The 72,089-nt window shown below is 35.4% G+C and overlaps 1 protein-coding gene across 4 annotated transcripts; it reads left to right on the top strand.

Moving 5' to 3' along the window:
• Nucleotides 1-11,847: 11,847 nt before the first annotated feature.
• On the top strand, nt 11,848-68,789 carry LOC137399954 (ADP-ribose glycohydrolase MACROD2-like). Of its 4 annotated transcripts, none has more exons than XM_068086228.1 (17): nt 11,848-11,968; nt 20,690-20,819; nt 21,379-21,516; nt 21,780-21,941; nt 24,518-24,622; nt 24,959-25,066; nt 31,678-31,800; nt 34,077-34,211; nt 38,633-38,706; nt 40,356-40,500; nt 44,052-44,099; nt 48,130-48,204; nt 50,006-50,089; nt 51,542-51,625; nt 53,242-53,325; nt 64,721-64,762; nt 68,215-68,789. In XM_068086228.1, the coding sequence occupies exons 2-17, from the start codon at nt 20,738-20,740 to the stop codon at nt 68,343-68,345; spliced, it is 1,620 nt and encodes a 539-aa protein (XP_067942329.1). In that variant the 5' UTR covers nt 11,848-11,968; nt 20,690-20,737; the 3' UTR covers nt 68,346-68,789. The 4 variants fall into 4 exon arrangements, with proteins under 4 accessions (XP_067942329.1, XP_067942328.1, XP_067942327.1 ...); XM_068086227.1 differs by having other exon boundaries at nt 21,328-21,516; nt 21,804-21,941; XM_068086226.1 differs by having other exon boundaries at nt 21,328-21,516.
• The last annotated feature ends 3,300 nt before the right edge of the window (nt 68,790-72,089 follow it).

Raw genomic sequence — 72,089 nt, 5'->3', positions numbered from 1 at the left:
ACCACAAGTTACTCATGCTGTTGCCACCTCACCCTCTCAGGAACAAGATGTTGCCGTTCCTTCATAAATCTTACTTGCACCTGCAGAGAGCATGGCAGTATCTATTTTGTTCCAGCATGTCAAAGAACATTGTACAACTAGTAGAAACATACTCAATATGACGCAGTTTCCTGAGGGCACAAAAAGAGATGTTGAGGCGTGTCTATACCTGATACTTCATGGACATTAGTTGGTACGCATGCGTTGCAGTCTGAATTCTGATCGTGGTTGATTGTTTCAGCATCTTCATATAATACTGCGAAGTTAATGAGCACCATGTCAAATATGATTGTCCACCAATTCAAACACATCTTTGATCATGATGGTGTACTCACTCAACTGGTGAGTGATAATGATTTATACAATATGTCACATCAGTTGTGAATAGCAATAGTGAACTTCTTGCTATTCCAAACTGGTGCAGTTTTAACAAACTCAAGTTAAATGTTGATAAGAATAATTAGAATAATTTCATGTTACTAAAAGAATGCCCAAAATAAATTTTATCTCGCTAACACTCATCCCTTTTTCATTTTCAACAAACCAATTTGTCAGACAGATCACACTAAACTCTTAGGTATTTTCATTGATTCTAATCTCACTTGGAAAAATACATCGAATATTTAGTAAAACAACTGAGACCCTTAACAGGCTTACTTTACCGCACATCTGAATATTCTTTGGTTAATTCCAAACTTTCATATTGCATTGAGGCATGGGGCAACGCACCTCCCACCCATCTTACGAATTTGACAACACTTCAAAAGCACATAATTAGAACCATTCACAAAAAACCGCCTCACCCACACCAAACCTTTTTTCAAATAAACATCCATAGTACCTACCAGTTCACTATATTCACACCGCATTATACTTTTAGCCCATTATGAATTCTATTGTAATTACATCCCTCTCACGATATATCAAAATCAATTATCAAATTTCCGTCTAAATCTCCCACAATCTTCTTCCCGTGCAGGCCACCGCAGGGTGAATTACTAACAGGCCATTTTTCGGAACCAACTTCATAATACTATAAAAAAACATAGAAAAGGTAGGCCAGTTTCAAGAAAAAACTTAAATTACATCTTTTAACAAGTAAATAAAACTTAATTACTCATAAAAATTGATCTTGATTACGCGATGACGACAAGCCCGACGCCATGACTAGCAATGCTAATGCGTACTATGGGCTTCATCACCCTTCCAGCTTTTTTCCTCTGTTTAATTACTATTGTTGATAAAAATACATATTGTAAATCAAAATCTAAATCAGTTATGAACTTTAGGGACTCATTTAGTGAACTTCCCACATCTTACTTCCGGTTCCCACTACCCACAGCCAAGTGGCATGACTGAGAAATCAGTGCAAATTCTGCTATGGAGTTTGCTTCACGCTAGGAACTGAGGCTTTAGGCTATGAGAGACTATGAACTGTGCTTTAGGATCCCTGCTTGGCACACCATGACTCAGTCACCAGCTATCGGGACGTGAACACAATGCCCTACTTCCAACACATTGTCGGGTTTACAACCTACAGTTGTACTCTAGAGTGTTTAAACTCATCTAGACATTATATAGCAGCAACAAAAAAGAGTGTTCTGATCAAACAGCAAAAAGTTGGCAGCAGATTGATAAGTTGGTCCGATTGTTTGGGATAATTACTTTACGCAGCGTGGTGACAAAAGTAGTAAGACAGATAGATGAGTGCAGCTATCGAATTTTCAATGGTCAAACAAGAATTTCGCAGAAATAAAACCATAATTTCGCTCAAATTACATTGTTGAATATAGCAATCTTTTAGGTAACAATTCCAATTTGCAACCTGCAGACATTGGCACTTTTTGACTGAGCCACTATAGAAGTCCTTTGAGTACTTTGAAATCAATGTATCATACAAGTCTCTTTTTACTTTTCAAGTAGCAGGAAATGTATTACCGGAATGTGTCCTCCTATAATATACCTCACACAACATACCTCACACAACATACCTCACACAACATACCTCACACAACATACCTCACACAACATACCTCACACAACATACCTCACACAACATACCTCACACAACATACCTCACACAACATACCTCACACAACATACCTCACACAACATACCTCACACAACATACCTCACACAACATACCTCACACAACATACCTCACACAACATACCTCAACTGTATATGTATACTTTGAAGTTACCTGTTCTATTCCATTATTTTCCATTTTGTTTCCACTGTTTGTTTCACAAATACCCAATTTACGCTAAAAAAGACGTATATTTAATACATGACGTAAATTAATTCGTGCTATTCTACATAAGGAGGCTCGATCAAACAAATTTGCAAAAATACAAAGTCCTGACGTAAAACAGGCACCTTGTGTAGGATGATTATTAGTTTAGATGAAACAATAACTTTGATGCGTCCTATTGGTTTTAGAGCAACGCCTGCAGCTACATGTTTTTGTGTGTTGATGTGGACTGGCATAAGCAATAAAATACATGTGTATCTTTATTTAACCCCTTTGCATGTGTAATCATTAGATGTGTATAACAGAATTAAACATATAATCATGTGTTGAGGGTGGGCCTGTTTTCCACTAACTACTGAAGTAAATTTGCGTAAAATTTATGAAAAAGACTTTCCCCTACTAAAGCGAAAGGACAACTCTTTATTAGATGTTGGTGGCACTGAGAAGGGCTGAAGAGAGGATGAGAGCAAAGGCTAAAACTATACTAGTGAACCAATCAGGGCTTATTTACCCAACTAGAATATTCAAATGTTTTAACGGCTAATGGAGACTAAGGCACTTGCAGGAATAAATGCAGGCTAAAATGCGCTCGCTAAAAGAATTATAAGGCACTTGCTACCTTGGACTAATGAGCAGAAAATCCTCTGACATTAGAAAGGGAATATTCGTTGGCTTTTTGTTTTATAATTAACTTTATTCCCGTCTTAATTAGTGTACTACAAAAACTGATGTCAAATTTTTATATTGTATATGTACTGGTAGATAACGTTTGTTTTTTTTTCAAAAGTAACTGTCGTTATGACCTAGAAGTATCAACTATTCGTAACCACCAATCATATGTTGAGTTCGCTTCTGCTCACATATATAAACAGTTGTTTTTGTGTTTAAGACTGAGTTGGAATTTGGTTAGCATGGCGAGACATACTATGATACTATAATATATTTATTCAAGTATAACACATCTTCTTTTGTAACTTAGACAGCTTGGATCAAAGGGTTGCACTGGTACAGTATATCAACAGTCTGCTATTGGCTGTGATATATAAAGCCTGAATTGTTGGCTCTTGCTGGAGTTGCACTGATATACGCAGTCTGCTATCGGCTGCGATATATAGTGTGAATTGTTGGCTCTTGCTGGTGTTACACTGATGTACTCAGTCTGCTATTGGCTGCGATATATAGTCTGAATTATCGGCTCTTGTTGGGGTTGCGCTGGTACAGTATATCGACAGTCTGCTATTGGCTGTGAGATAAAGAGTCTGAATTGTTGGCTCTTGCTGGAGTTGCACTGGTATACCCAGTCTGCTATTGGCTGTGATATATAGTCTGAATTGTTGGCACTTGCTGGAGTGTCGCTAGTATATCAACAGTCTGCTATTGGCTGCGATATACAGTCTGAATTGTTGACTCTTGTTGGGGTTGCGCTGGTACAGTATATCGACAGTCTGCTATTGGCTGTGATATATAGAGTCTGAATTGTTGGCTCTTGCTGGAGTTGCACTGATATACGCAGTCTGCTATTGGCTGTGATATATATAGTCTGAATTGTTGGCGCTTGCTGGTGTGTCGCTAGCATATCAACAGACTGCTATTGGCTGTGATATAGCAAGTCTGAATTGTTGACTCTTGCTGGAGTTGCACTGATATTCGCAGTCTGCTATCAGCTCCGATATACAGTCTGAATTGTAGACTCTTGCTGGGGTGTTGCTGGTATATCAACAGTCTGCTATTGGCTGTGATATAGCAAGTCTGTATTAACGGCTCTTACGCAAGCAGTTTCAAATTGTAGTTAATTATTGGAGGTGCCTTGGCTAGTATAACCAAGCATCAGTTCCTGCTTGGTTGCCAGCTTGGTTCTGGGTTGCCCTGATTTTATTTCACTACTAACAATCTTAACTCTTATGTAATTAGCCACTTGAGATAGTTGATGCATCCAATTTATCCTTCTGAACTTACTAAGGCCCACCCTCGAGGGTATACTGGAAATAACTCTGTATGTAGCCTATGGTTATATTCTTTTTGTGCACAATACAAAACAGACAACGACTTTTTCATAACTTTTCAACAAGCATTAACTAGCTAGAAATCGTCGGTATTGCACCAGTATTTATTGCAGCAACAAGTATCACCTTCAATAATTGACTATGTTGGCAAACTTCTAAATTGCACCAATTTGGCTTGTTCTCGCCGAAGGGGTTGGGCTACAACACGACACCAGCCGAACTGGCCATTTTCACCTGTAAGGCCACAGAAAAAGTAGTATTTTTTTGTTTAAAGCCAGTAGCAAGTTTAGAGTTACGATCTCTTTGAACAGGTCAGAGAATAGACAGCCTTCCTTAAAGGTTAACTTGCAACAAAATTCACATTACAGTTATTTGGTATCAAAAGATTCACCATGTCTTACTCTATTGTGTTGTAGGTGCCAAATACGTGGAAATGTGATTACAAGCTCTTAAAAGCTCAAAAACGAAAAGCCGCCGTAGATTGGAATCTCTTTATTTATCTGACGCTGTCATTACAGTTTGGTTATCGTCTTGTCACGTGAATTGAAAAGCCAATAAAAGCTCAATATAAAACTTATCGTAGCACCAGTTTATGACAAACACTTCGGGTTTTACTGAAAACCCCGTATCAAATATAGATGCTCGCTACTTTACAGTTTTGTTTTGGTATTATTCAATCGTCAAGTCGTAATCTGATCACGTGATCCAATACTTCGCAAATAATTTTTGCAGCACTTTTTGATTATCACAGGTAACCAACAGACTCGTCATGATTTTCAGACAATAATATGTACTCCTTCGAGCTAAGGTTAAAAAGTTTGACGATTTTTTACGGTAAGTTATAAGATACCAGTGCTAAGAGTGACAGCATTACAATGACGATGAAACAGACGCGTAAGAACAATAGACATGGTTTTATTGAATGCGTGAAGTATATGTGTGAAAATGTTTTGACGAATGAGGTTGCATGAAAGTGTAAACAGAAACCATCCTGTAACAACTACGTCACATTTGAGCCGTTTTGGAAAGAGAATCCAAACTATGGCGGTCTCGTGGGGGCTGCGATTTTCTGTTCGTTTTTGAGCTTTTAAGAGCTTGTAATCACATTCCCACATATTTGGCACCTACAACACAACAGAGCAAGACTTGGTGAATCCTTTGATACCAAATAACTGTAATGTGAATTTTGTTGCAAGTCAACCTTTAAGCCTGCTAACAAAAATCCACTTTAGCGTAAACCAGTATCAAACACTTTTTCAGTACTTGCCGTTTTATAAATTAGATAGATCAAAAATTTAGATTAAAAACTGGTCTTCAATTTATTTGAAATTTGACTGCATTTATCACATTTTGCAAGAACAATATTTCTTATTCGTGTACAAGGTATCTGACGCCGAATTCACTATTTGGACCTCCGCGTAGATAAAGACACGCAAATTCGAAAATGGAAGCTCGTGTTGTTTGGTATCTATGACAATCGCTTAGACAAAAATGACAAAAGCTTTGATACTGTATGTCCATTGAACTTAAAATCCCTGGAATGGCAATCACGTGACTTTTACACTGATAGTGATATGTAATGCATGTGCCATATTGCAGAGCTAATCGTATACTAGTTCCGTTTGTAAACAAACAGTGAAAAATGACAGAAACATTCATGTTGCATAGTTATTTTCTAGCTAGGTGTTAATAAAAACTCCTCCTACACAACGTTTAGCGTGCCCTGATAGAAGAAAACCTATTTATAACATACGGAGTGGGATATATCAAATGATAAGTAGATGTAAAATGAATTTTTGTGGACCATATTAGTCATAGAAACTGTTGTATTACAGATGCATAAACCCAGCAAATGATATATTCAGGCAAATAACAACTGTTCTATCATATTAAAAATTATATTACATATGCATAAACCATAATGGAAAACTTAGCACAAGTATTTCGACAAAAACAACACTTATGTATGCTGCCAAAACAGAAACTGTTTTCAAGATTTAAGTGATAATAGCTTATGAATGTATGATATGCATAATACGGTATCTGTAAAAGAAATGAACTACTGCAACAACTAAACGGAAATTAAAAAACAGTTGTAATAGAGGATAATCAAAATAATGCAAACAAGGAAATGCAGGAATTAGTGTAATCAGATGATTAGACTTATACATACACGTTACAGAAACTGTGTAAAAGGAGATTTGTATAGTACTGGATATTGAGCCAAAGTGCATCAGAGTTTCTTAGAACTAAATCAGATAAGGAATAACAGCACAACAACAGCTGCAGATGAATATTAAAGTGATTACATTGTTACTGGCCTTTAAAAAGTACTACTTTAGTATTGTATGCCACAAAGATGCACCTTGCAGTTTGAGTGTAGGATTTTAGCATAATGATGCTGTCGGAGATCATAAAACGACTGAATAAGGTTTTTCATCAATGACGTAGTGGTTGGATATGCTATCTGCCATATCCGTAAGGTGTTTCCCAAAGCATAACACATTACTAGATCTTACACTACTGATAAAATACACCACACAATGGAGTGGATCTGGCTTTGTATTAATACGAAAGTATTGATCTGCATCTAGCAGGATCCTGATGACATCGTTTGATGGACGCACCAACTCTCCATTGTTTTGTAGCTAAAATATAGAGATATACACTACTGATAAAATACACCACACAATGGAGTGGATCTGGCTTTGTATTAATACGAAAGTATTGATCTGCATCTAGCAGGATCCTGATGACATCGTTTGATGGACGCACCAACTCTCCATTGTTTTGTAGTAAAATATAGAGATGTCGGTACTGGATACTTGACTTAGTGGTAACCAGCGACTGACGGCCAACGTCACGTGACAGCACATTAGTTAGCTTACGCACAATGTAGCCAGCTATATAGACTATACTGTTACCTATAACAGAAATTTGACATCTGAAATCATTGTGAGCTCCACAAACTGATCAACTTTTGGAGTAGCCTGTATGATGAGAATCTCGTTTTGAGCAGTAACATTACCTGTCCTACCAGCATCTGATTTTGCACCACATTTGCTGATAAGTTTGCGAAAGGTAGCCTTAAACTGAGTAACAGTAGGATTATTATTCCAACCACCTAAACAAAAGCATCAATTATAACAATTACATAAAATCAACAAAAATGAATGTCTTATTCACATAAACATAGTACCCTTAATATACAACAATACAACTAATAAAATAAGCAAATAAAACACTCAAAACAAGATATTGTAACAGAAAGAACATGTTGGTTATTCTCCTTACGTACTACATGCTTTCAAAAAGCAACAAATAAAAATGATGCAAGGAAATGTGATTAATTAAAATGTAAAATTAAATACATACAATAGCAGTTAACACTCGCGTTTGCCAGGGAGGGAGATATAAGTTATCCTTCGTTACAACAGTTGACTTTGATAAATTTGGATTTTATCAAAGTGTTAAAAGACAAACTTAGAAGCAAACCTAAAAGCAAACTTTCATTTTCAACTAAACGTAATTAAAATTTCTTCGGCGTTCATAGTTTGAAGTTTCTTGCTGGTTAGCAAGAAATTTTTCCTTTTTTTCGCTTTACGACTAGCCGGCCGTTTTAAGATAAACCTATCTAAGGACGTTTGCCTTTGTCGCCCTTGCAACATGTTGCGATTAGGACGAACACAAGTGTCGTCACAAATGGCGAATGCACGACTACTAGCCAGCTTGTCCGAATGTCTATTAAACAGTTTGGATAGATAGCGCCGGCCTTTTCACATAACATCGTTTCAGTTACGCTGTCATCGGCCAATTGTTTGTCCAATGCCATCAGCGGTAATGAAGATCGCTGCACCGTTTAGAAACTATGGTTAGTCCTTTTGCGAACTAAATGCCCTGAATATAATCCTTGTGTTTGATAATTGTGAATGTATTTCTGTCATATTGCCGAGCTAGCTCAATCACGCATACGCACTTCGCATATTTTTCAATATTTTTCCGTTTAATATCAATTGTTATCATTTGCTTTTTCTTTGTATTATCTTTCATTTTACTGGCAAACTTTCGGTCTACGCATAGTACGTTCAATTCACATAATTCTGCACAGAAAATCGTGCACAAAAACACGGTACAACAGTATAACCTGAGCAGTTGAAAAATACAGAGTGATGCTGTTCTCATAAAACACCTCCGGCATACTTGGCAACTGACTCAAGTGCTCGTATCTCAAACATGGCTCGTATGTTAGTGCTAAAACTCGCTTGAAAGCTGGCTCGTATCTCAAGTTTCTCGTACGTTGGATCACTCGTAAGTTGAAGTATTACTGTATTGATTTTGCCTGCCACCAATGCAGTAGGCGAGAGATACTTTTCTGCATCAAAGCGAATCCAAAGATTGATGAGGAATACCATGGGGCAGACTGTCTAAATAATCATCTAATGTTACACATATATAAAGATGATGAAATAGATACAGAATCAGTTGTAAAATATTTCTGCCATGGACACATTGACAGAAGAAGAGCTTTTTAAAAGACAAGTGTCAAGCTACAACAATCAATCTTCTATGTACACATGTACATGTATGTTTGTGTTTGCAGGCCAAGTCTGTTGCTCATTGTATTCCTAGGTGGCCATAATTTCAACATAGTAAATTTTAAGCAGGCCAAGTAATTTATTTGTTGTCTTTCCCTGGTGCATGTAATATATTATTTAAACTTATTTATGTAACTGAAACAGGTGCTCTTAAATTTAAATTTTAAAAAACAAGTGTCAAGCTATAACAAGTAATCTTCTATGTACACATGTACATGTATGTATATTTAGGAATATAAGTATACATATATATATATGGTTACAACTCAAAACCATATAATTCTGTAGCTAGATCTCTTTGCAAGACTTGAAATGACTCAACTTGGGAGGACCTGGATATCCACCTTAAAGGTTGACTTGCAACAAAATTCACATTACAGTTATTTGGTATCAAAAGATTCACCATGTCTTACTCTGCTGTGTTGTAGGTGGAAAATATGTGGAAATGTGATTACAAGCTCTTAAAAGCTCAAAAACGAACTGTTAATCGCAGTCACACGAGACCGCCATAGTTTGGATTCTCTTTCCAAAACGGCTCAAATGTGACGTAATTGTTACAGGATGGTTTCTGTTTACACTTTCATGCAACCTTATTCGTCGAAATATTTTCAAAAATATACTTTACGCATTCAATAAAACCATGTCTATTGTTCATATGAGTTTGTTTTATCGTCATTGTAATGCTGTCACTTTTAGCACTGATATCTTATAACTTACCGTAAAAATTTGTTTAATTTTTTAGCCTTAGCTTGAAGGAGTACATATCATTGTCTGATAATCATGACGAGCCTGTTGGTCACTTGTGATAATCGAAAAATGCTGCAGAAATAATTTGCGAAGTATTGGGTCACATGATCAGATTACGACTTGCCGATTAGACTAAACCGAAACAAAACTGTAAAATAGCGAGCATCTATATTTAATACGGGGTCTTCAGTAAAACCCGAAGTGTTTGTCATAAACTGGTGCTACGATAAGTTTTATATTGAGAGTTTTATTGGCCTTTCAATTCACGTGAGAACATCATGTGACAAGACAATAACCAAATTTTATGACTACATCAGAGAACTAAAGAGATTCCAATCTACGGCGGCTTTCCGTTTTTGAGCTTTTAAGAGCTTGTAATCACATTTCCACATATTTTGCACCTACAACACAACAGAGTAAGACATAGTGAATCTTTTAATATCAAATAACTGTAATGTGAATTTTGTCGCAAGTTAACCTTTAAATAATACAAGATACACTTTGAAATGCTCTAATTTTACTCTTAATTCTCAAAATTTTCTTGGGGGAGGGCCCCCGAACCCCCCTTCTCTGGGAGGGTGCTTTTGCTCCTCTCCCAGACCCTCCCCGCACGCCCGAGTCGGTCTTCGGCAACTACTAACTGACAGTATCCTGACCACTAATTCTTTGGACAACACAGCCCTGAATCAAAATTGGATTGCATCCATAAGATTATTTCAATAAAGTTGTCAACAAACAAATTGCAGAAATACTGCAAAGAAGTACTGACCATTGCAACAGATGCATTACTAGAGAAATTTACAACAACATCTTCTGCTAAGCTGCAGACATATTCATAAGCACTTGCTGTGGCAGCTGTCACTATTTTGCATGCTGTTTGAGGTTTCTAAATATTTTTAGATATACATGTATCTACTTTAAGTTGAACAACCTTGCGGCACTGTGCTTGACAATATTGTTTTGAATTCAATCATTGAAAGGCACCATTCAACATTGAAAAATATTACCTTTAAATGACTGAGCAGTGCTAACAGTGTGGACACAGCATCTGGTTTCAGTCAAACATTTTAACCTGTTCTGTCAAAACATGAATCATTGAAATGTTCGTTGCAGATAAGTGCCCAAAGATCAGGCTTATTCACTCTTCTGCAGTTGCGATACCATTGTAAATAACGAGAGTTCTCAGTTGCTTTGTTTGGAAATCTAAAAATTAAAATGAAACTGTAGTAGTTAGTTAGCAACAGTAGTAATAACAATAGTATTATTACTCTTATCTCCTTACTGCTAGTTATATCCAGGTACTACAATAAATAAAATTATAGGCACTACAAACATTTCTCAAAATGTTTATTTAGAAATAACGTGATGGTTTGTAGTTCTTAAATATTAATATAATAAAAATTTCAAATTTAAATAATAAAAAACCTTCGTTTTGAAGGAAAAAAGTTCACTTACTAGCTTATAAATTTATCTAATCACCAACAACATACAGTCAAACTCGTACACTCAGTAGTGACACTGATCGACTCTCACTCACCCTGTGACTAGTGTAGTAGAACTAACTAGTGGCAATACTAACTAGTAGTAGCACAACTAGTAATAGTCGTAGACTTTAGCAATAATAATAGAACTAGTAGTAGAAGTGACTCATTGGTGAAATGTCATGCCCTTTTCTTTGAAAGTCCATTCCAGCGGTTTTTGCAGTTCATAGAATAGCAATTGCACTGTGCACCTACACCCTTCTGTCTCTTACATAAATTATTAGTAGTAATTTCAGTAGTCTGTTCCTTTGACTTAGCAGTGTATTCGTGATCTTGCATAGCTGCTAAATCTGAAATTACGGTAGATTTCTTTCCCACATTGAAATTAACTCAAACGTTAACTGAACATGGCGTCGGCCAGATTTCCGTACTCGTGATTGACCTTTGCCATTCTTGGGATTTGAGTTTAACGTGTATGTCGAACAACTTATATACCGGTACATGTGCACGTATTAATTGTAAACTACCTTCATAGGGCTATTGACAACTCGAAAGGAACGAAGGCTACGCATTACCCGGTGCTGCAAACGGCGCCTCAAGCCAGTGTCGTATAGGGACACTTTACGACACTGCCTCAAGCCATGTAATGAAATTTTCGTTTGCTCCACTCAAGAACACGCGCTATAAAACTGCGATGGGATTTCCACGATTCCTCCGACGCAAGTGTTATTCTGTGAAACCGGTGAAGTAAATTTTTAGGACAGAGTCAAGCGAGCAACGAAAGCGACTATTTTAATTACAATCTTTTAACAAAATACTAGTCCGTGTATGACTACTGGAACGTTTCAGGTACATTGAAACTTACAGCACAACCGTAACATTTGGATTTGCTTGAATCCTTCGAATTTATGGAAAGTTCCGCAACGAAAGTAGCACATACATTTGACGCAAACTTTGTCATGCGGTTCTATTTAGAATAAAGGGCATTATGCAAAACAAAATATGTGATTCAGATCTGAAAGACAACAGGAAAAGATTTGCCATGCGACTGAATACCTATCCCCGATTTGCACGTTATTTTTAATATCGATAGTGTTTTTAGCTCAGTGTTCACCATCATTGAATCATTAGTCTAGCTTATTTAGTGGTTTCATAAGGCTAATGAGAGGCAATTCATGAGCACAATAAATATTATCTTACTAAAAGTGCAGTGTATGTGTTAGTGCACATTCTTACGTCTTTTCACTCGTCTTATTCTATCATGACTGTTAGCCCTTATTTACTATTTAAAAAGCTTCTGAAACCTTTTCTCGATGTTGTGCATCACGATAAACAACAAAAAAGTGAGCTTTTTAGTTAGGATAGAACATCGGAAATGCAAACTCGTACATTGCAAATATATTTAATATTACTAAAGTCAAATGCATCCATTTCTGTCTGGCATGTCAAAACAATTGTCTTGTGGATCGATTTTAAGTTACAGGATTGTGTTAAAGGATTATTATGAAAGTTCTGAAGTAGATGTGTTGACCTGATGTAGATGTGCAGTAGTATTTACATATAAAAATTGCTTAATTATAGTTTTAGAGTTGTCATTCCGGTTTGTTCACATTAATTGAGAGTAAATTGGTATCGCTTGACCAATGAAAATGGTTATTTATGTATTCATGTGCTTAACAAGTACAAAGCAGAACCCATCTAAAACATAAATTGCATAATACATGGTAGCAGCTGTGTGCATGCGATACCATGAAGAAGGTGAAGGTGGATGGATACATGGGAAGAAGAAGGTGGTAGAAAGGTTGTAATCAGTCGTTATTCAGCTCCGTGTTTAAACCTACCTGGCAAACTTGATTTTGCTGACCTTAGAGGATGCACTAGATTTAGTAGTACATAGGGTAGGTTTAGAGAAGCTAATGGACTAGACAGCAGACTTGAGAAAGAATAGATATATACATTGCTAAATAAATGGCTAAATACCTTTGTAGAGTAAGCTGAAGATATTGTTTTTATCAGAGGTAGTAAAGAGAGCAGTTACTCTAGTATTATATGGTTTGGTTAGGAAAGCGTTAGCATACCAGTTACGAAAGGCCAGTGATGTCCAGTCAGCTCAGCTTCGATATCCAGAATGCCTTCATTTATCTAGGGCATCACTAGCACCAGTTTGCTCCCTGGGATGTATAGAATCTTGTAATTTATATGGCATAATCCTTAGTTTTAACTATCTACACTTTGAGTGGCAGTTTTGCAATTTCCTTGCTTTTAAGCATGGTTAGTAGCGTCTTATGACCTGTTTCCATCAAGATCTTCTTCTTCGCGAAGTAATAGTTGAACTTTTCACATACTCCACTAACCCCTAGGGCTTCTTTATCTATTTGAGTGTACTGCCGCTCAGTGGCCATTAAAGCTCACGAAGCATACGCTACCGGTCTTCACTCTCCTTCAGTCTTATGCAAGATCGCGGCTCCAAGACTGTATGATGGAAAATTGGCGCTAACCATGGCATCCTTAAACACGTCAAATGTTGCCAAAACCGGCGTGGTTGCTAGCAGTGTTTTAGTTGTGAGAACGGGGCTTGCTGTTATTGGCCCCAGGTAAAATTGCAATATTTCCCTAACTGGGCAAAGGTGGCTGGTTTTCTTTGCCAACAGGGTGTAAATTTTTCTAAATAGTTGATACCAAAAAATCTTCTGAGCTCTGTCTTATTTGATGCGGCTGGGAATTCCCCAGTCACTTGTGTTTTATCAGGGTCTGCCCTTAATCTCTGTCTGTCAATGATATGTCTCAGGAATTTGGTTTCTCTGTCTTCGAACTCATACTCAACCTCGTTGAGTGTCACGTCTGCTTCTTGTAGTCTCTCTAGAACCCTTCACAGATGACCATTGTGTTGCTTACGATTAAAACCGTGAATGAGGATATCATCTACATGGCACACTATGCCTTTGAGGTCTACCAGTATCTTTTGCCTCTCCTTTTGAAAGATTTCAGGTGCCGAACTGATTCTGAATAGCAACTTTTTACAGTAGTAGCATCCAAATGGTGTGATGAATGTACTAAGCTTGTGCGACTCCTCATGTAAAGTTGAGCTCTGCCGTTGGCGTCTTACTTACTGAACGCTGTTGAGTTTCTTGATTCACTCAATGTCTCCATAAGTATTGACAGTGATTGGTATTCTCTTTTTCCTGATTTGTTTAGGATGGTAAAATCTAAGCATACTCTTAACTGGCCATTCTTTTTAGGAACTGCAATATGCGGCACACATCATTTTGTAGGCTCTTCAGTTTCGGTAATTACTTCTATTCTCTTTATCGGTTTAGCTCCTCAGCAGTAGCTGTTTTCGAGCAGCAGCCACTCTCATTGGGACATTTTGAGCAAATATAACTGCTTGGTCATTTAACTTAATTCTTACATCGCCACCCATGAACTCTAAACCATTAGATAGAAAGCAATTAACAATAGATAAATACAACAAAGAAAACAATAGATAACAAATTAAAAACAAAAATGCCAAGGACACTGCTTTGCAATAGATGACTTAAAAATGAAACCAAATGATGTTTTCATGTCAGATGTCTTGTTTTAAATAGTGAAACAGGTACTGGTAAAAAACCAGAATCGGTGAGAAGCTCTGCTTTAACCATATTTGTTGGTGATTGGCTACATCTGTACCTAATCGACTATGTCATCATCAATGCATTCTAGCATTGGTAAGTCTAAGTACTAGCATGACTATTCTAATTTATGCATGACTACATTAAGCTGTCTATGTTTTTGCATTGTTTTGAGAATAAACTATCTATGCATATAAGAGATTGCAGTTATTATACTCTGAATTCTGTAATCAAGGCAATATTTGCAAAAACAAAACTGTAGTTTCAAGTTTCATTGTTATTTTATGCAAGACAATGCTATAGAAAAGTAACCATATTTTTATATGATTAATAGTCTGAGTACATTGTACATAATATGTACAATGTACTCAGAACATTCTATGTACATAGAATGTACATAGAATGTTCTTGTACTTTCAATGTCTGTAATGATGAGTTGAAAGTCTAATTTAAACTATGACTTTATTGAACATCTACTGACAGGAGTTAACCTTGTTTATGGATACATATTAACACAACTATTTTATGATTAGACGTGATCATCGCTATTGATCATGAGATAAGGTTGGGTGTTTGGCAAATTTCAAGATTCTAAATTGAGGCTTTTGGAAACCTGAAGTTTGTAGATATATATATATATATATATATATATATATATATATATATATATATATATATATATATATATATATATATATATATATATATATATATATATACATCTCCCTCTTGGAGAAGAGATTAAAAAATGCTGGAATGTAAGAACAACTGTAATCCCAGTAGTAATTGGGGCACTGGGCGCAATAACACCAGCGCATAAAATGTGGCTTGCCCAAATACCAACAACAATCAACTCAGGTGAGTTGCAGAAAAGTGCGCTATTGGGAACAGCTAAGATCTTGAGGCGAGTGCTCAAACTCCCAGGTCTCTGGTAGGAGACCCGAGTAAGAACAGAATTTACCACCCATACGGGGTATCCGGGGTGAGGAAACAATTTTTTTTATATATATACATATATATATATATAATGTATCTACTATATAAATGGCAAGCGTTGTCTGTCTATCTGTCTGTCTGCTTTATAGAGTACCATACTTTTCGGACTATTAGCCGCTACTAGGTATCTAGAGAACATTAATGGGAATCTCCGGTTAGTACACGCCTCTATACATACGGTAACATATTCCTCGTTTCCACACAAAAATCACGTCATCTCCGGTTAACGATCGCCTCTTTACGGTACCCAACGACACTGGTGCGTTTTAAACAGCAAAGTTGTTGCCATGTTAAAAAACACCGTCCTGAGTTCTACGGCCTATACAGCTATACAAATGAACTAATCATTAAATAAAATAAATTAATGAATAATAATTCACATGCGATTAATATTTACTGCCAACGTGTACCGAGAAGGTCACACGAACGTTGGTTTCTTGCGGTCACTGGAAAAAAAGCAGTTCTCACCTACTAAATTTCTACATAAAACAGGTAAGTACTTTTTATTCAACGTGGTATTGTCTATGAATTGCCACATTTCCACTACATAACCCTTTCACTTGCATCCATGTACAAATTTAGCTATCGGCCAACTGCCAGCCATTTTGCCGATATTGCTTAATATGTATGCAATTTTTTTTCAATTTCAACCTCCGTCTAGAACGTTTGTTTTGGTTATATATTTCATTTTTCCAGCATGTTAACAAGCACTGCTATACAAAAAAATTCGTTTTATCTATACTTGGTGAATTGATAAAGCGATGTGAAGCTACAAAGCAAAACGATCCTCTACAACGTTCCTTATTTTTACAAAACCATTACTTTCATTGCCAGCAGTCAGTGCTGCTATTGCTAATTTGCTATTTTTATTATCTGTGTAATCACAAAATTCTGAATTGGCTATAATGTCATCAACATAAGTAGTTATTTGTTTTCTAATTCGGGCGCCTTTGATGAACTTACACAAAACTGTTCGTTTTTGTTTTTAGTTGGAAATCCCCAAACAAAGATTAAAATATTAAACTTTAAGCTAATTTTATAGGGAAATCTTAGGACAACACTGTCACTACCATAAAAGTCCTAAAGATCATTGGTTATGTTATCAACGAATAATAAAATTCAGTTACTAGCAATTGCTGGGAAAGTCGCAAAAAATTGTCTACGGCGGTCGACCATAGAAAACGCATAAATGAGTCTACTTCAGTGAAAGGGTTGGAAACGTTGGATCTGCCACTGTTTGTGATCATAAACATGTTCATTTCCTTCTGAGTTACTTTTGCTTTTTTTCCAGCTACGATTACTACATAACTACAGCAACTACAGAACTTGCACGGGTACTGCTACTGCGTTTTACCTACTAAATTTCTACATCGAAAAGGTTAGTACATTTTATTCAATGTTGTATTGCTTATGAATTGCCACACCTCAACTACTTAATAACGTTGGATTTGCCACTGTTTGTGATAGTTGGACAAGTTCATTTCCTTCAGCAGCTGAGTTACTAATTTTTTTTTCAACTACGAGTAGGCCTACTGTAACTTACTACTACAGAACTTGCACGAGTACTCCGAGGGTTGCGATAGGCGATGGTGAAAAGAAAGAGAGCAGCCGGTATCGACTTACTGTCATCCTGCTTTAGCCATGAACAGCTGTACATCGCCTGCTAAAAAGTAGGCACCAGCCGAAAACTGTTTGTTCATACACCCGACAGAAAAACAAAAGATGTTGTCTATTCGCAAGTGTTGCGTTGAACTAACATTGTGTTATTGTTATGTCATGCTATGTTCTTCATGTTCTGCTATACCACATGCAGCATTTTCTAACATATTTTTCAGTATATATATATTTTCATGCATTCGTTATCCTTATTGTATCTCATAAAAAAGGCTATCATGTTGGCGTTATGTTTTGTTATTGTAAGGCGCTAATGCTGTAGCTGCCTTGACATCATACTGTCTGTGCTGTTATACATATAAATTTTATCGACACAACCTCATTACTGTTTGTATATACCATGTCAAAACACAGGCTATAGATGAAAAACTGGTGAGCTATGATTAGTGTTTTAAGCATGTAGTCTCCATTCAATAAATGCTGGCGATGGCAAAATATTTTGTATAATTTTTTAGAAGATGCAAAACTTTTCAATACTGCCAGTTTGAAGAACTTCATTTTGCCTAGCACTGTCAATTTCAATATCAGTTCTCTGTACACAAATAGGGCAACTCCGATTTGAGTGGTTTGAGACTGATGCATTGTAGACTAGCTGTAAAACATATTGCCGGTTCCCATTGTTCTCCCAACATTATTGACATATATGACTGCATATGTATATGCGTAGTGTGATCGGGCAAAAATATTCAGTTGACTGCATATTTGGAGCGGTTTTGCAGTATGAAAGACAACTCTCAATAAACCTCTTGCTGTACATGAATCTGTTCCCATGGACGGGTAATGCAGCTAGCGGTTTGGGGCCGTGGCGTCACTTAGGAATGCGCGGGAGACCTTTTTCGCTCTGAGTGCAGCGAGAGTATCCAGGCGGCTTTTTGGATGAATGAGTTGGCGAGTGCGAGGCGATTGATTGCGAAGCGATTGAGTGTTAGGCGATTGATTGTGAGGTGATTGAATGCGAGGCGGGCTGATTGATTGCGAAGCGATTAATTGTGAGGTGAGTGCAAGAGCGTGATTGTCAACTGCTCGGCGGGTAAAGACTGGTCAGCCAAGGTGGGGGCTCGGCAGCAGAAGTGCGCGATCGTCACTTGCAAATATAGATGGGTATGGATGGACGCATGAATCTAGACACGTAAATCTAGAATATTTATTAGATTTTACACGCATCTAGCTGTAAAACACATTGCAGATATCCATTATTCTCCCCAACAATATTGACATGTAATATGTGTATGCATATTCAGGGCAACAATTTCAGTAGACAATTTACATAATAATACATCAGGGCAACAATTTCAGTAGACTGCATATCTGGAGTTGTTATACAGTATAGAAGACAATTCTCAATAAACCTTATGCTGCGTGTGAATCTGTTCCAGTAATGCAGCTAGTATATATATACTATATATATATATTAGATACATATATATATATATATATATATATACATGTATATATATTAGATATATATATACGTATATTTCTCATATTGTTTGTCCATATTTTCATAGTTTTACAATGATATACAGATGCCTTCCTTGGGTATGTACATGGCTGATATATTTAGAGTATGAAAATTTTTCAGTACTACTATAATCAGTTATCCTATTTAGTCATTTGCATTACTTTGACTTCTCATCTTTAGCCACTGCAGATGTATCATGTCAGTACGTATTCACTCTATCAGTACGTGTTCACCCTGTCAGTACGTGTTCACTTTATCAGTACATGTTCACCCTGTCAGTACATGTTTACCCTATCAGTATGTGTTCACCCTGTTAGTACATGTTCACCCTATCAGTACGTGTTCACCCTATTAGTATGTGTTCACCATATTAGTACGTGTTCACCCTATTAGTACGTGTTCACCCTATTAGTACGTGTTCGCCCTATTAGTATGTGTTCACTCTATCAGTACGTGTTCACTCTATCAGTACGTGTTCACCCTGTCAGTACGTGTTCACCTTGTCAGTACATGTTTACTCTATCAGTACGTGTTCACCCTGTCAGTACATGTTCACCCTGTCAGTACATGTTTACCCTATCAGTATGTGTTCACCCTGTTAGTACGTGTTCACCCTATCAGTACGTGTTCACCCTATTAGTATGTGTTCACCATATTAGTACGTGTTCACCCTATTAGTACGTGTTCACCCTATTAGTACGTGTTCGCCCTATTAGTATGTGTTCACTCTATCAGTATGTGTTCACTCTATCAGTACGTGTTCACCCTATCAGTACGTGTTCATCCTGTCAGTACGTGTTCACCCTATCAGTATGTGTTCATCCTGTCAGTACATGGTCACCCTATTAGTACGTGTTCACCCTATCAGTATGTATTCACTCTATCAGAACGTGTTCACTCTATCAGTACGTGTTCACCCTGTCAGTACATGTTTACCCTGTCAGTATGTGTTCACCCTGTCAGTACGTGTTCACCCTATCAGTACGTGTTCACCCTATTAGTATGTGTTCACCCTATTAGTACGTGTTCACCCTATTGGCTTTGTATCTAATGATGAGATTTGATTCATCATAGATTTTACCATGAACATAGATATTGCATGTGACATGCAGTGATCATAGCGGGACATGTGGCCATTAAAACTAGGAGTAAAGCCATTACATCCTCCATTAAAATTGTCATGTCCTTCACAATTTTACCATAATAATCCCCATCTTGAAGAGTTCCATCATTGCAAGTTGTTCTACATCAAGCACAAGGTGAATGTGTATGTACACATTATATAATCAAGACGGTACATTGTAAATTGAGGTTACATTACTGCTCATGTGATTATTCATGCCAGTTGTCATCAAATATCAGCAAAACATACACATCTCTCAGGGTACCATGGTTGTAATTGAATCCTGAAATTTGCTAATAAAGTTTGATTCTGTTGATTTTAGATTTGTGTGTTTGGAAAGTAATGTTATTGCAGGTATATGAATTTGTTGATTAATCTCACCTCATTCTTCTATGAGAGACTTTTTTGGCTATATTTTAGATTTCAATTGCCTTTCCATCACTGACTTTGCCAAAGCCTCGCATAGTGCTGAAATTATTCATATCTGTTTTAATTTGCAAGGTACAAACTGACTGAACAAGATGGAGAAATAACTATACAATGATTTACTTGAAATATGGTTCTGAAATAAGAGATCATCCGTAACTCGTATTTGTCAGTGTTGATCTCATCTATCAGCTCAAGTCATGTTCTTATCTTTCTAGCCTTTTTTTATAACGTTGAAGGTATGTGTCAGCATTCATTTAGCAACCATTCGTTTTCAGGTGACAACAAGTGGTAGGATTTAAAAACTGACAACTTGTAGCCAGAACATGAGTGATCCGAATTCTAATCAAGAGGAAGTTGACTATCACAGTTCAGGAGTTTCACCCCCATCAACTGATGTTGAGACAGGTAGCTTTACTCAACACTCAGCTTCATTTCTTCCTCCTTCGGAACAGAGTTTCTCACCTTCATCCGAGGTTGCTTTTTACATTGTATAGTCAGTTAAACCTGCTAGTTATATGTAAGGAAGTGTGAAAACTACAGAACTATCATGAGATTAAAGTATATTCACCTTTGATATTAGTTTGTCTTCCATAGTTTACTTTTGTAGAGGGACCTTTAAACTTCCTGTGATTTTGGGGGTCTGCAGCTTTTGCTCTAATGTCAAAAGTTGCAGACATAATGGGTTCAACAATCATTCATAAATAAATAAATAGTTAAATTACCAGCATACTGATTTTTATAGCTGCACATTCTTTTGATGATAAATTGTTAGACCCCATTGGAGTAAAATACCTTTTATTAAAACATAGTACTACTTGCGTACCCTAGTCGTTAGTAGATCCAGAAGCCAAGATAAATGCTGTTGAGTCAAGATATTGTCATTGCCTGCGATTCATTGATTGTTGCTCTCCAGCTTCTGGGTTCCCTCAATCATTATCAGTACTGCAGCCTGAGTTCTCTTCAGATGATGACCTAGATACTCAATCAGATTTATCCGGTCACAATGAAATGGCTGTTCCAACAGAACCAGGTGCTAACAACACCAAAACTCCTGTACAGCGCACTCAAACAGACAGTCGACCCCAGTGGGATATCCAAAAAGGTGAATGCCACTAACCCGTTACAGTCATTTACCCATTGCACGTTTTCATTGATTCATTCAAATATTTATTTATTCATTGATTTTTATTTAAATGGTTATACATATAATATATTCAATGAATACCATGGTCACACTTTAAAAATCAACTTGTTTAGGAAAATTAAATTTAAGTTAGGTTAACAATATTATCTTACGCCTCTCCTACCGACAATCAGAGACAAGTGTTCCCTTTCCAGCATTATCATTTACTTCATCATTCTCAGCACCTCAACCTGAATTGTCTGCAGATGAGGAACTAAATGGTCAATCAAAGTCATCTGAGAACACTGAAATGACGGATTCAACAGAGCCAGGTTCTCACAACACCAAAACTCTTGTACAGCACACTAAAACAGACAGTCGACCCCAGTGGGAAATTCAAAAAGGTGAATGCCACTAACCCGTTACAGTTATTTACCTATAGACCTATTAGTTCTGATGTGTGAAGTTGAGTTAACCAATCATCTCTATTTATAGTGATTCTGATGTGTAAAGTTGGGTTAACTAATCCTCTCTATTTCTCGTGATTCTGGTTTGTAAAGCTGAATTAATCAATCCTCTCTATTTATAATAATTCTGGTGTGCAATTGAGTTAACCAATTGTCTCTATTTATAGTGATTCTGGTGTGGAAAGTTGGGTTAACTAATCCTCTCTATTTATAGTGATTCTGGTGTGAAATTGAGTTAACCAATCGTCTCTATTTATAGTGATTCTGATGTGTAAAGTTGGGTTAACTAATCCTCTCTATTTATGGTGATTCTGGTGTGTGACGTTGAGTTAACCAATCTTCTCTCAGGTCCCTTACTGGCTGATCATAAACTTTTGCTTTGCCACAAGCTTCCGGAGGTCAACTCTATGCAATATTTGTTTAAGAAAAAAGTTCAAGGATAAATTGTTCATGTACTGCTATGAGACCAAAGGTGTAATTACTACTTATAAGGTGAATCTTTATTTATGAAAAACTCTACATATAATGTTTTCAAGTTATAAAACATTTCTTGATAGAAATTTTGCTTCGATTTATGAAAGTTCTTTTTTAGATACGAAGAAATGAATATTGTATTTTGGCTCATTTGTTTGTTTCGTATTTTAGCCTGTTTACTCCCGGTAGGGACGACGTATAACGCGCCTGACTTTCATTTGCTAGCAAAAACCAGTAATCGACAGTGTTTCATTTGCTGTATAATTTGGAGTTATCATGTCACATAAAAAGTAGGACAACTTTAGTCTGTAGTAATTCAGGTTCTGCGTTTTCTGTATAATGAAAGATTTGCTAGTTCCCGGTGATATAAATAATTTTTTTACTTTTGCTCTTAAATCATTTATTCTAAGCAAAAAAAACTAAGACAACAATACAACACCTGCCTTTTCTGACTGTTGTCCTCCCACTCTTACGGACTTTGCTTAGCCTCGTCTAGATGGCCAATGTCAAAGGTTAGCTAACCTCCTTTTTTGTTTTTCATGTATTTTTTGCTTTTCCTTGTTTACTTTTTCTATTCATTATGTTGTAATAGTATAATATAATTTTAGCATTTATTTGTTGTAGATTTCAACCATTACATGTATTTGTAATACAAATATAATATTCAAGTTTTATGATTGCTTTCAACGGGTTAGGGCATTTGCATAGTAACATCGGTTTTTACTTCTGAAAATTTCTACTTAGGGAAACAGCTTCCGGAAGAGTTAATTTTGTGAGCAGAGGGTCCACTGTACAGGGTCCACTGTACAGTGCACTCTCAGGATACGATTACCGTGATAAACGATTCTTTCACCTCACGAAGTGGAACAGGATGACTTTTTCACCTCACAGGGAGAGTTAATTTTGTGAGCAGAGGGTCCACTGTACAGGGTCCACTGTACAGTGCACTCTCAGGATACGATTACCGTGATAAACGATTCTTTCACCTCACGAAGTGGAACAGGATGACTTTTTCACCTCACAGGGAAAAAGTCCTCCTGAAAAAGCACCTCTGTTTTCATCATACGAACTCAACAAAAATATCGCAAGAATTTAAATTTGGCAGTCAGTGTGCTTATTATGTACGTAAAAGTAACAAAGACAACGAAATGCTGTTTGCTGAAAACATTTTCACAACGCTTGAAATAGACGCGATGACCGATTTCCCTCAGTTCAGCCTGTGTGAAGAACAGTAATTTTTTTTCTTTAAAACCAGTAGCAAAGTTGAAGTTCTGATTCCTTCATACAGAAGGTTTAGTGGTCAGACAACTTCCATTAACTTGCTTACAAAATTCCACTTCATTAAGAAAACAGCCTTGTTCGGGTTTTCTTACTACATTAAAAAAAAGGTTGAAAAAGGTTTTAAATAGATTTGCTAAGATTTATAGTAAAAATAAAATGATGACAGAAACTGATAAGTGATAGAATTTTAGTGCTAAAAAGTTGAAATTCTGTAAAATAGTTAAAAATATCTACTAAAACTTAGCTGTAAGTGTGTGTGTTTATTAAGCTAAACTTATTTGAAGTGAATTCAAAGTTTGTCTTATATGCACGTCTATCGTAAAAGCAAGAACATTTTACGGTACGTAGTACCGCAGCTCATAGCACATTGTAACATTACATGTTAATGCAGATCATAACCAATAAATTCACTAAATATAATAAAGTTACTGTAGGTAATTATAATTACCAAAGTTAAAATACTATTTTGTTACTAATTTTTAATATGTAAAGTAATTATATAAAATTTTGACAATTTTTACCAGGAGATGTTTGCATTATATACTTACTATGGTTTCTATACCTTTACACGCAATTTTTTCACCATACGACGCCAACTCTGGAACAGATCAAAATCGTATTCTGAGGGTGCACTGTAATCACATTTTTAAAGTAGGAAAGCTATAAGATATTCTCCTCAGCCTTTGTCATTGGAAAACAACGTATGAACTTTGCATTATTCTGTTACTCATTTACTTAAGCTGTATCTTTGGTTGTAGAGAGATTCATGAAAATGCCATTGGATGAGAAGAGGGAGCAGTACGCGTGTGGGAGGAATTACACTGCGTATAACAAATACAACTTCCCTAAGCCTAATCATGGCGGTAAATCATAAGATACATATATCTAACGAATAGTTAGGATTATATTACAAGCATTCCACCATGTTTTACACTGATACCTGCCTTATTTACTAATTGTCATCAATGATAGACTGACTATCACTCCTGCTAGAGGTACTGCAAGAGGCACTGCAGCGTTTATACTTGTGTAAGCCATGGCTATCCTATAATAACTATCATAGCTTTAAAGTTTTTGTAGATATTTGTGTTTACTCTCTGAATATGGTAGAATGTCTTTGTTGTTTATTTTGGAGCTGCTTTTACTGTATGATTTTTACTAAACAAAATATTAGCCAGTGAACTTCTTTTGTGATTTAGAGCAGCCTGATCTTAACAAGGTATGTGTCTGGAGAGGTGATATCACAACCCTTGAATTTGATGCCATAGTCAATGCTGCCAATGAGCGCATGAGAGGTGGGGGAGGAGGTGAGTGAAGAATGACATCTAGAAATATTTTCCACTATTTAAAGAGCTGTTGTCATCCTTTGGAGTTAGCTACATTGTAAAGAAACCTTTTACTCGATAGCTAGCACTAAAAGCAGGTAACTTTTTTTATGGGTTTCAACTCTGGGTTTTATTGGGTCTTTAAAGTAGACAATGTGTGTTTTCAAACGATGAGTGAAGAATGGAATCTTTGAAACTAACATATTTTGTCACAACGTCAAACTGAACTTTCCTGTAACGGATGATGTCAGCCAAACTTTGGTTTGCAACAAAACTTCGACATGTGATCACCTCAACATTCAAATATTTTGGTGGTTTACCTAAAATTTATTCATCTCAACATTAAAAGTAATTTTCAACATATCGTGGTGTTCTCATCTTTGTGTATATCCGCCTATCTTTGATGTCTCTAGGTTCTATCTTGTGTATCATTTTCTTTGTCATTTATGTCCTAGATTCATTTTTGTTTTGTAATCGTTCTCTTGCTCCTTTCGAGTCTTGTCCTACTGTATTCTTCCATCTTCTTGATGAATACACCTCACATATTCCTACATCTCATCTTTTTTTCTTTCCTCTCCGTTTTTCCTTTTTTATTTTTTTATTTTACTAGTATTAAACTATCCTCATTACTTCTTAATGGACATTCCAATTCCACCTCGAATGATCTTCCTCACTACTTCTTTTGTCTCAGCTCCTTGTACTCTCATTCCGGCATTTTTCACATCTTTTTTTTGTGGCTTCATCCCCTTAGCTCATCCATCTTTTTCCATATGAGGAAAAAGATAGATGAGTCTGCTCATCCTTAGACCTTTTCAGCACAATGTCCCTATTTTCTCTCCAACATGTGCGGTTGCCAGTTCTCTCTCTTACCTTTTTGATCTTGTCAAATTTCCTGTAGTAGCTATCTTTTATCTCTCGAAGCTCCCTTTCCTCATCATCCTGAGTCTTTGAAAAGATATCTGAATGACAGGTAGGGTCCCCTCTACCTTCTGCGCTTTTAGCCCACAGTATTTCAGATTCAGCCATTACACAACCCCCAACTGTGATAGCGGCAAGTTCTTGAGTAAGTAGACGCATAGAGTATTACTGCTAGCAAATTACTCGCTGAGACCACTTCCTCTTCATAGCTTGTCACTTTATAATTGTTTACTGCACTCAACCCTCTTCATGGTGTCCGAAATTCTGGAGGGCACAATGTTGCATTTCGTGCCTTCCGGCTCTCTTCTCATCTCATGTAAAGTCGACCCCCTATTTCTATTTTTCTTTTTCCTCTATGTCTCTCTCACCACACTCTTTCCAACCATTGTGTAAGCTCTATCCATATCTTCGCTACTCCTCTAACACTTGGCTCTTTTTGTACTTCTTTTGCTCTATTACTTCTCCTTTGTATCAACTTCTATACTTCTTCCTACTATTCCCCAACTATCTACAACGCACAAGCAGAAGAGGTTTAGTAGCACAAAGTTAGGATCTTGATGGGGTGCCTTCACCCTCTCTCGGAACTGTGCCTCAGGCCTCTGTGACTCTGCCTACTATCAACTGCCTTATAATTTTTATTTCCTACGTAAAAGCCCTAAGTCAGTGTGTTCACAATTATTATTATCACTTAGTTTTCTAAGGTGATCTTTAGCACTTCTCAACAGCCTTCCTCCACTTTTTCTACCCAGTAACTGTTTGGCTCAACCACCTGTTGGCTTACTACAGCCTCTTGCTCCGAGTCATTCTCACTAGTTTTCACCCACACTTTGTCACCGACCTGAAACCATGCCTTTTGCATCTTTATGTTCCTTGCCAAAATTTTACTTCTTTCTAGTTTTGAGTCTACAGCCACTCACCCCAAAGTCACGTTCCTCTATTCTTATTTCTGCATCCATGGACATCAGTGCAGACTTTCCTACCAAACATCAATTCATCTGGACAGTACCCACTTTCTATTTGGGTGGTACAACAAGCTAAAGAGGTGGTCACAGGAGAGCCGAAATGAGCTAAACGACGCAAAAGGACGTCGGTGTCAGTTGTAAACTGTTCGGCCAAAAACATTTCTGGCCGAAACGAACCATTTCGGTCTTGCTCAAAATTTCATTGCCGAACCCCTACTCTTATTGGCTGGTTAAAATTCTAGTGAGCACGTGTCACATTTTTCCATACGTGTATGAGCAAAGTTAAAAAAGAAATGAGACGATCTTTTTATTTCGTTAATTAAACGACATGAAGCAGCTTACGACAAGGCTTACCCGGATTTGTGATTTTATTGCATAAATGTAAAATGTTGCACACTTAGGTTTTGCATAAATGTAAGATAAGATAATGGTTGTGGTTTTCTTTCGTGTAGAATAGAAGTAATGTGTTATACTCATCCTGATGAAGAATCGTTGACTGATTTATTTATGTAAAACCACAGTACTATGATAAATACTGTTTTTGTTTGTCATGTACTCAGCATAGAAAAACATTCATATGTTAACAAAAAATAGGATTTTGTTGATGGGAAGGGTTGGTAAAATCTTGGTATCGAGTGATTTGTTTTGAGCAGCTGAACGATCTTCTGATGAATCTGCTGCGTAATTATAATTAATAATTGTTCCTCAAAGTTTTTTGTTTACAATAGAAATATTTAGCTCAAATACATAAAAACTACCAATGAAACAGTGTACTGTCTCCATACATATGGTATCTAAGAAGCGAAGTGACTTTGGATGCCATGTGACATGTGGCTTAGCCGAACCGAAGTAAAACAACCTCCAAACGAAAGCAAACCTATGTCGGTTCGGCCATCGTGTGACCACGGCTTTAAAGTGCCCTGTTTTTATCCCTTCCCTATCTCCACAACAATTTCCGTAAATTGGGAAGCCAGTCGATTCTTTTGCAATTGCATGTTTTTGCATTTTAATTTCCGGGTTTTTGCGCGGTGAGTGCTTCATTGTTTGCATATATCAATGTTGTCACGTTTTGTATGCATGACTAGCTAAGCTTTAAATTGTTTCTGTTGAACAAAGCTGTGTAGGGGAGATTGGAGGGAGAACATATTTTGACTAAGCTGAGAAATCTTTGGACTAAGTTTGTTATCACAGTAGCGCTAGAGATGGATAGTACTATGTGACTTTTTATTGTCTCTTACATCTCATGTTCAGTCTTAATGTCTCTTACATCGCTAGTGCAGTTTTATTGTCTCTTACATCTCTAGTTCAGTTTTATTCTCTCTTACATCTCTAGTTCAGTTTTATTGTCTCTTACATTACTAGTTCAGTTTTATTGTCTCTTACATCTCTAGTTCAGTTTTATTCTCTCTTACATCTCTAGTTCAGTTTTATTGTCTCTTACATTACTAGTTCAGTTTTATTGTCACTTACATCTCTAGTTCAGTTTTATTGTCTCTTACATCTCTAGTTCAGTTTTATTGTCTCTTACATCACTAGTTCAGTCTTATTGTCTCTTACATCGCTAGTTCAGTTTTATTGTCTCTTACATCTCTAGTTCAGTTTTATTATCTCTTACATCTCTAGTTCAGTTTTATTGTCTCTTACATCTCTAGTTCAGTTTTATTATCTCTTACATCTCTAGTTCAGTTTTATTGTCTCTTACATCTCTAGTTCAGTTTTATTATCTCTTACATCTCTAGTTCAGTTTTATTATCTCTTACATCTCTAGTTCAATTTTATTGTCTCTTACATCTCTAGTTCAGTTTTATTGTCTCTTACATCCCTAGTTCAGTTTTATTGTCTCTTACATTTCTAGTTCAGTTTTATTGTCTCTTACATTTCTAGTTCAGTTTTATTGTCTCTTACATCTCTAGTTCAGTTTTATTCTCTCTTACATCTCTAGTTCAGTTTTATTATCTCTTACATCTCTAGTTCAGTTTTATTATCTCTTACATCTCTAGTTCAGTCTTATTGTCTCTTACATCTCTAGTTAAGTTTTATTATCTCTTACATCTCTAGTTCAGTTTTATTGTCTCTTACATCTCTAGTTCAGTTTTATTGTCTCTTACATCACTAGTTCAGTTTTATTGTCTCTTACATCTCTAGTTCAGTTTTATTATCTCTTACATCTCTAGTTCAGTTTTATTGTCACTTACATCTCTAGTTCAGTTTTATTATCTCTTACATCTTTAGTTCAGTCTTATTATCTCTTACATCTCTAGTTCAGTTTTATTGTCTCTCACATCTCTAGTTCAGTTTTATTATCTCTTACATCTCTAGTTCAGTTTTATTGTCACTTACATCTCTAGTTCAGTTTTATTGTCTCTTACATCTCTAGTTCAGTTTTATTGTCTCTTACATCGCTAGTGCAGTTTTATTATCTCTTACATCTCTAGTTCAGTTTTATTATCTCTTACATCTCTAGTTCAGTTTTATTGTCTCTTACATCTCTAGTTCAGTTTTATTATCTCTTACATCTCTAGTTCAGTTTTATTCTCTCTTACATCCCTAGTTCAGTTTTATTTTCTCTTACATCCCTAGTTCAGTTTTATTCTCTCTTACATCTCTAGTTCAGTTTTATTGTCTCTTACATCTCTAGTTCAGTTTTATTCTCTCTTACATCTCTAGTTCAGTTTTATTGTCACTTACATCTCTAGTTCAGTTTTATTATCTCTTACATCTCTAGTTCAGTTTTATTGTCTCTTACATCTCTAGTTCAGTTTTATTGTCTCTTACATTTCTAGTTCAGTTTTATTGTCTCTTACATCTCTAGTTCAGTTTTATTATCTCTTACATCTCTAGTTCAGTTTTATTGTCTCTTACATCTCTAGTTCAGTTTTATTGTCTCTTACATCACTAGTTCAGTTTTATTATCTCTTACATCTCTAGTTCAGTTTTATTGTCTCTTACATCTCTAGTTCAGTCTTATTGTCTCTTACATCACTAGTTCAGTTTTATTATCTCTTACATCTTTAGTCCAGTTTTATTGTCTCTTACATCTCTAGTTCAGTTTTCTTGTCTCTTACATCTGTAGTTAAGTTTTGTTCTCTCTTACATTTCAAGTTTAGTTTTATTGTCTTTCACATCTCTAGTTCAGTTTTATTTTTACTTGGATGGATAGATTTAGAAGTTCACATGTATATATGGCATATCTATTTGCGTTCATTTTTGGGTGCTTGTGTGTTTATGCACCAATTTATGGTTTCGTGTGTGTGAGTTCGTTCATGATTGTGTATTCGTGCGTGCACACATGTGTCTGCACAAGTTGGTGCCTGTCTGTGCTTGCGCGGGCATGTGAGCTTGTACTAGTGCATGGGTGTGCGCATGTAATTTTGTAAATATGCATACATGTGTGGATGCACGCGCGTGTGTGTGTTTACATTTAGGTATAGGTTTGTATATATAAACATGTTATTATATGCATGCACATAGGTATATACAAGATCATTTATATAAACACACTAATAGGAAACCATTGTAAATGCCAAGTATAATCTGGGTTCAAATCATACGGGACTATAATGGACTGTAGACTACCTACATCAGGTTTAAACAAATCCACTTGAGAACAATTTTATTATTATTTTCTGCTCCTCTTCTCAAAAACCACTCACAGAGTCTCTAAAGCATTGCGTTACAGGTCTAGATATGTGTTCTAGTTAGAATCAATTTACATTATTTAGTTACTTAGTGGTAATCAGTAGTTTGTGATGAGTACATAGTTTAACCTCAGCTCAAGGTCGTCTCAGAATACAAAATTTCAACATACATGTATTATGTAAAATATGTGTAAATATCTATTTTCACATATGAAGTAGTTGTCAATGTACGACATCCACAGTTTCTCGAAACATTGCAGTTTTGTCAATCAGTACATGTGTACACAGTTCTTCTGGTTCAGTCTGGTCCTAGCATTGCTACATTAGTATTATTATTATTATTAACATTACTTTATCTCTTCTTTGGTTTTAAAACCTTATCACTGATAAAAAGATTTATGCATGGTAGTAGTGATTAAAACAGGAAAAAGGTAAAACTTTCTTAAAAAATAAAACCAGAAATTATGAAAAAACATGAACGAACATCTTTAAATATTTTTTTAAGACATACCTGAAGCTGAAAACAAATGGTTAAATGCTGTCAGTTTAAAGCACTGTTCAATTACAAATTTAGTGATTTGAGGTTAATTGAGCCCGCTGAGTGACACGTGGTAAGTTTCAAGAGCTACTCACTCCCTCCATAGATTTGTATCAAACCTGACTAGATGCTTGTATTTTCAGAGTTGACTGAACTGTCAGTCATTTGGTGCTACTTGTGCTTTACCTACCCCCTAGCCTATAGTTGATGCATTATTAGCTGGCAGCAGGGAGGTTTAATTTAATGATTCAGCCTCAGAACCAAAATTCAGTTTAACCTCCCAATCTGCAGGCATGAACTCTCTTATTGAGCAATGCAGCAAATATAAACAATAATTATATGTCTATTATTTGTTTAATTAGGATATTTGTATTCGGCTAAGAAGTTGAAGTGCTTCAATGAATACCTGTTGAGGCAGAACTGTGTTTAAATCTTTCCACGTTATGTGACAGACAGCAATTTGATTTCTGAGAGACTAGATGTTACATTTTCTCAGTGTTATAAGGTAAAACAACCGAAGTTTTATATTTCATATAGTTGATGGCGCAATACACACAGCGGCTGGACCTTTTCTTCTAAGAGAAAGTATTGACCTTTACAAGGACGGCTGCGAGGCTGGCGAGGCTAAGATAACGGGTGGCTACAAACTACCTGCTAAATGTAAGAAAATCAGCTACAACTGTTTTAAGTTACTCTGCTGCCTCTGTTCTCCAGTATCTTCTGATTTGTGTCAGCTTAGAACTTCAGCTAGTAGGTAATAAATTGAGTGATTGCATGTAGTATAACCTCGACTATCGATCACCTCAAAATATAAATGTATCAACAAATGGTGTAAAGTTTGAGCAAAGATTTGATTTAACATCTGAAGTAACTTCTAACGTATAAATTTTCCCGACTCATTATAGTTTTGTAAAATTGTATACAAGTATATACAAGTATCTAAATGCATATACAGTCAAACATGGATAACTCGTCCACGGATAGCTCGAACACATGGTTAATTCGAACATTTCCTTTGGTCCGTTCCCACGTAATGATAAATTGCTATAGATAACTCGAACTCAACACTGTTAATTCGAACTGTTTTTTTGCCCAACGGCTACCGAAACGGTTGTTATCGCTTTAGAAAATCACTTTATTCAAAGCCATAGAGGTAAACTTCATCTTTTCGTAATTCATAAGCGTCGTTATTACCACCATCGGCAAAATATTTTTGTCAACGACTTTTCTAAAGGTTTGGTGAAATTTGATTTATACTGCTATACGATGAATAGCACGGGCTAGCCGGGTCACGCGCGCAAGAATTTTCGCCACGCACATACAAAACAAAAATCGCATGTTGTTTTGTATGTGCGTGGCGAAAATCCTTGAGTGCGTGACTCGGCTAGCCCGTGATGAATAGTTTTCCGACGTTGATTCCGTGTTGAATCAACATCGGAATGTTGAATGTTTAAAACGTCTTAAAAAGTGTTGTAATTAAAAGTATACGTTGTCTGAGCTACAAAAAACTATTCATCGTTTGACCTAAACACAGAATACGTGTGTACATTCAATAAGTATCTATTAAAAAAGCGTGAGTGATATAGAATGTACCGTAAAACCTCGTAAAACTTCTAATTGAACTGCCTCGGAGTGTTGCTCTTAACGAATCCCAGGTAAAGTAAGGTAATCTGCATAAACTTCAAGAAAAAACGGCAAAATTGATCGTGGGTAAAACCCCAAAAGAAAAAAATGTCTTTTCTTTTGAGCATTTCAACAACGATCAAGTTTTGCCAATGTCAATCTGAAAAACGTCCTGGCAATAACATCACCTCAAACAACAAACCAATCTCAAGTGATAGAAAAATCTCTATACTTTTTCATGAAAACGTTTTAAACTTTACATTAGAAGCATTTAATTTGAAACAAGCCATTTGTGCTTTTGATTTATATTATAGTTTGTATATGTACATGTATCTACTAATAAATAAGTAAATATATGGACTTGTGACAGTGCTCTGATAACTTGAATGCTCTGATAATTCGAACACTTTTGCTTGGTCCCTTGAAGTTCGAGTTATCCATGTTTGACTGTACATGTATATACATGTATATATAAGTATATACATGTATATATGTATACATGTATATACATGTACATAAATGTATATACATGTATATAAATTTATACACAAGTATATACATGTATATATGTATACATATATATAAATGTATATGCATGTATATACATGTTTATATATGCATACATAAACATATGCATATGTTTATTCCTTGTCAATGAACCAAACTCGGTTATCGTGTTACCAAATCACAGCTAAAACTTGCATTTCTCCTACAATTTTGAAATGTATGCCACTGGACTATGAAGCACTTTTTCTATCCAATCGCATATCACCTACTAGTAGGAAATTCCTTTTTCTAGCCAATCGCATATTGCATATGAGTAGGGAATACGAAAGATAATACTATACTATACTTATAATCACTCTGAAGTTGTCAGCTATTTTTAAAGTTCAACAACCGATCATATTGAATTTTTGTTTCGAACACAATGGACTGTACTCGCTGATAATTACCTACAATGCCGATTGTTTCTGGAGAGTGCAGCCTCCTACATTTCTCTGTAATAAATAGAGGAAATCTTTTGCACTTTGCCTTTCGCACTGGCATCCTTGCACTACAAGGTCCTATTACACTCTACATCTTCAATAGGTGAATGTCTCGAATAAACGTTTTCAAAATAGCATCATAACGCAGAGTTGTCCACTCTAGTAACTGCCCCTCTAGAATATGTACTACCCATACATAGAATTTCACTTTAAAATATTCTGCTTATGTACACTTTCATTGTTAGTTTTATTAGTTCAATGGAAGCAGGATTTTGTGTATAACCCATTTGTAACTCCCATTACATCTTTTTTACTAATCAACTTTAGACATTATACACACTGTTGGTCCTCGTGACAAATCTGAGGCAAAGCTACGAAGTTGTTATGAGTCGGTCCTTCGACTAGTGAAGGATTATGACCTGCGGACTGTTGCATTTCCATGCATTGCTACTGGAATATTTGGTAAGTGAAGAATGCCCAAGTTTTAAAAAGTGTTACGGGATTTTGCGAATATGGTATCAGAAAAAGAAAAAGGGATTATTGGGAGAAGGATTTGCTTATCAATAGTTTACTGTGTCACCAACTGTTAAGAAACTACAGGAGAATGCTGAGAAACTAAGACCACATGTATTGAAAAATCTGTCACAAGTGTAGATTGCTATTTGCTGTAGAAAATGGGTGGTATGAGTGGCAAGAGTGATTGTAGAGAGTAGGTGGTATGAGTGGCTGTAGAGAGTAGGTGGTATGAGTGACTGTAGAGAGTATGTGGTATGAGTGACTGTAGAGAGTAGGTGGTATGAGTGGCTGTAGAGAGTAGGTGGTATGAGTGACTGTAGAGAGTAGGTGGTATGAGTGACTGTAGAGAGTAGGTGATATGAGTGACTGTAGAGAGCAGGTGGTATGAGTGACTGTAGAGAGTAGGTGGTATGAGTGACTGTAGATAGTAGGTGGTATGAGTGACTGTAGAGAATAGGTGGTATGAGTGACTGTAGAGAGTAGGTGGTATTAGTGGCTGTAGAGAGTAGGTGGTATGAGTGACTGTAGAGAGTAGGTGGTATGAGGGACTGTAGAGAGCAGGTGGTATGAGCGGCTGTAGACAGTAGGTGATATGAGGGACTGTAGAGAGTAGGTGGTATGAGTGACTATAGAGAGTAGGTGATATGAGTGACTGTAGAGAGTAGGTGGTATGAGTGACTGTAGGGAGTAGGGAGGTATGAGTGACTGTAGAGAGTAGGTGGTATGAGTGACTGTAGAGAGTAGGTGGTATGAGTGACTGTAGAGAGTAGATGGTATGAGTGACTGTAGAAAGTTGGTGGTATGAGTTACTGTAGAGAGTAGGTGGTATGAGTGGCTGTAGAGAGTAGGTGGTATGAGTGACTGTAGAGAGTAGGTGGTATGAGTGACTGTAGAGAGTAGATGGTATGAGTGACTGTAGAAAGTTGGTGGTATGAGTGACTGTAGAGAGTAGGTGGTATGAGTGACTGTAGAGAGTAGGTGGTATGAGTGACTGTAGAGAGTAGATGGTATGAGTGACTGTAGAAAGTTGGTGGTATGAGTGACTGTAGAGAGTAGGTGGTATGAGTGACTGTAGAGAGTAGGTGGTATGAGCGGCTGTAAACAGTAGTTGATATGAGGGACTGTAGAGAGTAGGTGGTATGAGTGACTGTAGAGAGTAAGTGGTATGAGTGACTGTAGAGATTAGGTGGTACGAAGGACTGTAGAGAGCAGGTGGTACAAGGGACTGTAGAAAGCAGGTGGTATAAGTGACTGTAGAGAGTAGGTCATATGAGTGACTGTAGAGAGGAAGTGGTATGAGTGACTGTAGAGATTAGGTGGTACGAAGGACTGTAGAGAGCAGGTGGTACAAGGGACTGTAGAGAGCAGGTGGTATAAGTGACTGTAGAGAGTAGGTGGTATGAGTGACTGTAGATAGTAGGTGGTATGAGTGACTGTAGAGAATAGGTGGTATGAGTGACTGTAGAGAGTAGGTGGTATTAGTGGCTGTAGAGAGTAGGTGGTATGAGTGACTGTAGAGAGTAGGTGGTATGAGTGACTGTAGAGAGTAGATGGTATGAGTGACTGTAGAAAGTTGGTGGTATGAGTTACTGTAGAGAGTAGGTGGTATGAGTGGCTGTAGAGAGTAGGTGGTCTGAGTGACTGTAGATAGTAGGTGGTATAAGTGACTGTAGAGAGTAGGTGGTATGAGTGACCAGAGAGTAGGGGATATGAGTGACTGTAGAGAGTAGGTGGTATGAGTGACTGTAGAGAGTAGGTGGTATGAGTGACTGTAGAGAATAGGTGGTATGAGTGACTGTAGAGAGTAAGTGGTATGAGTGACTGTAGAGATTAGGTGGTACGAAGGACTGTAGAGAGCAGGTGGTACAAGAGACTGTAGAGAGCAGGTGGTATAAGTGACTGTAGAGAGTAGGTCATATGAGTGACTGTAGAGAGGAAGTGGTATGAGTGACTATAGAGAGGAAGTGGTATGAGTGACTATAGAGAGTAGGTGGTATGAGTGGCTGTAGGGGGTCCTACCACACAAAGTTGTCGTCAGAATAGTCACTTTTAAAATCACTGTCGTCACTTTTAAAATCACTGTCGTCACTTTTAAAATCACTGTCACCTTTTTCAAGTTGGTAACCAAAACAACCTCTTTTTTACATTCGTTATTTTAATACAAATATCCATTCTGGTGGCACTGGATTGCGTTAAAACCCTGAAACTTGCTCAGTTTGAACTTCTGCTAACCAAAAGCATGGCTCAACCAGCGACCTTCACAAACTTATTAGTAATGTTTTGGAGCATTGCTGATTACTCCGCGAAGAGTGACAGCCGTCTCAGGCTTTTAGGGCTACATTTCTTGTACTGAAAATAGACCGAGATTGTCTTTAATAATCACTGTCAGTCACAGACTTGGAAACGGATTTGCTGTCAATGTCATGGCATTTCATTGCTGTTTACTTTAATTATTTGGCAGTCTATAAATGCTGGACCAGATGCTTCAAACCAAAACTAGTGAAGTTTCGGTTGAACGTGTTGATTTATGGACAAATAATAAGTTAGTAAAAGTATGGCTACACGTAACAAATTTTTCGTTGATTCTAACCGAAATCACGAAATGATTGAAACACACAGAATTATTCTGCGCTGCTAGAATCGTGCTAGCAAGCACGATTCCAGCAGCTTTTGCAATTAGTATAGTCCAAGAGACGTATAATAACACACAATAAAAGTATAAGTGCAATTCAACATAGTACACACGATGCAACTGCTTAGATTGCGTTATTGTATGTATTTATTGTTTGGACGCTATAGCTACAAATTGTTTATTTTTTAATTGTATTTCCTTTTTAGCAGCAAAAGTTTTGTGGTAGAAAATGTTGCCATCTTTAGCGCAACCAAATCGATTGCATCGTATTTACTATGGTGAATTTCCGTAATATATTTCTTGCGTGTCGCATTATGTTCTCGGACTACATAAATTTTAAAATTATTTTGCTAGAGTCGTGCTCGCTCACCAAGAATAGCGCAACTTAAACAGTTACATCGTGTGTTCTATGTTGAATTGCTTTCATACTTTTATTGTGTGTCACGATACATGTCTTGGGCTATACTAATTGCTAAAGCTGCTAGAATCTTGCTCGCTAGTAATTTGTTTACAGTAATCTGTTAAAAGCGTTTCGTCAACGAACTCGGTGGGCATGCACGGCTCAAATAATTCTGTGAATTTCGACCGATTAATTCTGCGTTTTCTGTGATTTCGGCCAGAACTCAGAACCAATGAAAAATTCGTTACGTGTCGCCGTACCTTTAGTAATCCTACTTACACAATCATCGTCACCTCATCACCTACATTGATAAATGGTCGTCTCGTCTGTCACTTTTTAAATATCCCTGTCGTCGGATCGTCAGAATCGTCACAAAACATGGGAGGACCCCCACTGTAGAGAGTAGGTGGTATGAGTGGCTGTAGAGAGTAGGTGGTATGAGTGGCTGTAGAAAGTAGGTGGTATGAGTGACTGTAGAGAGTAGGTGGTATGAGTGACTGTAGAGAGTAGGTGGTACGAGTGACTGTAGAGAGTAGGTGGTATGAGGGACTGTAGAGAGCAGGTGGTATGAGCGGCTGTAGACAGTAGGTGGTATGAGTGACTGTAGAGAATAGGTGGTATGAGTGACTGTAGAGAGTAGGTGGTATGAGTGACTGTAGAGAGTAGGTGGTATGAGTGACTGTAGAGAATAGGTGGTATGAGTGACTATAGAGAGCAGGTAGAATCAGTGACTGTAGAGAGTAGGTGATATGAGTGACTGTAGAGAGTAGGTGGTATGAATGACTGTAGAGAGTAAGTGATATGAGTGACTATAGACAGTAGGTGATATGAGGGACTGTAGAGAGTAGGTGGTATGAGTGACTGTAAAGAGTAGGTGGTAGAGTGACTGTAGAGAGTAGGTGGTATGAGTGACTGTAGAGAGTAGGTGGTATGAGGGACTGTAGAGAGCAGGTGGTATGAGCGGCTGTAGACAGTAGGTGATATGAGGGACTGTAGAGAGTAGGTGGTATGAGTGACTGTAGAGAGTAGTTCATATGAGCAGCCATGGAGACTTGTGAGTATTAGCGGCTGTTTTCATTTCGCAGACCAAATGGTAAAAACTTAGTCATCTGGTCTGCTGTTTGGAGTGTTGCATTTCTTCAATTAAAGTTTTGCTAAAGATATTTGAGTATTTGCCACACCGTGATTCTCTGTTGATCTTTTGGAGTAACCCTTTGTGTTTGGGCTTGTCTGCCCTTCTCACACCCGCCGATCCGTTTTTAGACTGAACTAACCTTTTATTGTTATCATCACTGTTATTATTGACATGCTACTACTGTCTTCTATGGGTTGCAGGCTATCCAAATGATGCAGCAGCAGATGTGGCCTTTACAACGGTTTTGAATTGGCTCAGCGCCCACCCACAGTTTGTAAGTTCCATTAAAGATAGTCCTTAGTGAATCTACCTTCTAATATTACAAGTTTGCTTATAATACCAGTTGCTGTGTGTTGGGAATTATCCCATTCTCATGCCTGGGCTAAAATAGACAAATTGTTTCTCAGCTCTCATAGGAAACATCAAGTAGTGTATCAAGGAGGCTGGTTAGCGGTAGTAGACAGCTAGATAGGACCTAATTCTAAGAATGTAGCTATACTGTAGCATTGTGACAAGCCCTTATAATCCAACTCGTGCACGTATCTGTCACTAACTGGCAACATCTAATGAGCATTGCATCGATAAGTGTAAACTTGGTCTTGTCATCTACACAATGCTTTCAATGACCCCAGCAGTTAGAATGACTATAAGTTTCTTGGGGTAGAGGTAGAAGAGTAGATGAGATCAATACTAACATATTGGAATTTATCGAGGGAGTTCAAATCCCACACAGTGTAATCTTTTTTGCCAACCTCCAACTGTGGTTTCGGACAGATGGATGAACATGCCTCTTATTATGGTAAAGATTAGCAGAATTCCCGGCATTGCGAGGGTATTAAAAAACTGCTTATAAACAGTGGCAGGAAATATAGTTGCTATTGGCTAAATGAGTAAGCTATTATCCATATTGCTAAACTTGCTAATAACAGCTGTGAGAGCAAGCTGTAGCGACGTTGCATGTATTGCAGAGTCACAATGCATAGTTTAACCGAGATAATGACTCATGTCAACCGACGGATCCATTGCGTTTCGCATAGCTTCATGGTTTAGCTTGTCGCCTTTTGAATGGAGGTTCTGAGATCAAATCTTTTGCCATACAGATTTTTCATTTCTAGATTATAATTGTTATGGCTGGATAGACACCGAATGACGATGACAAATTTAAAGATTTATATAGATTATAATCGTACCTTAAAGATTAGCGTCATTAATTTAATATTTTTAGTTTGTAAACCGGTGAACAGTCTGTTTTCAACTCAGGTTTCTATTCATGATTTAGGGTTAATATATCCGAAGCATTCTATAAAACTTGATCAATAATTTGTTAGTGTATTTGTTTAGTTATTTTACAAGCATTTAGTATTTATGACGGTCTCAAGCCAAATTTTAGTATGCTACATCATAGAGGTAGGCGTACCTCCAGGAGGTCTCTGGAACATAATGCTCATGTCCCATCATGTAACCCAATTATTGCAAAAACTTTGAATTTTCTAAAAATGTGGTTGGAATTTGAACATCATACATTTACCCTTTACGCAAGCCTGATGTGCGAGGTAAATCTGAAGACAGACAACTTCCCATATATACCATATAAGAGATGTTTTAACACAATCAAATTTTTGTAAAGTTATGAAGTCCAACGTTGAAAAAGAATGTAAAGATTTGCTAAACATGTTGTTTATACTATTTAGAACAAAACTAAGACAGCTCGGGTTAATGACCCCAAAAAGTTCACTGAAAGACAATCTACACAAAGATAAACATTAAGCTATCCCCAATATATATAATAAAACTTATGGCTACGATTTAATTTTTTTAGTTTGTAAAGCTTGGTGAACACTCTGTGTTTTAAACGAAGTTCCTTATTCAGCCGAAGATCACCAAAACTAATCAGCAGTGACAAATGACAGTTTTTTATTACAGGCAGGCAGAATTGTCTTCTGCGTGTTTTTGTCTCAAGATGAGAACATTTACAACCAGCTCATTCAAAAGAGACTTCCATCTCAATCTTCTGAACTTCTTAGTGAACAACCAGCTGCGAGTGAAGGACGCACCCGAAATCCTACTGGTCAGTGATGGCGATGTTTTTAAGACTTTAAAGCTGTGATTGGTTAATGAATACTTGTAATAAGCTGTGATTGGTTAGTGAATACTTGTAATAAGCTTTGATTGGTTAGTGAATACTTGTAATAAGCTGTTATTGGTTAGTGAATACTTGTAATGAGCTGTGATTGGTTAGTGAATACTTGTAATGAGCTGTGGTTGGTGAGTGAATATTTGTAATTGTAATCTGTAAGATGTGGTTGGTTTGTGACTACTATTGTATCGAAGGATAGCAAACAATAATAAATTTCTTGCAACTCCTTACCGATCGTAGGTGTAGATCTTTTCAAATTCTTACCTTTGTGTTACATGTGTTTGAGTTGAACGATTTTTAAACATTGCATCGATAGTTTTAGACTATTAGAGAGTAATTATTTTTCTATAAGAATTCTATGCTCACCTAACATACTAAAATTGATATGTTACAATATGATTAAATAACAAACAAAATTAGATTATTTAACTGAATTAACCCTTTTGCGGGCATAGCGACGTTTTTGTCGCTTTGCGATACGGCTGCTAATGGGCAGTGCGACGTTTTAGTCGTTTCGGTAACGTATTTCATTATTGCAGTTTCTGGTTAGCTAAATGCCGTTTTTTGTTTACTTTTTTACCAATAGCAAGCTACGATATAGTAGTTTCGGTTAGCCTCACAAATTGACTTCAAGGTTTAAAAAAACGATCATTTTTAGCAGTGATGAATAAATAAACTTTCAAAAAAAATTAGAAAATTGTTCTAAATAATTTATCAACTTTTATTTTTCTTGGTTCGGTTTTAGCTTTTATTTACCGAATTTTTCGAGAGTTTGACTTTAGTTTACCGCCATGGCGACTTCTAAAAGAACCTCCCGAGATTATTCTAATAAAGCAAGTACTAGTACCGAAATTACTAAGAGATTCAGAGCTGACAGTGACTTTTTAGATTTAGTAGCAAGAGATGACAGTGAATCAGGTTTGGATTGTGATTGGAATGACTTTACATCTGGAAGTGACAGTGATGAAAAAGCTGGTAGCAGTAATGATGAGGATGTGAGTAGGAGTGATGCCAGTGCCTGGAAGAATATAACCAACATGAACAGAGATAAATCTCTTACAATTCAGCAGTTTATAGCAGTGACAGGCCCAGTATTTACTCCAGTAGAGTATTTTGAAAAGTTTTTTGAGCCTGTCAATCCAGGAAGTACATCTTTGTGGGAGCTCTTTGTTACACGAATAAGTACATGGTGCAAAGACTGTAATGTGGGCCTTTGTAAAGAAGAATGCTTTCGAAAATATCATTCGTAAATAGACAATTATTATGAAAAGCATATATTTTATGTTATACATTTTTATTTGTTTATAATATATACATATATATGCCTATGGACATATACATGTATACATATGCACCTTTAAACATAGATATATACACATAATAACACACAGAAAAGTGTATGAACCTTTTAAAACAAATTGATTTTTTGGAAAATTAATTCGCCCATGGGAGTCTAATTTAGTTTTGAAAATTCGCCCGCGAATAGGTTAAAACTGGCCTTGTCAGGTCTGTACTAAGAAAGGACAACTTCTCGGTAATTATAATGATTGGTAACCTTTATGGAGTTGTAGCGCTATCCATTATGACTTCCACAGCTACTGGTACAGCTACTGCATAATGCACAACGATTTATATGACACCTTCATATTCTCAAAATGCTATATGAAGATCAAACTTATATTGTGTTTATTGTTTATATCCGCTTTCCTAAACAGCAATTAGACATCAATGAAAAATATGAAGAACAGCATTTCAATTCGCGTCAGTAAGCTCGGCGATGCCTGAGTTTTTGTTGGATTTTTCGATGAGATGCATTTAATAAAAGGTCAGTTCTCAGAAACCAGATTGAAACCACATATTTGTAGAGACTTGCCGAAAGGCACAGAGCATATGTATGTGAAGTTTGGATAAAATCAGCCAAAAGTAATGTGGAAACATAGAGTTTTTATGTGGATTAACAGACACGTACGCCCAACAAAAATCTGTGATTTATTAATCTGGAACCAGTCAAAGCAACAACAACGACTATCAGAAAATAGAGACATTACACAAATACAACATAATAATAAATCGTGTTTGCTTCAATATCCAATTCAAATTTATGGTTAGATTTGTGAGCACTTATTATATTTTCTTGTTGCAATCACACAGTAATAGGCTTGCCTTGGTGTGTCTCGAGTGTAATCAATATATTATGCTATAATAAAGTGTATACTTTGCACAAGGCGCTGCTGATGGGGCAGACAACTTCACATTTCACTCCCATCAGTTTTGTCTATATTTATCCTGCTCTTTTCTACTTCTCACTACAAGTTCAGGTTAGCTGACTAAAACTTACACATGCACACATGGACACACTCACACACACGTACGGCAATGATAATTGCCGATGCCACTAAAAATTTATACACACATTCCCTATTTTATTGGATAGTAGTTGAAATATATGAAGTTAGCTATTTTTGGTGTATATAAAGTCTTTATTAAAATTAAACGATCAAAATAATCTATTTGTCGCCAAATGGAAAGAGAATTGAATAAAAATGACAAACAGACAGACAGGTGGACAATTTGAGTGACAGACAGACAGGTGGACAGTCTGAATGACAGACAAACAGGTGGACAGTCTGAGTGACTGACAGACAGGTGGACGGTCTGAATTACAGACAGACAGATGAACAGTCTGAATGACAGACAGACAGCTGGACAGTCTCAGTGACAAACAGACAGGTGGACAGTCTGAATGACAGACAGACAGCTGGACAGTCTTAGTGACCGACAGACAGGAGAACAGTCTGAATGACTGACAGACAGGCGGACAGTCTGAATGACAGACCGACAGGTGGTCAGTCTGAATGACAGACAGGTGGACAGTCTGAGTGACAGACAGACAGGTGGACGATCTGAATCACAGACAGACAGGTGGACAGTCTGAATGACAGACAGACAGCTGGACAGTCTTAGTGACCGACAGACAGGAGGACAGTCTGAATGACTGAAAAACAGGCGGACAGTCTAAATGAAAGACAAACACGTGGACAGTCTGAGTGACAGACAGACAGACTGGGAGAAAGTTATTATTAAAAAAGCTTTAGCTAATGTCTAGTTTTCTCTTGCCACCAATCAGAAATTAGCAACATTGATTGATGTTTATCGAATAGGAGTGTGTTTTTATGACTGGCAGCGATGTCCAGCGTAGATAATATCAAAACCAATCAAAATGGGATTTAGCAATGGTCCAAACCCTAGCAGTTGCCAATAGCGCTTGCTTTTGTTCTTGAGTAATACCGCCGAGATAGGATATTTCACCAAAGTATCTTCATCCTCAATGCAATGGTTATTTTAGCTGCATTCAGAGGCAAACAATGTCATGAATAATTTCTGATTGTGCCGATCTGTTCACTGGGTATTTGCTGATTTAGTTTTTGTATTATTATTTATTAAATTATTGAATTATTTAATATTTATTGTTTTGTTTTCAGAAGTCGGTAGATCACAGCAAAGTACTAAAGGGAAGGCCCCAGTAGCAGGTAAAATACTAATTTACTTTGAATGACTGTGTTAAAACACAACTATACCTACACATGTACATGTATAGATAACAACTACATTGAAACATGGATAGATGGTCCAGTGCTCAGTTTGATCATCACTGATTGCTGGTGATTGAGACTAGCATCGATTGTATCAAATAAAAACTCTGAAGCGTTGTCACCCAACTACAAATTTTAAATTAGGTTTAATCTGTAAGTTATACACTAGTTTGTAAAAAAAATCTTTAAATCAAATTTTGCTTCGTTGTGTTGCGTTACATGAGAATAAAACTTCTATAATTAGTCTTGCTTGTTTATGGTTTTGATGGGAAGAAACATAGGATTCGGTACGATTGGTCTAACGATGATTTGTTTAATACCGACTGGTCTAAATCCGATCTGTCCAACGACAATTTGTCCACAGGCGTTTAGTTTATTGGCTGATTCATCCATTATATAATTTGCTCTAGTTATGATTGGTCTAAAATTGATGTAAAAACAATGATAGAAATACGAAAACTTAAATCAGAGACGTGTATTTAGTACACATAAGTTAAAATGGTGGAAATATTATTGGCTTAAATATAAAATCATGTGATTTTTGTGTACAAAAAAACTTTAACAACACAAACAGAAGATGAAAATACAACTTGTAGCTTGTTTTTGAAAACTTTCTAAAATTTTTCTAAAATGCATCACACAGGTGTCTTAACAATTTTTATGGCACCCATTGAGTGAAGTTTGTCAGAATGATATTTGACTACAAAGTCTGACATATCAAAAGTTTGCAGCATTTCTTTAATTATCGATGGAGCTAAGGTGATCATACCTGCATCATTTTCGTTACGATCTTTTTCAACCATTTGCTGTATTGCAGACAACTCTTGAAGTTCTTCTGTGCCCAACTTCTCTTGATGTCCCTCAATCAACTCATCTGCATCCAATTTCATTACGCCCAACCACATAGCCTTTTAAAAGGACACAATTGTCTCTTCCTAGGAAGAGAATCATTGATAAAAGCTTCATCGTATCTTTTGCGGTTACGAAAAACAGTAGCGGTAGGCCACAACTTCCTCCACGCAGCTTTGAGAGATCACTTGACAATGTCAAAGTAACTCTTTCAAAGCTCATGAAGAGTGTTGGGTGCTGTCCGTGATGTCAAAACGCCACTTGAGTAGATATTCGGATTACAATTTTTTAAAGTGGGAAATTACTTGTTGGTTCATACGTAGGAGAAGTGTTGTATTGGGATGAAGGTAAAACACCTCCACGAATGAGAACTCTTTAATGATATCTTCTTGTAGGCTAGGTAGGTGAGTAAGGTCATTATCCAGGATGAGAAGACATTTGAGAGGTTGGCCGTTAGGCCGTTATCTGGGAGGTAATTTAATTAACTGCAGAGCGAAACACCATATTGACCCATTCGTCAAGTAACTGCCGGATAACCCAAGCCTTAAGGCGTGGTCACACGAGCACCGAACCGACGTAGGATCGGTTCGGTTCGGAGGCTGGTTCGGTTCGTGGCACATGTCACACGGCCACCGAAGTAACTTCGCTTCCTAGATACCATACGTATAGAGACAGGACACGGTTTCATTAGTAGTTGTTATGTATTTGAGTTAAATATTTCTATTGTAAACAAAAAAACTTTGAGGAGCAATTATAAATTATAATTACACAGCAGATTTATCAGAAGATCGTTCGGCTGCTCAAAATAAATCACTCGATACAAATATTTTGCTAACCCTTCCCATCAACATAATTATATTTTTTTTATTAACATATGAATGTTTTTCTATGCTGAGTACATAACAAACAAAAACAGTCTTTATCATAGTACTGTGGTTTTACATAAATAAATCAGTCAACGATAGTTCATCAGGATGAATATGACACATTACTTATATTCTACACGAAAGAAAATCACAACCATTCCCCTACATTTATGCAAAACTTAAGTGCAACATCTTACATTTATGCAACCCAATCACAAGTCCGGGTGAACCTTGTCGTAAATTGCTTCATGTTGTTTATTTAACGAAATAAAAGTATCGTCCCATTTCTTTTTTAACTTTACTCACACGCACGTAAGAAGAAATGTGACGCGTGCTCGCTAGAATTCTAGAATTTTAACCAGCCAATAAGAGCAAGGGTTCGGCATGAAATTTCGAGCAGTACCGAAATAGTTCGTTTCGGCCAGAAATGTCCTCAGCCGAACTTTTTAGAGCTGAAAACGACGTCGTTTTGCGTCATTTAGTTCGGTTCGGTGCCCGTGTGACCACGGCTTTAGACTTCAACTACACATCACTTCAAGCTGCTGTTTAGTTTTCTTGTAGGCTGAAGGTTCGAGAATTCTTGAAATGGTAAATCCAAAGTGATTCACGGTGCAATCACCGCTGGCAACCAAAAGCAAGGAGGAGGCGATCTTTCATTGGCTCGTGTCCTGAAAGACTTTTTTCTTCGACAGAATTGTAGGTTTGGCGAGGCATCTTCTTTCAAAGCAGTTAAACACCTGCTCAGGAATATTAGCCTTGTTCTTTGTTTATTTGGTCAAATTCCTTAAAGGTTGACTTGCAACAAAATTCACAATTATTTGGCATCAAAAAATTCACCATGTCTCACTCTGTTGTGTTGTAGGTGCCAAATGTGTGGAAAAGTGATTACAAGCTCTTAAAAGCTCAAAAACGAAAAGCCGCCGTAGACTGGAATCTCTTTATTTCTCTGACGTAGCCACGAAATTTATTCATTGTCTTGTCACGGATGTTCTCACGTTAATTGAAAGGCCAATAAAAAGCTCAATATAAAGCTTAATCGTAGCACTAGTTTATGACAAACACTTCGGGTTTTACCGAAGACCCCGTATCACATATACAGTAGATGCTCACTACTTTACAGTTTTGTTTTGGCCTGGTCTAATTGGCAAGTCGTAATCTGATCATGTGACCCAATACTTCGCAAATAATTTTTGCAGCACTTTTCGATTATCACATGTGACCCAACAGGCTCAGACAATGATATGTACTCCTTCGAGGTAAGGCTAAAAAATTAAATGAATTTTTACGGCAAGTTATAAGATATCACTACTAAAAGTGACAGCATTTACAATGATGATAAAACAGACGCGTAAGAACAATACACATGGTTTTATCGAATGCGTGAAGTATATTTGTGAAAATATTTCGACGAATAAGGCTGCATGAAAGTTTAAACAGAAACCATTTTTCACAATTACGTCACATTTGAGCCATTTTGGAAAGAGAATCCAAACTATGGTGGTCTCGTGGGGCTGCGATTTTCTGTTCGTTTTTGAGCTTTTAAGAGCTTGTAATCACATTCCCACATATTTGGCACCTGCAACACAACAGAGCAAGACATGGTGAATCTTTTGATATCAAATAACTGTAATGTGAATGTTGTTGCAAGTCAACCTTTAATGAATTTCTCAGCCGCCTGTTTGCCAGAACTCGATGCTTCACCATGCTTCACAATCGATAGGATGCCAGCCCTCTTTTGAAATTTATCGAACCATCTTTGCGAAGTTATGAAATCTTGTTCTCCCGGACTGCCTTCATTACTCTCCGCCTTGGAAAAGTAGTCAAATATGGCAGTTGCTTTTTCGCAGATGACAGCCTCAGTTATAGAGTCTCCTACTATTTCCTCCCTCATCTAACTCAGGTGAAGCCTTTCCATTTCATCATTTAGACTGGACCTTCGGTTGGACATCCTGGAGATGCCCTTCACAGGGTTCATTACATTGGAGACATTTTTCCGTTTGACAATTGTTTAAATGGTCGAAAGAGAATGGCCATATAGTCTAGCAACATCACATAACTTTCTTAAACCTTCATACTTATGGATAATCTCCTGCTAATCTCCTGCTAATCTCCTGCTAATCTCCTGCTTAGTTAGTATAGACAACTTTTCCCTCTTATTCTTCTCACTTGTATCTAGTGTAGAATCCATCCTTGAGGTGAATTAATGAATGACAAGTTTCATGAAGTTAATGAGCCTTCATTTTGCATTGCAGCTGCCAGGTCTTCAGCAGATACAACCATATCTCCAAAAGAGGCAAAAGAAACTCTTGTATCTCAGATGGCTACAGGTATATTTATTATCAGTAAAACATTATCACAAGTTCCTTTGATAATGAAAGGATACCAAATAATCCTTTAGTATTATAACAGGTATTCCTCTTGAATATGACCTTGATTGATAAATATGGTGGCAATGACCATTGTTTTGCTATTGCACAATGACAGGTGTTTTGCCGGGGAAAGTTTGCAATATTAACAAGCTATTAGGCTAACAAATGCTTGTATATTTTACATATATAGTTTTTTTATGGTGAAATATGTTGGTCTTTAGCTGTTCTATATAATCCCACGACCAAACGAGCAGAGCGAATGTTTGAGAGTTTTTATGATAAATGCATGTGCACACAACTTAAGAAAATTATTCATCAACAACGTCGCAAACCCATGTATTGAAATCTCATCAACGAATTGAACTATTTTGTGTAGAGTCGTTAAAGTATAATAACGATACAAAACTCATATAAGCCTATTTGAATATGTTACCAAGTTTTTGAAAATTGTCAACATATTCCTAAACCTTACCCATCTGATCGGATTATACACAAATGGACAGATTAATTTGGCCGAAAATCTTTATTAAAACTGGCCAAGCCTTACTTTTATTAAAATTAAGACCGGCAAACGAAATGCCGAGCGACAGAGAATAGAATTATTTAGTCGTGCGCATTTCACGAAAAAATATTGTGCACATTTCATCAGTCTATAGCATTGTCGAATTGCCGAATGTTTCTGTAATTATCGTAGAAGTACAGAAATTGTTTCATTTTTGCCGATTTCAAAGTAACTAACATTTTGGAAACTTTTGAGTACTTTGGTGTTCTAACTGATGTCCAAAGCAGTGAAAGTAAAGGAAATGACGCTGATATTTTTTCTAACGATTCTTATGATATTATTACAATATTTAATTATAAGTTTGGATGACTATTGAAGTGTAATAGTCACGCTAACAACATCGATGATGAGTAATATGTTACTGTTATTATTTTTTCTAAATAGTTTTGTTAAATAGATTTTCTAAAAATTTATATAAATATCACAACTTCTTGATATTGTTAGCTATGACGTTTTGAAATGTAAACAAAATTGTGCATTGGTTTTCTATTATTACTGCATTACTATTTTAATAATATTGGTTATTCTAATAATATCAGTGCATTTTACTTCTAATATTGCATTTCTCCTATTGCAGGGGAGAGATATAAACATATAATCTTTTCTTTTCATTATTGCTGTTTGTCATGACCAAACACATTTTTAAGTAGATTTTCTAAAAATCTATAAATATCACAACTTCTTGATATTGTTAGCTATGACGTTTGGAATTGTAAACAAAATTGTGCATTGGTTTTCTATTATTACTATATTAATATTATTGGTTATTCTAATAATATCAGTGCACTTTACTTCTAATATTGGCCAATATTGCATTTCTCCTATTGCAGGGGGAGAGATATAAACATATAATATTTTCCTTTCATTATTGCTGTTTGTTGTATATAATAAAACCCACACCCAGTACATTACAGCTACCATTGCAGTTATCCTATTGCACTGCAGTGCCATTTGACTGCTAATATTGTATTTTTCAACCATCAGTACCCTTTCTTTTTTCCAATATCACTTTGGTCGTGGGCTGTATGACAGGGGAATTTCTAGTAAATAGTATGTATGCTTTTTGAAAATTATGCCTGCTAGTCAAACAAGTGATCAAAGTTTTCAAGCATGAAACTAAGCATTATAAAATTTACTTGCTTGCTCTGTTGGTTTAATTTGAAGTGTTTTCTTTTTCAGTATAAATACATATTTTAGAACTCAAGATAGTAAAAGGGAAGATAAAAGACCTGGAAAAGCTTGTTCAGGAAAAAGATGCCATCATTACTCAGCAGGGTACAGGTAAATATTTTGTTCAAAGGGTATTGTGTCTGTCAAAGCTCTTTTCAAATGCAAACATTTGCTGTTTGTAAATACAAATGTTTGCTGCAAACATTTTCACGATGCCTGAAAGAGACAGGATGAGCGATTCTCTCAGTTCAGAATTTCTCGTGTGAAAAACGGTAACATTTTCTGTTTAACTCATTCGTAACCATCGCGAGTTAACTCGCGAATTTATATCTAGGCTACACTAGGCTACCGACACCAACACTAGGCTACCAACATGAGTGATCGCGCCTTGGAAATTTACTCATTCCATGTACAATTATTTATAAGTCGTAGCAGAAAATTTGTGATTAGTTATGACGAAAAATGTCTGGCTAATCAGAAAAATTTACAAATATGCCTCAACGATATCCCTGGCAAAAGTTACTCTCAAAATAGTACAATTATATCGACATCTACCTAAACCGGAAATCATCATTGCGACTTAAAATTTTATTGTTTGCCATCAATTTATTCCAACTCCAGAAGTACATGTAAATATGCAGATTCAGAAGTGGTAAGACTGTAAAAGACTGCATAAATCAAATCAAAACATTATTTTTAATGTTTCAAAGTTTTTATTAACTTATAATTTTGCCAATTTGAATCGTTATACTCAAATAAAAATGCACTTTTTAGGCAGTCAGCTGTGTAGTCAGCCTAAAGTTATCATTTGCTTTCGATGGGATCATATTGATTCTTACAGTTGTCTATGAAGTCTGAAAAGTGAAGAAAAGAGTTATTGAACATATTTTATGATTTGAAACATGTTTATGACAGTTTATTTGAGTTATATTTGCATGTAGATTTGCTATGCTTTGATTTGAAGGATGATACTCGTGAGGAAAAGTCTGAAATTAAAGTTTCATGATTTTCACGTTCATGACCAACTGTTATTTATAGAAACATTATTTATAACTCTGTATTGTATGTAACAAAACAACAATTTTTCTCCAAAAGAGGCAAAAGAAACTCTTGTATCTCAGATGGCTATAGGTATAGTTATTATCAGTAAAACATTATCAACGGTTCCTTTGATAATGAAAGGATACCAAAGGAACCTTTAGCATTGTAAAATGTATTCCTCTTGAATATGACCTTGACTGATAAAGATGGTGGCAATTACCAATGTTTTGCTATTGCACAATGACAGGTGTTTTACAGGGAAAAGTTTGCAATATTGACAAGCTATTAGGCTAACAAATGCTTGTGTAATTTACATATATAGTTTTTTATGGCGAAATATGTTGGTCTTCAGCTGTTCGACATAATAATTAGTATGTGTGCTTTGTGAAAATTATGCCTGCTAGTCAAACAAGTGATCAAAGTTTTCAAGCATGAAACTAGAAAAATTATAAAATTACTTGCTCGCTCTGTTGTTGGTTTAATTTGAAATGTTTTCTTTTTCAGTATAAATACATATTTTAGAACTCAAGGAAGTAAAAGAGATGATAAAAGACCTGGTATTGCTTGTTCAAGAGAAAGATGTCATCATTACTCAGCAGGGGACAGGTAAAATATTTTGTTCAAAGGGTATTGCGTCTGTCGAAGCTCCTTTTAAATACAGTGCACCGTCGGGATACGATTTCCCTGCTATGCGATCTCTGCTCCTTATGAAGTGGTACATGATGATTTTGTCATCTCGCCATACAAATCTTATTTTACAATACGAATTCAACAAATTTTTTTCTCGAGTTCCAATTTGGCAGTTGTTGTGCCTATAACGTATGTCAAAATAACAAAGACGCCAATGTGCTGGTCGCTGCAAACATTTTCACAATGCCTGAAAGAGACAGGATTCTCTCAGTTCAGTATTGCTCATGTGAAAAACGGTAACATTTTCTTTTTAACTTATTTGTAACCATTGAGAGTCAACTCGCGAATTTATATCGTAGCTAGGCTACCAACACCAACACTAGGCTACCAACACCAACACTAGGCTACCAACACGAGTTATCTCGCCTTGGAAATTCACTCATTCCATGTACAATTATTTATGTCGTAGCAGAAAACTTGTGATTAGTTATGATGAAAATTGTCTGGCTCGTCAGAAAAATTTACAAATATGCCTCAATGATATCCCTGGCAAAAGTTACTCTCAAAATAGTACAATTATATCGATGATCTACTTAAACTGGAAATCATCATGGCAACTTAAAATTTTATTGTTTGCGATCAATTTATTCCAACTCCAGAAGTAAATATGCAGATTCAGAAGTGGTAAGACTGTAAAAGACTGCATAAATCAAATCAAAACATTATTTTTAATGTTTCAAAGTTGTTATTAACTTATAATTTTTCCAATTTGAATCGTTATACTCGAATAAAAATGCACTTTTTAGGCAGTCAGCTGTGCAGTCAGCCTAAAGTAATCATTCGCTTTCGATGGGATCATATTGATTCTTACAGTTGTCTATGAAGTCTGAAAAGTGAAGAACAGAGTTATTGAACATATTTTATGATTTGAAACATGTTTATGACAGTTTATTTGAGTTATATTTGCATGTAGATTTGCTATACTTTGATTTGAAGGATGATACCCATGAGGAAAAGTTTGAAATTAGTTTCATGATTTTCACGATCATGACTAACTGTTATTTTTATAAAAATATTATTTATAACTTTGTATTGTATGCAGCAAAACAACAATTTTTCTCCAAAAGAGGCAAAATAAACTCTTATATCTCAGATGGCTACAGGTATAATTATTATCAGTAAAACATTATCAACGGTTCCTTTGATAATGAAAGGATACCAAAGAAACCTTTAGCATTGTAACAGGTATTCCTCTTGAATATGACCTTGACTGATAAAGATGGTGGCAATTACCAATGTTTTGCTATTGCGCAATGACAGGTGTTTTACAGGGGAATGTTTGCAATATTAACAAGCTATTAAGTTAAAAAATACTTGTGTAATTTACATATATAGTTTTTTATGGAGAAATACGTTGGTTTTTAGGTGTTCTACATAATAATTAGTATGTATGCGTTGTGAAAATTATGCCTGCTAGTCAAACAAGTGATCAAAGTTTTCAAGCATGAAACTAGAAGGATTATAAAATTACTTGCTCGCTCTGTTGGTTTAATTTGAAGTGTTTTCTTTTTCAGTATAAATACATATTTTAGAACTCAAGATAGTAAAAGGGAAGATAAAAGACCTGGAAAAGCTTGTTCAGGAAAAAGATGCCATCATTACTCAGCAGGGGACAGGTAAATATTTTGTTCAAAGGGTATTGTGTCTGTCAAAGCTCTTTTTAAATGCAGTGCACCCGATGAAGTGCAGTGCTATCTGATTTTTTCGCCTTACGAAGTGGAACAGGATGATTTTTTTACCTCGAATCTTATTTTACAATACGAATTCAACAAAATTTTTGCTCGAATTCATGTATGGCAGTAGGTGTGCTTATAATGTACGTCAAAATAACAAGTCACCAAAGTTCTGTTCGCTTAAAGCACATAAATTACATAATTTTTTTATTATGTATTTCAATACATCAGAGTCTTGGCTTTTGAATGAGCCTATATTCAATACACAAAGAATAATAGAACTGTGAAAAACGGGGTTTCAAAAGTACGTCCTGCCAAAAAAACACTTGGTTCAGGTACTCAAAATGTGGCGTCATAATTCTCATTTAGCCTTAGGTCGTCGATCCCTTTCGCTGCCATTGAGGCTGCGTTTTTCTGTGACATTCGGTGCTGTTAAACCTGGAGAGCGCTAATAATAAACTAAGATTCTAGATAATCAACAATCGTTGCTTTAAAACCAAAGAGCGCTATTAATAAACTAGCATTTTAGATAATCAACAATGCACGGGATCGTGCTAACGCCGACCAATACAAACACATGTACTGGGTTAATTAATTATGCTTCAATAAATGTACTGTCGTTGATAAAGGTAATGAAATCACATCGATTAAATTATGACCTGCGGTTGCGTGGCCCTAGGACTAAATGTCAATCGCACTTCCGCGAGATCACGCAATGCTTGAAATTAATTAGTCTCGGTCGTCACCCTTAACATCGCATTAAAAATAAAGAGCTAGTTCATAATATCATCGGGAAAATATAGTATGGTTCTTGGAGTCTGAGGTACTTATCATAGAAATAATATGTACATGGAGAACTAATGACACTGATTCCTTTGTCATTTTCATTCGTTCTCTGGAGTTGTCCTACCGTCGCCTGCCACTAGCGTCATTATCGTCACTTTCATAGTTGATAAATAAGCGGTAAGAGCACACAACAATGAATATGAGAATTGTGACGTCCCAATTTTTGAGACTATGCCAGTAAACTTTTTCGCAGTAGAGCTCTGAGGAATTCCTATAAACACCAACCAATGTCTGTCTCACCATGGCAAACAATAGCTCATTCGAAAGCCAAGACTCTGATTTATTGAAATATACAATAAAAAAATTATGTAATTTATGTGCTTTAAAGCATTTTCATAATGCCTGAAAGTGACACGATGACCGATTCTCTCAGTTCAGCATTTCTCGTTTGAAAAGCGGTAACATTTTCTTTATTTAGAACTTTGTATTTTATGTAGCAAAGCAATAATTTTAGCCAAACTACTTATATTTTTGGCATTTATATTGTGAAATTCTAACTTTGTTTCAGCAAGTAAAGGTTTTTGAAAATCAGAATTTTTCTTTGAGATGCATGTCTACATGTAAGTAATATGAAGTCTCTATCTGAATTTTATACCATTTGAAAGAGGAGACTTGGCTGGTTATTTTGAAAATTAAGTGGGTAACTTATCTCAATTCAATTTCTTGTAGTAGTAAGTAAAGTTTAGCATTTAGAAATGACTGGTATTTAAACCATAACTGTCACGAACAACTTTTATCGTATTTACTAGGTAAATCAGATACGCTGATTCCGATTTTGTACTCAAAATAAAGATTAGTCCACTAACTTTCAGAGTAATGAAGGCTTTTTTACAGCGTTTTAATATCAGTCTTAAAAACAACACGATCGGCATAACAAGCTCTGCCCATAAATACGTGACGTAACCTAGCTTTTTAGGAACAGAAGTTACGTATGGATGTTTAGACCGATTTAGAATAATAGAGATGGGTGTTCTAAAATCCATTAATATCTAAATTCAGCCTTAAAAATAATATCAGTCTTTTCTGAAAGGTAGATAAGCTCTTTAGCATTGCATATTTAAAAAAGCGCGATAACAACGCTAGCTTGTGATAAAACCGCGCTTGTTGAGCTCATTTTTCTCGGCGTTTAGCCCATTTAAACGTCATGTAACAAGCTACGAGCAATTTTAAATAACTTATATACCTTTTACAAAAAATTGAAATTATTTTACAGGCTGAATTTAGATAACAATGGGTTTTAAGACACCAATCTCTATTATTCTAAATCGGACTAAACATTTCTAACTTCCGTTCCTGAAAAAGCTCCGTTTCGTCACATACATGTATTTATGGGCGGAGCTTGTAATGCCAATTGTGTTGTTTTCGAAACGGATATTGAAACCCTTTGAAAAAGCCTAAATGACTTTGAAGGTTAGTGGACTAATCTTTATTTAGAGTACAAAATCGGAATCAGCGTGTCGGATTTACCTAATAAATACGATAAAAGTTGTTCGTGACAGTTATGGTTTAAGGTAGATCGCATGAAAGTTAGTCAGTTGTAAATGAGGTAAAATCAGTAGCAAAGTTGGAGTTGCGATCTCTTCAAAAAAAGGTCAGTGGTCAGACAACCTCTTTTAACCTGCTAACAAATAATCCACTTCATTACCTATTAGACAGAACATTTTGAGAACAGCATTGCTCAGGCTTTCTTGGTGAGTTGGGTTGAAAAAGGTTTTAATGAGGTCGGCTAAAAGTTATAGTAAAAATGAAGCGGAAACTGATAGGTGATAAAACTTTAGTTATAAAAAGTTGAAGTTCAGTAGAATATTTAAAATACATACTAAAACAGCTTAAAGTGTGTGTTTAATAAGCTAAATTCATTTAAGTTAAATTCAAGGTTTAGGTTATACGTACGTCTGTCTCGAAGGTACGAACTCCTTACGGTACGTGCTGCACGTAGTACATTGTAATGTTACATTTCAATGCAGACCATAACCAATAAATACACTAAATACATTAAAGGTACTGCAGGTAACTATAGTTACTAAGGTTAACATACAAATTTTGTTACTAATTTTTAATAGGTGCAATACTTACTTACTAGACCCCTTTATACGATTTTTTCGCCTTACGATGCCAACCCTGGAACAGATTGAAATCGTACGTCGAGGGTGCACTGTACAGTCATACCTCAACATACGAGTGCCCCAACATATGAGAAAATCAAAACATGAGTAGAATTTTGAGCAAGTTTTTTCCATGAGACACGAGTATTCTCTGAGATATGAGCACACAAGCCGGTTCTCCGATAGCCACTATATGGCCAAGTATGCGAGAGGCTGCTTCGAAAAACAGCATTGCTTAGTCTTTCCCCTTGAATCAGATTGAAAAAGGTTTTTAAAAGGTCAGCTAAAAGTAATAGTGATAGTAAAAAAACAGATAGTAAAAAATTAGGAAGACAAATTTAAAGTAAGTTTAGTAAAAGATTAAAACTTAACTTCAAGTGTGTGTTTAGTAAGCTAAATTTGTTTGAGTTCAATTCAATGTTTTTGTTACGTAGCGTGACAAAGGTTTAGTGTTCTGAATGTGTTGCTGTCAAGTCTCTCTTGCAGACAGACGCTCGCCACGTCTGTCTTGAAAGTAAAAACTTGTAGAAATGTACATCGTAATGTTACATTTTATTGCAGCTTTTGACAACCAAATAGGTATTTGTTACTTTGTTACTGTATGTATTGAATTACAATTATCAAAAACAAGTTGTTCTACATTAATATCATGTTTGATGTGGGTTTTCATGGTATGGTAACGAGTTGACTTGTATTAAGTTATTTTATATAGGAAATATTGCCTTGAGACACAAGTAAATTGACATGCTAGCTCAGTCTCAGTACGCATTAAGCTCGTATGTCGAGGTATGACTGTACCGATAATCAATTAATAGTAATGCTTTGTTTGGACTCCAAAACTTTCGACGCTTGTGTGAAGAAGCTGTAGGTGTATTTTTGTATTAATTATGTAACTCCACTCCTGTGAAAGAAGTTTAATACAACAAAATAAAACTTGCAGTAGTTTTTAAAAAACACCGGTAGGCACCATAATTCTGCAGACTCTGGGTGGTAGATATCGGGCTAGTTCTCATTATAATGTAATTCCTTGGGTTAAAGATGTTAATGACGATTTATTATTAGAATTGATAGGAGACAAACATTCTACTGTAGGACACAAACATTCTACTGTAGGACACAAACATTCCACTTTGAAATTCTGTATCTCTATGCAGAAAAAAATTGGTCATGCATTGTTTAACTGAAACTTACTTTGTGGCAAACATTCAATCTAATGTATGATTATAAAAAGCATTTGAATCTTTGGCTTTTTTGTCAATTTATTATTCAGATAGTAGGCTCCAGTTAACTTTTTCGCTACCGTAAGTCGATATATCGGCGCTCGCAGTAATATAAGTACAGACCGTAACCTGAAGTATCACCTTATCAATAGGGTTTCACTTTGCTTTTTAGTACGAAGCCCACACATTAGCTAGACCAATTAAGTTTGGGCTCTAATGAAACGACCTTGTTGCCAGTCACCTGCAACCAATAAAAAATCTTTTGACTCAGCAATTCTATTTCTAACTTTTTCAAAGAAAACCAGATTGTTATCGTCATGGCAATAAGGAACGCAATTTGCGAGAGTGGGATTCACTAAACATTATACTTTTCTTGTAGTGAATTTTGTTCTGAATGAGATGCATTTTACAGTAAAACGAGATATTGCTTTAATACTAGCGGTATATCGATTTTTCGAAATTACGTTTGAATTAAGTCGGTCAGAGTAATCATTTGGTCAGAGTTTAATGAAGTAGTGAAAGAGTTAAGCTGACTAAACTTCAGGTAAATCTTAATCTCTATATCTTACTGATTATATGTGTACAACTCTTTATTAATAACTAAAGCTAGCTGTTCAAAGTCTTTATGTTTCTTAGAGTAATTTAATATCAAGGTAGTTGTTTATGTCTGACTGATTAGATGTGTGCAACTCTTTATTAATAATTAAGACTAGCTGTTCAGAGTCTTCATGTTTCTTAGAGTAATTTAATATCAAGGTAGTTGTTTATATCTGACTGATTATATGTGTACAACTCTTTATTTATAACTAAGACTAGCTGTTCAGAGTCTTTATTTTTCCTAGAGTAATTTAATATCAAGGTAGTTGTTTATATCCGACTGATTATATGTGTACAACTCTTTATTTATAACTAAGACTAGCTGTTCAGAGTCTTTATTTTTCCTAGAGTAATTTAATATCAAGGTAGTTGTTTATATCCAACTGATTATATGTGTACAACTCTTTATTAATAACTAAGACTAGCTGTTCAGAGTTTTTATGTTTGTTAGAGTAATCTAATATCAAGGTAGTTGTTTATATCTGACTGATTATATGTGTACAACTCTTTATTTATAACTAAAGCTAGCTGTTCAAAGTCTTTATGTTTCTTAGAGTAATTTAATATCAAGGTAGTTGTTTATGTCTGACTGATTATATGTGTACAACTCTTTATTAATAATTAAGACTAGCTGTTCAGAGTCTTCATGTTTCTTAGAGTAATTTAATATCAAGGTAGTTGTTTATATCCGACTGATTATATGTGTACAACTCTTTATTTATAACTAAGACTAGCTGTTCAGAGTCTTTATTTTTCCTAGAGTAATTTAATATCAAGGTAGTTGTTTATATCCGACTGATTATATGTGTACAACTCTTTATTTATAACTAAGACTAGCTGTTCAGAGTCTTTATTTTTCCTAGAGTAATTTAATATCAAGGTAGTTGTTTATATCCGACTGATTATATGTGTACAACTCTTTATTTATAACTAAGACTAGCTGTTCAGAGTCTTTATTTTTCCTAGAGTAATTTAATATCAAGGTAGTTGTTTATATCCGACTGATTATATGTGTACAACTCTTTATTTATAACTAAGACTAGCTGTTCAGAGTCTTTATTTTTCCTAGAGTAATTTAATATCAAGGTAGTTGTTTATATCCGACTGATTATATGTGTACAACTCTTTATTTATAACTAAGACTAGCTGTTCAGAGTCTTTATTTTTCCTAGAGTAATTTAATATCAAGGTAGTTGTTTATATCCGACTGATTATATGTGTACAACTCTTTATTTATAACTAAGACTAGCTGTTCAGAGTCTTTATTTTTCCTAGAGTAATTTAATATCAAGGTAGTTGTTTATATCCGACTGATTAGATGTGTGCAACTCTTTATTAATAATTAAGACTAGCTGTTCAGAGTCTTCATGTTTCTTAGAGTAATTTAATATCAAGGTAGTTGTTTATGTCTGACTGATTATATGTGTACAACTCTTTATTTATAACTAAGACTAGCTGTTCAGAGTCTTTATTTTTCCTAGAGTAATTTAATATCAAGGTAGTTGTTTATATCCGACTGATTATATGTGTACAACTCTTTATTTATAACTAAGACTAGCTGTTCAGAGTCTTTATTTTTCCTAGAGTAATTTAATATCAAGGTAGTTGTTTATATCCAACTGATTATATGTGTACAACTCTTTATTAATAACTAAGACTAGCTGTTCAGAGTTTTTATGTTTGTTAGAGTAATCTAATATCAAGGTAGTTGTTTATATCTGACTGATTAGATGTGTGCAACTCTTTATTAATAATTAAGACTAGCTGTTCAGAGTCTTCATGTTTCTTAGAGTAATTTAATATCAAGGTAGTTGTTTATGTCTGACTGATTATATGTGTACAACTCTTTATTAATAATTAAGACTAGCTGTTCAGAGTCTTCATGTTTCTTAGAGTAATTTAATATCAAGGTAGTTGTTTATGTCTGACTGATTATATGTGTACAACTCTTTATTAATAATTAAGACTAGCTGTTCAGAGTCTTCATGTTTCTTAGAGTAATTTAATATCAAGGTAGTTGTTTATATCCGACTGATTATATGTGTACAACTCTTTATTTATAACTAAGACTAGCTGTTCAGAGTCTTTATTTTTCCTAGAGTAATTTAATATCAAGGTAGTTGTTTATATCCGACTGATTATATGTGTACAACTCTTTATTTATAACTAAGACTAGCTGTTCAGAGTCTTTATTTTTCCTAGAGTAATTTAATATCAAGGTAGTTGTTTATATCCGACTGATTAGATGTGTGCAACTCTTTATTAATAATTAAGACTAGCTGTTCAGAGTCTTCATGTTTCTTAGAGTAATTTAATATCAAGGTAGTTGTTTATGTCTGACTGATTATATGTGTACAACTCTTTATTTATAACTAAGACTAGCTGTTCAGAGTCTTTATTTTTCCTAGAGTAATTTAATATCAAGGTAGTTGTTTATATCCGACTGATTATATGTGTACAACTCTTTATTTATAACTAAGACTAGCTGTTCAGAGTCTTTATTTTTCCTAGAGTAATTTAATATCAAGGTAGTTGTTTATATCCAACTGATTATATGTGTACAACTCTTTATTAATAACTAAGACTAGCTGTTCAGAGTTTTTATGTTTGTTAGAGTAATCTAATATCAAGGTAGTTGTTTATATCTGACTGATTAGATGTGTGCAACTCTTTATTAATAATTAAGACTAGCTGTTCAGAGTCTTCATGTTTCTTAGAGTAATTTAATATCAAGGTAGTTGTTTATGTCTGACTGATTATATGTGTACAACTCTTTATTAATAATTAAGACTAGCTGTTCAGAGTCTTCATGTTTCTTAGAGTAATTTAATATCAAGGTAGTTGTTTATGTCTGACTGATTATATGTGTACAACTCTTTATTTATAACTAAGACTAGCTGTTCAGAGTCTTTATTTTTCCTAGAGTAATTTAATATCAAGGTAGTTGTTTATATCTGACTGATTATATGTGTACAACTCTTTATTTATAACTAAGACTAGCTGTTCAGAGTCTTTATTTTTCCTAGAGTAATTTAATATCAAGGTAGTTGTTTATATCCGACTGATTATATGTGTACAACTCTTTATTTATAACTAAGACTAGCTGTTCAGAGTCTTTATTTTTCCTAGAGTAATTTAATATCAAGGTAGTTGTTTATATCCAACTGATTATATGTGTACAACTCTTTATTAATAACTAAGACTAGCTGTTCAGAGTCTTCATATTTCTTAGAGTAATTTAATATCAAGGTAGTTGTTTATGTCCGACTGATTATATGTGTACAACTCTTTATTTATAACTAAGGCTAGCTGTTCAGAGTCTTCATGTTTCTTAGAGTAATTTAATATCAAGGTAGTTGTTTATGTCTGACTGATTATATGTGTACAACTCTTTATTTATAACTAAGACTAGCTGTTCAGAGTCTTTATTTTTCCTAGAGTAATTTAATATCAAGGTAGTTGTTTATATCCGACTGATTATATGTGTACAACTCTTTATTTATAACTAAGACTAGCTGTTCAGAGTCTTTATTTTTCCTAGAGTAATTTAATATCAAGGTAGTTGTTTATATCCGACTGATTAGATGTGTGCAACTCTTTATTAATAACTAAGACTAGCTGTTCAGAGTTTTTATGTTTGTTAGAGTAATTTAATATCAAGGTAGTTGTTTATGTCTGACTGATTATATGTGTACAACTCTTTATTTATAACTAAGACTAGCTGTTCAGAGTCTTTATTTTTCCTAGAGTAATTTAATATCAAGGTAGTTGTTTATATCCGACTGATTATATGTGTACAACTCTTTATTTATAACTAAGACTAGCTGTTCAGAGTCTTTATTTTTCCTAGAGTAATTTAATATCAAGGTAGTTGTTTATATCCGACTGATTATATGTGTACAACTCTTTATTTATAACTAAGACTAGCTGTTCAGAGTCTTTATTTTTCCTAGAGTAATTTAATATCAAGGTAGTTGTTTATATCCGACTGATTATATGTGTACAACTCTTTATTTATAACTAAGACTAGCTGTTCAGAGTCTTTATTTTTCCTAGAGTAATTTAATATCAAGGTAGTTGTTTATATCCAACTGATTATATGTGTACAACTCTTTATTAATAACTAAGACTAGCTGTTCAGAGTTTTTATGTTTGTTAGAGTAATTTAATATCAAGGTAGTTGTTTATGTCTGACTGATTAGATGTGTGCAACTCTTTATTAATAACTAAGACTAGCTGTTCAGAGTTTTTATGTTTGTTAGAGTAATCTAATATCAAGGTAGTTGTTTATATCTGACTGATTATATGTGTACAACTCTTTATTTATAACTAAGACTAGCTGTTCAGAGTCTTTATTTTTCCTAGAGTAATTTAATATCAAGGTAGTTGTTTATATCCGACTGATTATATGTGTACAACTCTTTATTTATAACTAAGACTAGCTGTTCAGAGTCTTTATTTTTCCTAGAGTAATTTAATATCAAGGTAGTTGTTTATATCCAACTGATTATATGTGTACAACTCTTTATTAATAACTAAGACTAGCTGTTCAGAGTCTTCATATTTCTTAGAGTAATTTAATATCAAGGTAGTTGTTTATGTCTGACTGATTAGATGTGTGCAACTCTTTATTAATAACTAAGACTAGCTGTTCAGAGTTTTTATGTTTGTTAGAGTAATCTAATATCAAGGTAGTTGTTTATATCTGACTGATTAGATGTGTGCAACTCTTTATTAATAATTAAGACTAGCTGTTCAGAGTCTTCATGTTTCTTAGAGTAATTTAATATCAAGGTAGTTGTTTATGTCTGACTGATTATATGTGTACAACTCTTTATTTATAACTAAGACTAGCTGTTCAGAGTCTTTATTTTTCCTAGAGTAATTTAATATCAAGGTAGTTGTTTATATCCGACTGATTATATGTGTACAACTCTTTATTTATAACTAAGACTAGCTGTTCAGAGTCTTTATTTTTCCTAGAGTAATTTAATATCAAGGTAGTTGTTTATATCCAACTGATTATATGTGTACAACTCTTTATTAATAACTAAGACTAGCTGTTCAGAGTCTTCATATTTCTTAGAGTAATTTAATATCAAGGTAGTTGTTTATATCTGACTGATTAGATGTGTGCAACTCTTTATTCATAACTAAGGCTAGCTGTTCAGAGTCTTTATGTTTCTTAGAGTAATTCAATATCAAGGTAGTTGTTTATATCTGACTGATTAGATGTGTGCAACTCTTTATTAATAATTAAGACTAGCTGTTCAGAGTCTTCATATTTCTTAGAGTAATTTAATATCAAGGTAGTTGTTTATATCTGACTGATTAGATGTGTGCAACTCTTTATTCATAACTAAGGCTAGCTGTTCAGAGTCTTTATGTTTCTTAGAGTAATTCAATATCAAGGTAGTTGTTTATATCTGACTGATTAGATGTGTGCAACTCTTTATTAATAATTAAGACTAGCTGTTCAGAGTCTTCATATTTCTTAGAGTAATTTAATATCAAGGTAGTTGTTTATATCTGACTGATTAGATGTGTGCAACTCTTTATTCATAACTAAGGCTAGCTGTTCAGAGTCTTTATGTTTCTTAGAGTAATTTAATATCAAGGTAGTTGTTTATATCTGACTGATTAGATGTGTGCAACTCTTTATTCATAACTAAGGCTAGCTGTTCAGAGTCTTTATGTTTCTTAGAGTAATTCAATATCAAGGTAGTTGTTTATATCTGACTGATTAGATGTGTACAACTCTTTATTTATAACTAAGACTATGTATGCATGTCAACATGAATGGGAGTACATGTGTATGGATGTGTATATGTGTTTCAGTTTGTGAGGTCACTTGCGTGGATAGAATGTGTGAGTGTACATAGGTTTTAGTCAAGTATGGTATGAATGTGTGCATGTGTGTGGTCCGAGTGTGTACATGTGTGTGGTCTGAGTGTGTGGTGTGAGTGTGAGCAGATGTGTGTTTTTTAGATATCCAACTCGCTTTGCAGAATTAGTCAATTACATGTTTACTAATGATCAATCGGTGAAGGTTTGTGAAGTGATGTTTTTTAAAATATTCTTTAAATTGCAGTATTTTTTGGCTTGATTAAAAACTTGTTTTTTCAAGTTTCTTGTTCATTATATCATTGTAAAAACTTATTTTTGTTAAACGGTATCTTAAATTCTTACAATCTTTTAATTTTTTTGAAGTTTGATCAGACCAACTAAACTCTATATAGGTTATGCTTCATCATTCGAAAACAGTTGAGATAGCTGGCCTAGTATAATGACTTGAAATAGTTGACCTAATATAACAGGTTGAGACAGTTGATTTAATATAATAGGTTGAGATGGTTGACCTAATTAAATAGGATTAGCTAATTGACCTAATATAGTGGGTTGAGATAGTTGACCTAATATAATAGGTTGAGAAGTTGACCTAATATGATAGGTTGAAATAGTTGACCTAATATAATAGGTTGAGATAGTTGACCTAATATACTAGGTTGAGCTAGTATATTAGGATCTACTATATTTTGTAATGTGTACTGAAGTACATTTTTATTACAGATGTTCAAAACACAAACAAAAGAGTGCACGACTTGGAATCAGGTATGTCGGTTCATCTCTCTGTCATATTCTAATTAGCATTTATAATAACATGAATTGAGATTATCGAAATTTAATGAACGTCATCGAGTACATTGATATAAATGAACATCGCATCAACTGCATGACTTTAAATTAATTCCATGAATTTTCTGCATATATAAACTTGTCATTTTATATTCTATAGTTGAATTTACATTAAATGAATCTGTGTCATTTTGTCTGCCTGTACATGCATTAGTACATGAATTAGTACATGCATTAGTGCATCCATTAATGCATGCATTAGTACATGCACCAGTATATGCATTAGTACTTGCATTAGTACATGCATTAGTACATGCAATAGTACATGCATTAATGCATGCATTAGTGCATTCATTAGTACATGCATTAGTATATGCATTAGTTCAGACAAGTTAAAACTACCAAGATTGCGAGCTATCTATAACTGTTCAACTTTATTTTGCAATTGAGCTTCACGATATGATGGTTTTATACTTGGGTGCAATTTTTAAGGATGATTTGAAAATCGCCACAGTCTAAAGAGATATTGTTAAAGGTTGACTTGCAACAAAATTCATATTACAGTTATTTGGTATCAAAAGATTCACTATGTTTTACTCTGCTGTGTTGTAGGTGCCAAATATGTGGAAATGTGATTACAAGCTCTTAAAAGCTAAAAAACAAAAAGCCGCCATAGATTGGAATCAGTTTATTTCTCTGACGTAGTCATTACATTTGGTTATTGTTTTGTCATGTGATGTTCTCACGTGAATTGAAAGGCCAATAAAAAGCTCAATATAAAACTTCTCGTAGCATTAGTTTATAACAAACACTTCAGGTTTTATCGAAGACCCCGTATCAAACATTGATGCTCGCTACTTTACAGTTTTGTTTCGGCTTGAACTAATCGTTTAGTCATAATCTGATCATGTGACCCAATACTTCGCAAATACTTTCTGCAGCACTTTTCGATTATCACAGGTGACCAACAGGCTCGTCATGTTTATTAGACAATGATGTGTACTCCTTCGAGCTAAGGTTAAATATTAAACGAATTTTCACGGTAGGTTATAAGATATCAGTGCTGAAAATGACAGCATTAAAATGACGATAAAATAGACACGTAAGAACAACAGACATGGTTTTATTGAATGCGTGAAGTATATTGGTGAAAATGTTTTGATGAATGAACTTGCGTGGGAGTGTAAACAGGAGCCATCTTGTACAACTACGTCCCATTTGAGTCGTTTTGGACAGAGATTCTAATCTACCGCGGTTTTGTGATGGCTGCGATTAACTGTTCGTTTTTTAGCTTTTAAGAGCTTGTAATCACGTTTCCACATATTTTGCACCTACAACACAGCAGAGTAAGACATGGTGAATTTTTTGATATCAAATAACCATTGTGAATTTTGTTGCAAGTCAACTTTTAATTGTACAAACGATATATTTGCGTAATGGCGATTTATCACCTGACGATTTTCAGAGTGAGCGGTACTGGAATTAAAATGCACAGGCCTTTTAGTTTTTTCAATAATCTCATTCCATGGCCTTCAAGCACACACGCATTCATAAAATAAATGTTTCTAATTATCATGAACACAAAGCAGTTTATTTTCAAGTTAAAATAAGCAAAACAATATTAACAAAAGTGTGTAGGTTTTTTTTCATAATAGTATTGCGAATCGTCTATTTGCAATATTGGAAGTCGCAAAGCTCTATTTGGCTATAGGAGCCTTGTTTACACGCATTAACGTTTAACATGTGTAGAATATTTTCACATATCATTGCAGTGGACTCTCACCATACAATTTCTATTCGTTCCGGTTTTGGCATCATAAGACAAAGATGTCATATAGAGTGCTATAGAAACCCATAGTGATTATCTAATGCAAACACCCCTTGTTAAAAACATCAAAGTTTTATATACGTGCTTTACATATTAAAAATTAATAACAAATATGTTAACCTTCGTAACTATAGTTACCTACAGTAACCTAAGTGTATTTAGCGAGTATGTAATGCAATAAAATGTAACATTACAATGTATTGTGTGCAATACCTACCGTAGGGAGTTCTTTCCTTCGAGACTGATGTATTCCATAAATTTTGAATTTAACCTTAAAGGTTGACTTGCAACAAAATTCACATTACAGTTATTTGGTAAAAAAAGGTTCACCATGTCTTACTCTGCTGTGTTGTAGGTGCGATATATGTGGAAATGTTTGTTACAAACTCTTATAAGCTCAAAAACGAACAGTTAATCGCAGCCATCACGAAAACGCTGTAGATCAATGTAGATCAACCGTAGAAAATGTCGTAGGTTAGAATCCCTTTTCAACACGGCTCAAATGGGACGTAGTTGAACACGATGTGCTTCTGTTTACACTTTCATGCAACCTCATTCATCAAAATATTTTCACAAATATATGTACGTACTTCACGCATTCAATAAAACCATGTCTATTGTCCTTACGCGTCTGTTTCATCAACATTGTAATGCTGTCACTTTGAGCACTGATATCTCAAAACCTAGCCTAAAAATTAGTTTAATTTTTCAACTTAGCTCGAAGGAGTGCATATCATCCATCATCCTCTGATAAACACGAGGTGTCTGTTGGGCACCTGTGATAGTTGAAAAATGCTGCAGAAATTTGGCAGAAAGTATTGGTCACACGATCAGATTACGACTATAGATGATTAGACCAAGCTGAAACAAAACTGTAAAGTAGCATCTATATTTGATACGGGCTTTCCGGTAGAACCCGAAGTGTTTGTCATAGACTAGTGCTACGAGGCGTTTTATATTGAGCCTTTTATTGGTCTTTCATTAATGATGATTGATGATAGCCCTTCATGATAACATCACATGTCAGAACATTAACCGCGTCTAGTTTAATACGTCATCGAAATAAAGGGATTTCAACCTACGGCGTTTTCGTGATGGCTGCGATTAACTGTTTGTTTTGGAGCTTTTAAGAGTTTGTAACATACATTTCCACATATTTTGCACCTATGACACAGCAGAGTAAGACATGATGAACCTTTTGATAGCAAATAACTATAATGTGAATTTTGTTGCAAGTCAGCCTTTAATGAATTAAGCTTACTAAATCACACATAAAGCTAAGTTTTAGTACGCATTTTACTAAACTAAACGTTAATTTTGTCATCATCTAAAATTTCATCACCTATCTGTTTCCGATTTAGTTTTCACTATAACTTATGACGGATACCGCTGAACTGAGAGAGCGCAAGCATCGTATCTCTTTCAGGCATTGTGAAAAGGATACCGGCGAATAGCATATCTGTTAGAACGCTGGCTTAAAAATTGAACGTTATGGGCTCAAATATTATACTGAGTAATCTGTTACTCTAGCCTCTAACCTTGGCTTCAGATGGACAGACAGACATTTTAGTATTCAGCTGTAAGTTTTACCTGATTTTAGCTTTCAAAGCGATGACAGAGATGCAAATAAGGATGCAGAGAGAGACAAAGACATCACAAAGTGAAAAGGATGAGTTCAACGAAGGATGTTTGTCAACCAGTGACACAGGAGACCAGGAACACGAGTTTTAGTTATTTCTAAACTGTTCATAAATGTTATGAAGTAGCATAAACGGCAACATAAACTGCAACATGAACTGCAACATGAACGGCAACATAAACGGCAACATAAACGGCAACATAAACGACAACATGAACTGCAACATGAACGGCATACTGTGTGTTAAATAGCTTTTAATTATCCTCTACCTTTATTGTTGTAATGAGAATCTTAAATTGTCGCCTAGTTTTTATCAAGTATGCTTTCTCGCAATTTAAATATATACATAAACAAATCGATATATGATGATAAAAGACTTAAATTTTACACTCTATTCTTGCTAAAAACAGTAGTTTAGATGAAATTCTTGTTGTTCTTATTATTGTTATAATCAGCTATAATTTATTTCGCTGTTCTTGTAGTTTATATATAGTCTTTGATCAATATTAATGCTACAGCTCTGACACACTCAATTATTTGTGATCTTATTTAATAGTTATTCATAATCAATAAACTAATCTAGGTTAGAGTTATTCTCTCCTGTTCTCTTAGTTTTTATGGTGTACAAGTTTGGTAATTGGTCCAAAAATATTTCTTCAAGTCGAAAGGCATTCTTATAATTGTAGCGTACGGAATAATAACAAAACTTATCAAAAAACAGTAACTATTCTTTGATTTTGGCGCTAGAAGTTATTTGTACTCAAATGCTGTTGAGTTTAACTCATAGGAAAAGCTATTAGCCTGGTAACATCCTCAAAAATATCATGGGATGTGTTTCCAGAAATTCCAAGCCAAGTATTATTCATCTGCGGCGGATCAGATATAAGATAATAATGCTGCGAATAATAGTAATATTAAGCTTTTTATTAAGATAAAAAACTGAGGACATTCTCAAATAAAGTCACAAAGCTCAAAGCAAATGGCTTGAATAATTTAAATAAAACATTTGCAGTTGTTTACGGCATGTTCCAACTATTATTTAAAAATATAGTACAAACCAAAGTAAAAACCCAAGCTAAAAAAAGATTAATGAATTTTTTTTCTAGAACAAAACTAGCCTAGTTTTAAAATTCATGATTTAATGGTACGAGTCTTCTTCTCGAAGCAAATAACATGAAAATGTTGTGGATTTACATCTATAACATGAAAGAAGCTAAACTTCCCTTCATCTTAGTTGAATGTTGCAATTTTGAAGCAATACATCATTGTAGGAATGAAAGAAGAGGGTGATGTTAGCATTAGCCACAAGCAGTGAGGCGTAAGCAGAGCTAGTTTTGCTGCAATCACAGTTCCACAAAGCAAAAATGGTTCGACAACGTTGTTTATTTTCAAATAAAGCTCAAATCCAACTTTACATTTTATGTTTTGAAAACCTTTATTGACAAAAAGAATTGCTAGTGTGATTATAACAGTAAAAACCAGCAACTGAAGAATTATATATTTGGGTCAGTTGTTCATTCTTTTTGTGGTTGCAGGTTCGGAGGCAGAAGATTTGAAGTGTTTTCTGTTTAACAAAGTTAGTGTTTGGTAAATCTCAGACTAATGCATAAATAATAACTCAAGGTGATAGTATTGGTAGATTGTTCGATATAGTTTAATAAATTACATTTAGTGAACAACATAAAGATACAGAGCAACTCGGTCTGCATGGAATTATGGCTCCAAAACTGCCAGTTTCCTTTACTCTCCACAAAACAGTCAAACAACAGCACCGAGTGTTTAGTGCCAATGAAATATATATTTACTAAATATATAAAAAAGATTCAAATTGAGATTGAGATCATTCATTCACCACATTCAAAGCCTGCAGAGAGGGTGCGCATACCACTTTGCCAAAACAATCAAATCTTTTTCCTTTTTATACTTTTCCATTTGTTGTAAGCTCTGCCCCTCTTCCTTTTTTCTATGCTCGGTTTCCCTTTCCCGGTCTTTCAGTTTCTCCCCAGCCTCTCGGTAGCCTGAGTGCCCCAATGGTGGTCGGGCCTTTCTCTGTGTTTTGAAGGCTTGGCTCTATGACCATAGTGACCAGGAGGTCTATCGCTGCGGCCCTGGTCACAGGGTTCTACTGTAACAGCCCTACAAATTTATTTACGATAACATTGCTGACTAACAGTTCAGCATTTAGATAACATTGTTTTACGAGCAATTAGAGAAAAGTGAAACGTCCTTGCAGTAAACTTACTCAGCTCCCTTAGGAATTAATGTAATAATCTGTCTAAAGAGTCACTTACAACTAGAGTTTATTTTCCCTGCAGCTCACTAACTACACATCTTATTGAGCCAGATTGAGTTAATAATAAAATTTGTTAAAACAGCAACTAGACATGCAAAGTGTCTTATTTTTAGTCGCTGTCATTCAGATGAAACCTGATAATCTTTATTTTCTGCTATCAATCCTTACACAAATCGCTGTGTAGTCAGATGTAAAAAAAGTGTGGCTGGTAGCAGTAAAGTCCATAGTCTGTGTAAAGTACAGATCTAATCTAATCACAATTTCAACATCAATTATGATGTGCTAACCTTATTACTGTCTCTAGTTTGCACAATTCTTATGTCACCACTCCAGAAGCAGTTAATAAAATGTTGTAATAAATAGGTGACATTTCATTCACCAGACTGGCATACAACTTTATCTGGTAAAAAAAGAAGTGAGAATTTGGGTAGAGTTATGACCTTGTTGGTGTATGTGTGGCACTATAATAGTCAATGCCTCTATAGACAACAGGTCACATGACCTTTAATCTAGCTCTATTCTATGTGAATATACTTCTTTTGCTGTCCATTTTAAGTTATAAATAAGCAAATGTTTTTATTAGCCGCAATGAGATTATTAAAATTTAAACCCGATTTCATTGCATTGAATTGTATTAAAAAACCAAAAAAAGATTCTATTTATAACAAATTCTTGCCAGTTTTCCTACTTGCCAAGTTACACTGCTTTTCGACCGTCTGGTACAAACATAGGTAGTATACGGAGGGCAGATCGCAACCGAATGGGTGTCAGCAATCAAAATTTAGTATTTCAAGGATTTATTAATCAGTGCCGAGCAGTTTAAGGCTTCCGATTGGTCAACTTTGTGTCGAGCCCTGTGATAAGCTAACCATTAAAAATTTTTTGCTTTTCACTCGAAGCATCATTGGCTCATTTTTGATTTTGTTGATTGGTCGATTTCTAAAATGAAACTACTTTTGATTTAATCTGATTGGTTAATTCATAAAACTGAAACTAGTTTCCTTTTGGATTTATTTTGCTTTCTCATTAGATGTTTTAGTGGTAATCCTTAGCAGGGTTTCATCATGAGGGGAACAACTCCAAATATCTAAAGAAATAGGAAGTGATGTCACTCCCCCAGTCAATGAAATAAAGACAAATGAAACAGTGAAATATGGTTATAATTACTAATAACTGTACTACAAACTAATTAGAATGGAAAGTAAAAATTAAAAAGGCAATAATTACTCATCATCTGAGAAGGATATACATGTACTGCATATATCAACAGGTCAAGTAATGATATAGGATGGATAGCTTAGACATTCTTCATAATCTCTTGGTTAGCTCAAATCGGTATCGCGAAATGTTACAAAACTCAAACAACCAGAGTCCGTCTCATTCTTCAATGTCCATTCATCACTGCCGTAATCATTTCTGTCTGTCGACATTGATAAGTCTACGTTGCTACTGCTATAGGACAACTCCTCATCGTTGCTGGAGGTGAACTCGATAATTTATGACTCTTCACTATTCTTCAGGCTATTAACATCATCAGCATCCT

This window comes from Watersipora subatra, chromosome 7, assembly GCF_963576615.1.
Source record: "Watersipora subatra chromosome 7, tzWatSuba1.1, whole genome shotgun sequence".
NCBI lineage: Eukaryota > Metazoa > Bryozoa > Gymnolaemata > Cheilostomatida > Watersiporidae > Watersipora > Watersipora subatra.
This window is presented reverse-complemented; position numbering and strand designations above follow the sequence as displayed.

Bases quoted from the DNA above. Each gene is read 5' to 3' on its own strand.
- LOC137399954 (XM_068086226.1), top strand. From the start codon at position 20,738: ATGAGTGATCCGAATTCTAATCAAGAGGAAGTTGACTATCACAGTTCA. The intron at 48,205-50,005 runs GTATATTTATTA...TACATATTTTAG, and splicing joins TGTATCTCAGATGGCTACAG to AACTCAAGATAGTAAAAGGG. The intron at 51,626-53,241 runs GTAAAATATTTT...TACATATTTTAG, and splicing joins CATTACTCAGCAGGGGACAG to AACTCAAGATAGTAAAAGGG.